At 47.8% G+C, this 72,089-nt stretch overlaps 1 long non-coding RNA gene across 1 annotated transcript; it reads left to right on the forward strand.

The window, feature by feature from the left end:
- Nucleotides 1-27,719: 27,719 nt before the first annotated feature.
- LOC122106171 lies at nucleotides 27,720-45,162 on the forward strand. The gene is made up of 3 exons (XR_006147135.1): nucleotides 27,720-27,807; nucleotides 43,940-43,942; nucleotides 45,153-45,162. It is a non-coding gene; the product is annotated as an uncharacterized LOC122106171 (long non-coding RNA).
- Nucleotides 45,163-72,089: the final 26,927 nt, after the last annotated feature.

Consider the following 72,089-nt stretch of genomic DNA (forward strand, 5'->3'; position numbering starts at 1 on the left):
GTGTGTGTCTGCACATGTGTGCATGGCTGTGTACACATGAGTGTGTCTAGGTGTGAGTATGTATTTGTAAGCATTGTCTTCAGGCAATGTGGCCACAAGTAGCTCCTTAGGTCCCCTGGGACTCAGCCCAGATAATCACTCATTCCTTTGTTCAACATCCCACTATTGGGTGTTCTGTGAGGCCACCCGTCCATGGGAGCCATCCACGGGAGCCACGGTGCCTTGGGACAGGCAGATGAGAGCCACAGGCAGTGCTCAGCTGCCGGGCGGAAGGGAGAAGAGGCAATCATGCTAGCCAGCCCGGCCCCCTCCATCCCCCTCTGTCCTTGCCAGCCAGCACAGCCTCTGCCTCTCAACTGACCGCTCAGAAGTTCACCTTCGCCCTGGCCATCCTCCCCGAGGGCTCCTCCAACCCAGGACCAGGGGTGGCGCTGCCAGTCATAGAGCCCAGGCTGGCAGACATGCTCCCAAATAGCCCGGAGGTGACCACTCCATGTCTCCCAGACCCCCACCCCCACCTCCCACCCAACAACAGCCTTGGGATCCAGAAAGAAGTGTGTGGCTGCTGGCTCCCCACACTTGTCCCTCCTTGTCCCAGGGCCCCTGGGTCAGAGCTCAGACCACAGCCCAGCCCTGCCTCCCCTGGAGCCCACGTGGCCAAGACCCTCACCTGAAGCAGCTCACAGAAGGGCAGAGGCAGCTCACCTAATGCGGTGGCTGCTCCCGCCAGCAGGTGGCCCAGCCATGTTTGTGAGTTGAGCGGTCTTACAAAGGTATTCCTGGAACTTCCCAATCTTGGGAAATTCTCTCACCTGCAGGATGACACAACTCTGACCTGTGGCTGGAACATGGCTCATTTGGCTTCCACATCCCACATGCCAACATCCTGTCTTTACTATCCAGTTAATGTGCTCATGTGAAACCAAGCAGAGCAGTCGTTTGAAAGCTTCTAAATCTCTCCTACTTCTTTAGCAACCTGCCCACCATTTCCCAGGAGCCCGCCCCCCAAAGTCTCAACCCCAGCGTTCCTGGTGTGCTGGCCCTGTACCCAGCCCCAAACATGGTACCCAGTCCCAAACATGAGATACTTAGCTAGGCCAATCGACACTTGCTAGTCCTGATCCAGGGGTCACCATTCTGTGGCCCAAGGGTGCTCAGCAAAGCAGGCAGGACACCATTGAAGAACCTGGGGCCCTCAGCAAACCCATCAGGAGCACAATCGTAGCTGCTGTTTGACTTTCCCAGCAACGTTAGTGACCCTATCAGGGAAACCACTGGTGAGGACACTTGCCACCATCTGCCCAGTGTTGGACCCTCCTCGGGTTCTCTCGGTGATGGTGTGTTGGGCTTTAACCCATGTCACCCTCCCTTCTATTGTGTGGACTCTGTCGTGGGTGCCTTGCCTTCCTTTGCTCATCCTTATGAGTGACAGATAAACATGGGATGACAATCATGGACTCAGAGTAAGAACTCCCTGGGTCTGGCAGTGTATTGATCTCGTCTTCTTTTGAGCTCCTGCTAAAAGCTCCCATGAAAATGCTGATTGCACTGGGATTTCCTGAGGATCAAATGGAGCTGAGAGTGTAAAGAGCTAGGCAGGGTCAGGCTCACAGAGAGAGGGAAGAAAATACACATCCTCCTCAGCCCTTCACTCCCCCCCTCTCCAAGTTATCCTTCCACTGCAGCTCTTAAGGTCCTTAGTATTGTCTACCTAGTGATCAGAGGCACTCACTGGGTTGACACTGTCTGTGACAAGTGTCTGCCACATGTACAGCACTCCCTCTCTCCCAGCCTGGCCTTCCTCTCAGCAGACAAGATAGGAAGACACTCCTGCTGCTCTTAATGTCCTAGAAAGAGAGGCCAGCCTCACAGCTTCTCCAAAGTCCAAGGTCAGCCTCCTACTGGCTGCCTTCAGTCACATGTCCATCCCTGGACCAATCACAGTAGCCGAGGATGGATTTTGACCTAAACTCAGACAACAACAGGGGACTCTCAAGATGTCCCTGTCAGGAAATGTGGTCTGGAAGAAATAGCAGATGCCCTCCACCAGGGAACAGGAAACAAGAAGCCTACCCAACCCTGCTCCACTCCTGCTCTGTGACATTCTGAAATGAAAAGGATGTGATAATTTTATGTCAACTTGCCTGGGTCATTGTGCTCAGATATGTGGTTAAACACTTTTCTATATATGTTTGTGAGGTTGGGGTTTTTTCTGGGGGGGGATGAGATTACTATTTAACCTTTGAGTAAAAATCCAAAGCCTTCCATTTGAGGTGGGCCTCATCTAACCAGATGAATATCACAAAATGATGATTGGCCTCCCCACGTCCCCAGGTTAAGAGGAACTCCGCAACACACACATTTGGACTTGAACTTCAGCACCGGAGTCTCTAGCCCATGCCCCACACTACAGATTTTGGACTTAATACATACCATAACCCATACAAGCCAATCCTTTAAAACAACATCTCTCTGATTCTGAGCAGAGGGTGGGGTTAACTTTTGCCCTGTTCTCTGAGGGTCCTGAGTTAAGATGATAACATAAAGTGACAGTGGACAGATTAATAGGGAAAGAGACACAGGTTTATGACCTGCCCCGGGTCAGCCCAGGAAGACTCCAAATCCAGTGGGTCTCCAGGCTGGGGTGCCCTCCTGCTGGAGGAGGGGATATAACTGGGGGAGAGGGGACCCTCACTGGCCTGTGGCCCAGTACCCCTGCTGTGATAGTAGTCTAACCCTCCCCCAGTGAGGACCCCAGAAGGAGATTTGTGACAATTGGGTTTCCTTTGGAAGGCCCCTCTTTAGACAGGGCTAAACATGGCCACAGTCCTGCCCTCCAGGGCCAAGCCTTACACGCCCGCACTACATGTCTGTCACTCCCAAGCACAGCTTCACTGTGGTATTTTCTGCATAAAGGTCACGGCAAAGCCCCTCACCTCTGGGCTGTAGCTACTCCATGATGGACTTAATCCATCTTATCTGCTGACAGCTCCTGCAGGGAAGGGGGCTGCTGATGGGCGCTGCCCCCATCTCCCCTCTCTTGTTCTTTTCTGTCAACTTAGTGCTCATTTCATAGAGCAGACACCCAGAGGCTGCATGTGGGCAAGTCAGGGACAAAGGAAAAGTGCTAGTTACACGTGAAGTTTGTGTTTGTTTTTGTGGTTTTGATTTGTGTGTGTGTCTGAGTGAGTGTGTGCCTGATTAATGTCTAATTAATACTGTCTTTTGAATGGAGAAAGATGGAAGGAGAAAAGGAAGGAAGGAAGGAAGGAAGGAAGGAAGGAAGGAAGGAAGGAAGGAAGGGAGGGAGGGAGGGAGGGAAGGAGGGAGTCAGGGAGTCAGGGAGTCAGGGAGGGAAGTAGGGAGGCAGGGAGGGAGGGAGGGAATGGGTGAAGGAAGGAAGCTGGGAGGGAGCAAGGGAGGCTGGCTCACTCCTGATGGATAAGATAGGACTGGAAACCTGGAATGGATGTGGGTCTGTCTGGACCCCCTGGACTAGGTTTGTCCATTTCCACTAGGGTAATCTCACCCCACAGATTGCCCAGTGCATGCTCTTCTCACTGACATCTGCCTCCCAGAGCTCCCTGCCCCCGGGGGGACCTGGTCCTGCCCCTCCAAAGAAGATCCAGGGCCCCTGGTCCTCCAGCCTGCTGGTCACCTGGCCTGTCCCTGCCTCCAGAGGGAACATGGCTCTGTCACCTGAGACTCAGAACCTGAAGCCAGTGTCCAGGACAGAGGACTGGCGAGCTGCCCCTGTGGGGAGCAGGGAAATGTGGTGGGTGAGGTAACTTGCGTCTGGCCCTGGAGCTCACAGGAGCCTGTGGGCCTCTGGAATGGACCATGAAATAGGCTCTGGCTGGGCTCCAGGTTTGGCGTTGAGATGGGCAGACGAAGTGTCAGGAGCTGGGGGGACCCCGAGGTGCTGTGGTGACAGCACAGAGCAGAAGCAGCCTGGGTCTGAGGATCCCCACGCTTGGGAGGGTGCGGGGTGCATCTAGGGTGCCTGGGGCCACTCTCCACCTGCCACCTGGGCACCCCAGAACAGAGAATGCCTCCTGGCGCTGGCAGGGACAGGCACAGAACAGCACAGTCCCTGGGTACAGGGAAAACGGGGGTCACCTTGTCACATCAATAGCAGCTTGGGGGGACACTCTTCCCCCCACACCTGAGAAGATGGGATGAAGAGCAGATTCTCTGTAAATTACAAGAACAATAAAGAGTAGTGTGACGATACATGCTTGTAATCCCAGCCCTCCAGAGGCTGAGGTAGAGTGATCATGAGTTCAAGGCCAGCCTGATCTACAGACAAAATAAGATCCCCCACCCTACCCCCCAAAAAAGATTCCAACACTGGTAACATATAAGTAATGAGATTATAAGTACTATTTATTTTCTTCTTTATAATTGTCGGTATGTTCCCACATTCCCAAAATGATCCAGTCAAAATCAGAAGGGGAAAAAATAAAACATTAAAGTTATCAACAGCGATCAACTAAGAAGTGCCAATAATCTGCGGCAGTTGCTACAAAATATGGGAGTCTTCATGAAATATAGGTCCTCTGATAATTGATATTTTATTCTCAATAAAAATTTTGATGTTAATGCTTAAAAAAGAAAAGTTCAAAGTATTCATTATTATCATTTGCATTTGAGAAGAAAACATAGCTGAATTATTTTGAAAAGTATGAAATTGGTTACTTCGGTTTAAATTGCTATCTATTACATCTTCATGCTACTCAGTAAGCTTTTCTGTTTTCTGTCAGCCTTAAAATGCATAAAAATCACAAATTTGAGAAATAAATGTATCATTTTGAATACTCTTTTTAAAATTAGCACTGTGTTCTCTCACTACAGAAAACTATCTCTACTACGTGTATACCACAGTCTGGGCTTTTTCTTTCTTTATTTTTGGTGCTAGTCCTGAGGCTTGAACTCAGAGCCTTGGCACTCTCCCTAGGCCTTTTTTTTTAAAAAAAATCAAGGTTGACACTCTACCACTTGACCCATAGCACCATTTCTGGCTTTTTAATGGTTAATTGGAGATACAAGTCTCATGGACTTTCTTGCTTGGGCTGGCTTTGAACTATGATCCTCAAATTTCAGCCTCCTGAGTAGCTAGGACTATAGGCCACTGGCACCTGGGTAGGCTTTTCATTTTATTTTATTTTCCCTAAGTTCTTAGTTTAAACACAGTCATGTCACATGTGCCTTATAAAGGGCCTGCAGTGGTAAAGCCAAAGCAGCCGGTGTGGGGATGATGGGGGGCAGGAAGAGCCTCAGGGAGGCAAGTACTTCAGGAGTGACTCAGTTAGAACTCATTGCCTTTCTCTTTGCCTCCCCCCAATCCCTGCTTCCTCCCTGAGCCATGGCCCTCAAGCAGGAGAGCAGCCCAGGGGCCTTCCCAGAGGATCACTGCAGCCTGGGAAGGAAGCACACGCACATACCTGGAAGAAAAGCACCCTCCAGGAGAAAGACACTCAGTAAAATGACTCCTTTGATCACAGAAACACTTGCAAAAGAAAAAAGGCAGACATCTGTGCTACAATGACCCAGATTTACAAAAAAAAAGAAGAAGAAGAAAAAAGCCTGACCACCCCTAATAGCTTAATACTTCTAGGCCAAGCTGACACATAATGTCAAATTATCTAACCAGGAGAATGTAGTGAAGCAAACATGGGGACATGTTCTGTACCCTAGGGATGTCTAAGCAGTCCCCACCCTTCCCTCCTGCCTCCACATGACCCCCTGGGACTGGGACCCCAGCACACCTCGCTGAAAATCCACACTGTTCATGAGATGGGGCTTCTTTGTTACAATGCTGAATAAAACCTCTGCATGTTTCTCACCTTGTCTGTATCTTGACGTAACGTTCTTTTCTGTCATTGGAGACAGCACACCCATTCCCAGAAATGTGTGCCACATGAGTCATTTATCTCCGCAGACATGGTCTAGATAAACAGCATGGCACACAATTACAATGTGTGTGTGTGTTTGTGCATCTTCATGCATTGGTGTGGAATATGTTTGTATGCATTGGTATATGAGGAATGGAGTATGTATGTGTCTGTATGCTTGCACACATTGGTGTGTGGCATTTCTGCTCTGCTAAACCATTTGGAAGTGTGTGCAGAGGTTATGACATTTTGCCTTTGAACCCTTCAGGTGAGTCTCTTAAAGCAAAACAGCTTCCTCTGTAATCTCAAAACTATTTTCACACACAAGACAGTACTGTGGGTGCAGTGATGGAACCTAGTGTACAGTAGCAAATCCTATTACCTGCAGGATTTCATCAAGGGTGGCACCCTTGACTGGAACTTTCTGCTTCAAGGATGGAGGTGGTACACCACAGTCCCCATCCTTGGGGCCTCAGATATTTGGGCAATTCCCAAAGTGACAGCCAGTCCTCTGTAGAGGAAGAAACAACCCCATGTCTGCTGCTTTCTGTCCTGATCACGCCAGATGCACTCGGTTCACAAAAGCCATCACTGGAAATTGCAAGCCGGAGCGACTCTGGAATCTGATGTCCCCTGGAGCCACAGGGCCGTGGGGTAACTGGGGCTATTACTGTCACCACTGCCACTGGCACTGGTGGCCACGACATCCCAAGCCTGGGCAGACACAGGAGAAACAGGAGCTGGGAGTGAATCAGCCTTCTCCATGCAGCACAGCTGCTGCTGGAAAGGCAGGACTTAGGAACGGATAGCCCAGGAGGGGTGGGCAGTGCCGACGGGGACAGAGCCACAGGCCGCATCCTTCATTCAGACCACACTTATCCAGTACAGGGACCCAGCAGGGAGCAGCAGTGGTTGGGGCAACAAAGAGCCAAGTGGGTGAAAACCCAGGAATTGAGGGGCCCATGAGCAAGAAGAGGCAGCCCTGAGGTCTGGTGGTGTCATCCCCCAGCTTCTCCCAGGAGGCTCAGGGAAGCCTCCAGGGACCCCACTGGGACCCCTTCAGAATGACCATGGAACCCGCACACCTCCTGGGGAGCAGGGCAGGTGGGACCCAGAGCCCGGGTGGGGAAGAAGCAGAAAAGAGCCCACAGACAGCAGGCCTGCACCTGGGGAGTGGGCAGAAGTACGAAAGAAAATAGAAGTTGCTGAGGTCTGGGGGCATAATATTGTGGCACTAACTTGAAAAATCTTTTTGCATCAAGAGTTTCCATCTGTCAAGAGTAAAAGTGAAGTCTAGTCGCGACACTGGAATTCCATTTTTATTTCATTCTGGGTAGTCTACTTTCTTGTCTTTCTGCATTGAGGATCTCTGCCTCCTCCTGGCCCCCAGCTTCCTGGCATTAGCAGCTCAGCAAGCCCTGGGCAGCCCAGGTTGAGGTTTCAGCCTTGCTTCTGAAACACCTGCCATTGCCCCGCCCCTGCCTGCCACTGCCCCGCCCCTGCCTGCCACTGCTCCGCCCCTGCCTGCCACTGCCCTGCCCCTGCGTGCCATTGCCCGCCCCTCCCTGCCTTTACCCTGCCTCAGCTGCCCTAGCCCTGCTCTGACTGCCCGTTGGGAAAAAAACTAGTATGACTCACATTTGGCTGCAAAATGTGTAGGTTAACATATATGACTAACTGGTATATAACATGTATACCTCATCAGTGCCAGGAGACAGGACCAGCTCACAGCTGGGGTTTTGATGTAAAAAATGAATATTTCTTTTTCCAGGGCTGGGAAAGTGGTTCAGTGGTAGAGTGCTTGCCTAGCATGCATGAGGCCCTGGGTTCAATTCCTCAGCACCACATAAATAGAAAAAGTGTCACTGTGGCTCAAGTGGTAGAGTGCTAGCCTTGAGCAAAAGAAGCCCAGGGACAGTGCCCAAGCCCTGAGTTCAAGCCCCAAGACTGACCAAAAACTGAAAGAAATAAATAAGATTTTCTTGGCACCAGTGGCGCATGCAGGGACTGAGAACAGGAGGATTGAGGTCCAAGGCCAGTCCAGGACAGAAAAGTCTGAAAAGTCTCTGCCCCAACAAAGGTAATGTAGGCAGTGACAGGTGCCTGTAATCCATCAACGATGACAGAAAGCCTAAGGTCCTCCGTCTGAGCTCAGGCATGCGACTGCGACAGGAAGCAAGACTCTATCTCAGAAAACAGCCAGCAAGAAGCCAGGCTGGAAATGACACGGAGATGTGCCAAGCAAAGGCCCTGAGTTCAATCCTATGAGATAGAGGAGGAAGAGAGAGAGACAGAGATGGGGGTGGGGGGGGGTGAGGAGATTCCACATTACAGATTTCCATCTTCCTCGGAAACATAAGACACACCTTCCACCACACACAGCGCTCCTCCTAAGCAGGTCAACAGCCAGCCTCGCCTGACCCAGCAGAGCTGCACCTGCCGCAGGCCCCGCTGCTCTCTGCTGCCCCCTGCTGCCCCCTCACCGTGGAGCTGAGAGCCATCTGTACACGAGGCTGCATGCCCACACTCGCTGTGGTACTTCTTCCAGTTAGAACAAACACATCTCTCCCCTTCTCTACACAAAACAAGAACACAAAAGATAACTGGAGAAACCAATACTGCTTTGTAAACATGAATCCGCCATTTCCTAGGCCAATTTGTGTGATGCAGATGGCTGGCTCGTCCTACACACCAGCTGCTCCGCCTCTGGCTCCCCCACACACACCTGCTTCTCTACCTCTGGCTCCTCCCACACACACCTGCTTCTCTACCTCTGGCTCCTCCCACATGTCTGCCGCTCTGCCTCTGGCTCCTCCCACACACCTGCAAAGCCCCTCAGCCATTCCATCCTCATTAAAGCCCCCCACAGCCTGGGCAGGGTCCTGTGGTCCCCGCTGATGGGCCTGCTCCCACTTTCCCCATGGGAACCAGGCTATCCTTGAGCTTTTTTTATTCTTTTGTTTTTTTCTCCTCAGACCTGGAAGCAAGGAAGCAGTGTTTGTTTTCCCACCACACTGACACCAACAGCCCCCTCTTCACACACACACACACACACACACACACACAACCACCTTAATTACCCACTTGCTATTGAATCCCTGCAGTGAGAGACAACCCCCTCATTTGGGAGGAAAATTAACCTTACACAAACAGCACCCCATTTCATCTCGAATAAACCCTTCCATACTCCCTTGGCACAGAAGACTCTGGTGTTTCTTTTGTGCTTGGAGTCCAGTCTGCCCTCTTCCCTGGGAGACATTTTGGTGAAGAAGCCAGAAGTGGAACTCCCCCCCCCCCCCCCAGGGCTGAGCTGGTCACTTCCCTTCATGGCTCCTTCTCTGGCCCATTGAAGCTGCCATTGCTCCAGCCTACCTTAAGCCCTACCCCCACCCTAGCCAGGCCCTTCCCACGCTGGCTGTCCCCTGCCTCAGCCTCTGAGGAGTGACAGCAGCCCAGGCCACCGTGGGCTGCTCCTCCCTGCCACCCACCCACACTTGGGAAGTCAATGAAAGATTGAAGGTGATGAATCGCAGCTCTGGGAAGACGCTGCATGTAGAAAGAGCTTCGTCTGCTGCAAATTGAGATGTATCACCGCGTGACACAGATAATGACACCATCCATCTCCCCCAGACTGAGCGCAGGGTCCCCTCTGCAGTTTGGAGAAGGGCCATGGGAAAAGCCCAGTGTCCCTTTGCAGGGTGATAAATGGCCAGGCTGCTCAGGGATCTGCCTTGCTTACCAGCCAGGGCCACCCCGGGCTCTACAGAGTGGATGCCTCCGACTCCTCATTCTAAAAAAGGGTCACCAACAGCCTGACCGATGACCTGTAGGGACCTGGGACGGGACCTCAAGGACACCAGAATCTAGGGCACATCCAGAACTTTCTATTGTCCCAGGGCCTCAACTGCTAACACACACATTGGTCAGTCCCAACAGGAGTGCACAGCCACCTCACTGCCATACCCCAAAGAGCCTGGGAAATGCAGGACTTAGTTCCAGGGGTCTCTGTACCCCAGAGAGCCTGTGAGAAGGAGGTTCACCCCTCCCCCCATACTCCTCACAGCAGGCTGGAATCAGTTCACACTCACACACTACCCCAGGCCCACAGCAGCCTCCAAACTCCACCTTCCTCAGTCCCACGATCCATTCTGTCTGAATGTATATGCCCTTCCAACCTCTAGAACTGAGAGTAATAAATTACTATGGTTTATAAATTACCTAGTCTAAGGCTGGGCACTGGTGGCTCACGTCTGTCGTCCTAGCTACTCAGGAGGCTGAGATCTGAGGATCGTGGTTCAAAGCCAGCCCAGGCAAGAAAGCCCATGAGACTCTTATCTCCAATGAACCACCAGGGCTGCTGTAGCTCACAGTGGTAGAGCACTAGCATTGAGCAAAAAGAACTCAGGGCCATGCACTCAGGCCCTGAGTTCAAAACCTACAATTGGCAATAAGTAAGTAAATAACAAAAAAAATAAATAATGAATACCTAGTCTAAGGCATTTTGATCTTAGCAGCCCAAACAGGCTAAGACAGGATACAAGAGGTAACTGGAGGTCAGCCACACAGAGTGAGGGGAAGACAAGATGGACAGCTCTTTAACTTCTGTGCCTTTTGTTGGTTCTGCAAATGAGAGCTCAGACTAAGCTTCTCTTTAACAGCAAGAGTGGGGGGAGGGGCTAAAAGCTAAAAAGAAGTTTGTTTAAAAAAAGTCAGCAGACATCTCCTCCTAATTAAAATCTCCTTAACGATAGGAGCAGGTTTCCAAGGTCCTTCCTGGTCCTTCCAAGATTGCCATCTTTGGTTTTAATTGCCGGGGCCATTTGACGTGTATTGCAAAGCAAAGTAGCACCTCAAATCCTTGCTGTCACTGGCATTATTGACTCACATAGATAACAGGGACTTTTAAAGTAAATATTCTTAAAAGAAAAAAACTCACAGTTCTCAGTGGTAGAAGTAGATTGAGTAGATGCTAAAACTGAAGAAGGTAGCTTGGGGCAACTATGGTTTGGGAACCTCTGGGAATGAGCAAATTGGGGTGCCCATCTCCCCCCCCCCCCCCCCCCCCCCCCCCCCCCCCCCCGCACCACTTGCCAGAACACAGACCCTCCTTGGTGCCTGGTTTCCAGGGGCGGTGGCTGCCCTGGCCGACTACACACTTCCTGTTGTGAAGGGCTTCCGGAATGGCCCAGACATGGCCGCTCCACTCCTGGTCCCCAGCCTCCCCTGTGCCCAAAACAATCCCACCAACCAACCACGTAATCCCTGTGTGGACAGGGCGAGGAACCTGCCAGTGGCAGCCTGAGGATCTCTGTGGATACGAAGAGGTTAGGTGCCCCATCTTCCTGGATTGTTGTCCCCAATCAAGTCGCCCAGGACCTTGCTGGTGACACCTTTGCATCTTCTGGAGCGGGGGTGGGGGTCCTGGGCGACTCCTAGCTTGGTTCTCCACCCTCAGCACAGCCTGGAGTGTGTTCAGGAGGTGACAACACCCCCATATTCTCGGAACCACTGACTCCTGGGGCTGTGGGGTCTCAGGCGGATGTGGGTGTCCGCGGAGGATCCTCTGTGGCACTTTACCCCTGGCTCATCATTTGGTAATAATTAGAAAACTGTGTCCTTTCTTCTTCCAAAACAGATCTGAAGATTGTAGTTCAAAGCCAGCCCAGGCAGGAAAGGCCTTGAGACTTTTCCAGGCCCTGAGTTTAAGCTCTGTGACTGACCAAAAAAAATAGGGCATGCCCTATGGGGGCGCCATCACTGGATGACCCCAGTGCCTTCCCCCACAGCCCCTCAACTCCCCCACAGCCCACTTTCCCACAGCAACCACAGGGTGCCTGTGCAAACCTGCTCCTGTGTGACACTGTCCAAAGAGAAACATGCTCCCTGCCTGACCTATGTCACTGTCACCCCTCCGTACATCACCTTCATCACGACCATTCTTTTTAATACTTAAAGGAAAGCCTACTTAAACATGATCCTTCTCTGCTAGCTCCACAGGTATCTTCAAGACCCTGAGTTTAACCCCTGACCTCCTGCTCGGCCTCTCCTCCCCCTGCCCACCCTGCCCACCTTACTCTGTACCCCCTCTGTCTCCCTCTCAGGGTCCTACCCTTGCTGAAACATGGCGCTCCAACTTTCCAACTTTCCCATGGCATGGGTCATGGCTCAGGTGTGGCCTGGCAGCCTGGGCTCCCTGAGCCTCTGTCTCACAGTGCATTGGGGGGAGACCTGCCCCCTTCAACATGAAACCCTGCTCCCCAGCACTCCTCCATCCTGCACAGGCCCGAGCCCTTGGTCCCTGCACAGCTTGAGCCCTGAGAGGGGTGCCAGCCCCTGTGCCCCACATATCCCTGTCCACCCTCTCACGCTCTGCTTTGGCCCCTGCAGGGTGGTCTGACAAGGTGATCCCATCCAGGCGCCAGGCCCTTGGGCCTTGCTGGGAGCCTGACCATGCTTCCCATGCCTGCCTCAGGGCCAGCTGCGGGTCTGCAGCAAGTACCATGTGGCATCACCCGCTATCCCACACCCCTGTCAGGTGGTCCCCATCTAAGGTTTCAATGCAATCCTTTCTCAAGAATGCCACCTTAGCCCAGGGCGGCTCACACCTCTAATCCCATGACTCAGGAGGCTGAAATCTGAGTGAATCACTGTTCAAAGCCAGCCTGGACATTAAAGTCCATGAGATTCTTTTCTCCAATTTACCACAAAAAGCCACAGTAGAGCTCTGGCGCAAGTAGCCTTAAGCACAGAAAGCTCAGAGATAGTATGCAGACCCTGAGTTCAAGCCCCAGAACCAGCACGGGAAAAACAAAAGAAAGAGAGAAAGAGAGAAAGAAAGAAAGGAAGAGACAGAGGGAGAAAGAGAGAAAGAGAAAGAGAGAGAGAAGGAAAGAAGAAGGAAGGAAGGAAGGAAGGAAAGAAGGAAGGAAGGAAGGAAGGAAGGAAGGAAGGAAGGAAGGAAGGAAGGAAGGAAAGAAGGAAGGACGCCACCTCCTCCTGCTCCTGCAGGCCTCGGGTGGCAGGGGCCTGTCCCCAGGGACAGTGGGTCCGCCCCCCCACCCCCGCCATCTCTTCCATCTCTCCTTTCTCACGATGCCACCTGTTTCCTGTCACATGTCCCCTGACTGCTGCACAGCCCTGCCTTGTCCATGGCTTCTTCTCCAATTACCCACAGCAACCACACTCCAGAAGTATGGCCTGGAATGTTCCAGAAATAAAACATTCATAAATATAAATTAGGCACCATTGTGAGCAGTGCAATGAACTCTCCTTCTGTCCCCCCTCCATTGGACCCAGGACATGCATCCTCCTCTTGTCCAGTGTATCCACATGGTGGCCATTATCCAGAAACCCAGGAAGCAGGTAACCCAGGAGCCCAAGAGCCCAGGAAGCCCAGAAACCCAGGAACCCAGGAACTCAGGAACTCAGGAAACAAGTAAGCCAGGAACTCAGGAGCCCAGTAACCCAGTAACCCAGCCACCCTCTTGGTTATGAGACAAGCTGGTGCTGAATTCTAGTACTTGTTTTCTCTCTTCACAGCAGTTATTAGCAAACCTAAGATACCATCAGCTATAAGATGAACCGTTCTTTTTATACACTAGTGATTCACACCTGTAATCCAAGCTACTCAGGAGGCTGAGATCTGATGATCGAGGTCCAAAACCAGCCTGGGCAAGCAAACCTGAGAGACTCTTAACCTGCAATCAACAACCAAAAATGTGGAGATGTGGCTCAAATAGGAGAGCACCAACCTTGAACAGAAAAAGCCAAGCAAAAATGCATGACCCGGGGTTCAAGTCCCAGTAAGCCTGATCAAAAGGCCTAAGGAAACTGAAGCTTCCTGGCACTTGATGCTCAGACGTCCTCGAACTCTGCTCCCCCTAACCCAACCAGCTGACTTTCCTGCAGACCTGACATGTGGGGTCAGAAGTGCAGAAAAGGCTGTGGAACGGTCACACCAGAGAACACATTGGGTATGAGGAGGCTACCTCCACATGAGTTAATTGTGAAGAGCTCTTGACCCCAATTCTTTCAGCTTGGTGTGAAAAGATTTCAAACCCTTCCTTCCATTTTATTCTCCAGCCTGCTGGGCAGGCGTGAGCAGTTCTCATCTCCTGCCGTACTTTGTCGTGTGCTCGTTCTTAGGAGATAATGTCCCTTCCTTCGGGGACAGTCTTGGTAAATTAAGTGACTATCTCCATTTCCCTAGTGGCACATGGTCACCAGTCCTGTCTTGCATCCTGCACCCCAAAGCAAGCTCCAGGCAGTGGCTTCTGATAAGAGCTAATGACCAACATCTGCTTTCAATTGACAAATGCAATCCTGGGCCAAACAAGGTTTTTAACGGAAGAGGATGAGGAGATGGGATGGAGGGAAGCGTCCAGTACGATATGAGGCAGGGGTGTGGAGGAGCAGGTGTTCTGAGCAGAGGCTTGGAGTGCCCGGCCAAGATAAGAAACCTAAAGCTGACAACAAAATGAAGACAGCCTGAGCCAGTGGTGCATGAGGGCTTTGTCAAGGATGCAAGGAGTGGGAAGTCATTAAACCCAGTTACCAGGGCTGCCCAGAGATCGGTAGAGCCAGCCGTCCAATGCGAGGCCCAGCACCGCAAAAGAATCTAAATTAATTCTTCTCTTGGCTGTTCCTGGGGGAAGAAGAGGATGTGTTTGGCAAAATAGAAGATAACCAAAATTGTAACAGAGGTAGTGTGTGTGTGTGTGTGTGTGTGTGTGTGCACGCGTGCGCATGCACACTTGTACATGCGCGCGTGTGCATATGGGTGTGTGCATGTGTGTAGCTGGAGGAGAGAAAGAATGGCACGTGCGCGTGCCAGTTCTGGGGCTTGATGGGTAGGTGCTATCTGTTAGTTTTCTTGCTGAAGGCTGATGAGCCATACCTCCACTTCTGACTTTCGTTGCTAATTGGCAATACGTCTCACAGACTTTCCTGCCCACGCTGGCTTTGAACCTTGATCCTCAGATCTCAGCACCATCTGATTACAGGCATGAGCCATCACTGCCTTGGCTGACTCATTTATGATGCTGGCCTGAGAGACAGATACACAGACGACACTCACACACAAACTATCCTTGAAGCTGTAGCTGACACCAGCCTGCAGGTCCCAAGCAGGCCCTGAGCCCCAGGGCACCAACCTGAGGCCCCCATTACTGTCCTTTGTCTTGATCCTGCCCTGTCTCCCTTCCCTGAAGTGTGGGTAATGCTTTCCCACACCCCAGCGGTCCTGGTGACGGCTCAGGATGTCTCAAATCCTGAAGTGGGGGCACCCCTGAGTGCTCTCCCTGGTCCTCCCCCCACACAGACAGGGTTCCCTATCATGCCACACCTCTTCTGTCCCTTCCTCCATGAAAGCACCTTGACTTAGTGCTCAGGCACCTGGGGCACCTTCCCCTCACCCAGGTTCTCGTCCTTGTGACCACAGAGGGGACAGGCTCGGCTCATGACACCTCTCCATGCAGTCACATTCTGTCCCCACAAGAGACACTGCTGCCAGCGGGCATGCGCCCAGGACACAGCTTTCCTCTCAGAACAAAGCTGCTTGACCACAAATGGCAGATAGGCTTGGGGAATGTGTTTGGTGATCTGCCAGCTCCTGCCAGGGAAGGCTCCCACCAGCCAGGGCTGTGTGTCACCAGGGCACATAGAGCAACTGTGACAGCAACCATGCACCCCCAGAACTGGAAACAAGGACTCTCTGGCCCTGAAACATATCAGCCCAGCCCCCAGGAGTAAAGAGCTGTCCAGGGGGTAAGTGGCCAGGACGGCCAGGGAGTGATGAACACTGGGAAGCTGTCAGCTGAGGTTGGGAGTGTAAGCCTTGGGGGGTGGGGTCTGCCCTTCCATCCATCCCCCCCAGGCCAAGGGCACCCAAGGGCCAGCACCAGAAGACCCTCACCTAGCTATGATTTGAGGAAAAGCATCCTGCTTCTCTGCTCGAGAAAACTCTCATCCAGCAAAGCTCCAGGAGTTCAGCCAATCCTCAGAGTGTCGGCCCTGCCTAGACCTCGCCCTCACCTCTGTGCTTGGCCTCACGCATGTTTGTCCTGCCTGAGGACCTGGTCTCCAGCGAGACCAACGCTCCTTCCTTCCCACCCCACTGCTGCTGCACTAGGAACAGCAGATGAATGGTTAAGGGACTAGACAAATGGTCACCAGCATCTGCTCTGAGCCGAAGGCAGCCATGATAGGATGGCCAGGACGCTGATAAGCCGTCTTCGTTTTCCTTGGCTACTAAGGAACAGCACCCAGAGAGCACAATTACACCTGCTCATCCCCCAGACTCACCCTCCATTCGTGACCATGCCCTTCAGGTGTCAGGCATTAGTATAAATTACCCTACACAATTATTTGCAATTAAAGGAGCAAATGTGTACTGTACTGCCAAGATTAGCTGTGCTTTGCTGGAATAAATCACATCCGTGCCTGCACACTGGCCTGTGAGGCCCATAGGAAATACAATTAACTTTCTCCTGTCTTAATAATGCAGCTTTTGTCATCATCAGAGTCGAGCTCAAGACACACAGTTTCTCCTCACACAGTGGCAGCCCACCAACAAGAGAGCTTGGTTTAAATGAAACGAACGTATCAGGCAGAATTCACCGCAGGAGTGTGGTATATGTTCTATGGGCCGTGTTTCAGCCTGATATCAAGCCTGGGGACAAAGCCAGCTGCAGTGGCTCACGCTTGTAACCCCAGTGACTCAGGAGGCTGAGATCTGAGGATCATGACTTAAAGCCAGACCAAGCAGGAAAACTCTGAGACTCTTATCTCCAATTAGCCTGCAAAAAGCCAGAAATGGAGCAGTAGCTCAAGTAGTAGAGCACCAGCCTTGAGCAAAAAAAAATCTAAGAGTGCTCAGGCCTTGAGTTCAAACCCCAGTACCAGTGTGCACACAGACACACGCACACATACAAACAAGCCCAAGGTCAAACGTTCCCACACAGGGCTGGATTTGAAGCAGCCCAGGCAGGAAAATCCATGAGATTCTTTTCCCCCCCTGTCCTGGGGCTTGATCAGGGCCTGGGCACTGTCCCTGAACTTCTTTTACTCAAGGCTAGCACACTACCACTTGGGCCACAGTTCTTCTTTCAGCTTTTTCTGTTTATGTGGTACTGAGGACTCAAACTCAGGGCTTCATGTATGTGAGGCAAACACTCTACAACTAAGCCAACTTCCCAGCCCTCCATGAGACTCTTATCTCCCATGAACCACCAAAAAGCTGGAAGTGGAGCTATGGCTCAAGTGGCAGAACATTGAGCATAATAGCTCAGGGACAGCACACAGATTCTGAGTTCAAGCCCCAGGACTAGCACTGACCCCCCTCAAGAAAAAAAGCCAGTAGGACAGTTTAATGTGCGAATAAGCTAATTGTACATGCATAGGGAAAACAAGGGAACTAAAATCATGAAGACAACATGGAAATAAAACAGTATGCTTGAAAAAGTCACTTCCTTTTTTTTTTGGTGGTACTAGGATTTGAACTCAGGGCCTGGTGCTTGCTCAGCTTGCACTCTACCACCTGAGCCATGCCGGGCTGGCATACCGACCAGGCAACTCAGAAGTGACATCTGAGTTGAGGCCTGAAGCAGGACTTTGGATTCCAGCAAGAGCACCTTCACCATGTGATTTCCCTGTCATCTCAGAGAGATGGGCAACCTGCCCCAGGACACACAGCACTGCCTCAGTCTGGCTTTGGACAGTTCTGATGACTCCTGTCTGACCTCCACAGGGGCGCACTGGGCCTGGAGGTCCTGAGCTGTGATCCTTCAGCTCACAAACCTAGAACAGCCACCTTTGAAAGCTGCCCTGAGTACACACACACACACACACACACACACACACACACACACACTCCCTCTTCCCTCCCATGTCCTCATTTTCTAAGAGCAGGGCAGAAAGCCACTGTGTAACAGGGCTAGGATTCATCCAGGATGAATTCTGGAACCTCATTTCAGTGGATAATTAAATCATGGTTTAATTACAAGCAAGATGTCAGTGTCTCCCTGGGAGCCAGTCCATTGCTGCAGAGGGCAGACGGAGCAGATGGGGGATGTTGGAGGCTGTGTGTCCCATGGTCCAGGCCACCATGCCAGGGCCAGGGGTCCCCTCCAGTGCTTGCATGCAGCTGGGCACCCCCTGCCCATGGCCAGGCAAGCCCTGCAGCTCAGCTCCTCAGGGTCAGCCCAAGCCATCCACACCACTGCTCCTGGGAGACCCCATAACAAAGGACAAGGCATGGTCCTGCCATACAGCAGTGGGCCACGGGCCTCCAGCCTCCAGCCTGGGGTCAGCTGCAGAGGACCCACATCGAGGCACTGGGGGGTTCCGGCTGGGGTGTGGGGGACCCACAGAACTTCCACGTAGCATGCACGGGGGCCAGGCCCCACCATGCCCTCCTGCCTTCCACGTGGAAACAGGTCTGTCACATGGGCCTCTCTGGGTAGACACGGGACCCGTGCCCATATCAGGGGCTAGTCCCTCTGTCCCCAGCCATCTTCGATGGGCAGAGCCTCATCTGTCCTGTCCTCCACCTCCACGGTAGGGGACGGGTGGCCTGGTGCAGTGAGTGAAGGCCATGGTCTCCCCAGGTGCCTGGGGAGCATAGGTGGCAGACAGCAGGTGGGGAGACTCTGGTGCTGATTGGGCTCAGATAACCCCAGGGGGGCGGGTAGACAGCGCCTGGGAGCTACAGGACAGCAGGATGGCAGAACACAACAGGCCACATTCCCTAGTGACAGCCCTGCCCTTGAGCACAAGCACCGCCCCTCCAAACCACAGCCGACGCCCATCGACACCAGAGCTCACAGGTCACTTGTGCAGACAGATGCATTTATGGCTGATGTGTTGTTGTTGTTGTTAGTGTTGGTATATTTCAAGCCCATTGTACAGATGCAGCGAGTGAGTCCTCCCGAGGATGCAGTCTGAGTCCTTGTTTCCTGGCATCCATGGCCTAGAGCTGACGTCCTCTACTCAGTCCCCATGGTGCAGTCCTCAGGCCGGGTGCCAGTGGCTCACACCTGTCATCCCAGCTACTCAGGGGGCTGAGATCTCAGGATCGTGGTTCAAAGCTAGCTGGAACAGGAAAGTCCGAAAGACTTTTTTTTTTGTCCATCATGGGGCTTTTACTCTGGGTGCGGGCACTGTCCCTCAGCTCTTCAGCTCCAGACGAGCGCTCTACCACTTGAGCCCCAGTGCCACTTCTGGTTTTTTAGTGGTTCATTGGAGATGAGTCTCACAGACTTTCCTGACTGGGCTGGCTTTGAACCACGATCCTCAAATCTCAACCTCCTGAGTAGCTGGGATGACAGGCATGAGCCACCTGTGCCCAGCAAGTCTGTGACACTCATCGCCAATGAACCCCAAAAAGCCAGAAGTAGAACTGTGGCTCAAATAGCAGAGTACCACCCATGAACAGAAAAACAAAGGGACAGTGCTCAGGCCCTGAGTTCAAGCCCCAGGACCAGCACACACAGTGAAATAAAAAAGCTCCTGTCTCTCAGATGCACAATGCCCTCATGCACACCCATGTCACCTCAGATGGTAGTTAGTGACACAAGCCCCTGTTGCCAGCCTGAGACACCTCAGCTCAGAGCTCAGCACCACTTCCTGCACAGTGCTACACAGTAAATGCGCTACGAGCCATGCACACCATGTGCCACAGCGCTGTCTGCCTTGAGCCACAGCAGCCACCAGTGCTGCCCAGATGTGGGCCAGGCTGTGTGCCACACAGATCCCACAGAGATGGGGCCCATGCGGGGATGATGGCTCACTACCAACTGCCCAGGTATCTTCTCTGACTGTTGCTTCTTCGTGAATGATAACAACACGTGTGTCTATGCACACACATGTGCGCTGTGGCCATGGCTGCTCTAGTCACTGAATGAGCAGGCATGGAATGTGATGGCTTCCCACAGACTACCCACGCCCCTGCAGACATCTCCAGAAAGAAAGGGAAAGGGGGAGGGAGACGTTTAACCACGTCCCGCCCAGAGATGAAACCCAGCCATTATTCACCAGTAACATGGCACACCTACTTACAAAGCCATTCCCGTGGAGTGGAGGATAGACAAGACATAAAAGAGACTGGGGAAGTGGCTTAGTGGTAGAGTGCTCACCTAGCTGCATGAAGCCCTGGGTTCAATTCCTCAGTACCACATACACAGAAGAAGCCAGAAGTGATCCAGGCGCCCGTGGCTCATGCCTGTAATCCTAGCTACTCAGGAGGTTGAGATCTGAGGATCACAGTTCAAAGCCAGCCCAGACAGGAAAGTCTGTGAGACACTTATCACCAATAAACCACTAGGAAACCAGAAGTGGTACTGTGGCTCAAGTGGTAGAGCACTTGCCTTGAGCTGAAGAGCTGAGGGACAGTGCCCAGACCCAGAGTTCAAGCCCCATGACTGGAAAATAAAAAGCCAGAAGTTGCTCAAGTGGTAGAATGCTAGCCTTGAGCAAAAGAAACTCAGGGACAGTGCTCAGGCCTTGAGTTCAAGCCCCAGGACTGGCCAAAACAAGAACAAAAACAAAAGAAATAAAAGGACAATAATATTCCATGAAAGGAAACTAATTTAATATGCAAATGAGAAGCCTCGGGGCCGTGGCCTCGTCCAATCCTGGTCAGCCCGTTGTAAGTTAGGCATGGAGGGCAGGAGGGGAGGGCATGGGGGGAGGAAGGCCCAGAGCAGGCAGACATGGGGTGCATGGGACACTGCTGCAAGAGGCCACTCGCATCTGACCACCAGGTGGCGCCCCAGGCAGGGAGTTTTGTTTTGTTTTGTTTTTGGTCGAGGGAAGGCCTCTGCCCTGTATAGCTTGTTCTCTCTGTGAGCAGCATTCCCTGCTGCCTCCTGGAAAGGCTACAGGGGTCCTGGGCCACAGGGGAGCCTGAATGCAGAGAGCCCCAAGTGGCCAGTGCTGTCCACTCACCCTAAAAGAAATCTAGACAGCAAACACATGGTGAAAGAAGAGGAAGGCATTTCTTCATGGTGTGGCCAGTCCCTGGAGGCAGACCCCAGAGCTGCCCTCGGGGCGCTGATGCAATCCTTGGGTCTCAGTGGCAGAAGGAGAAAGAGCAGGGGTGAGACGCATGCCTGGCGGAGAGGTCTTGGTCAAAGTGGGGTCTCACGGCTCGTCACCAGCTCCCCAGAGATTGCAGACCTGACTAGCCCGTCAGGAAGGAGAGATGGAACTCATTCGGCTTGGAGGCGCTGCTGGGGGGGTGGGGGGAGCAGGCTTGATCGTGGCTGGCGGTGACACCCACTTAATGCCATGTCCCTGCAGTTCTTAAAAAGCGCTTAGCCATTCCACACCCCACCCAGGCCCTTGAACCCTGGGGAGTAGGGAAACACACCCCTTAAATGCACTGTGGGGTTTGCACCAAAGCTGATCTGCCTAGCACAGATCTGCAGATCTGAAACTGGAGCAAAGGCACCAGGCTTTGTCCTGACCCTGTCCCCAGGGCCACTGAAGACCTCTAAGTAATGCCACTCATGTCACGGGTCAACAAGTGGGGTGGCACACATTTCCCACGGGTGCCGGCCCCGGGGCAGCTGCTAGCCCTCATAGTGATTCCTTTTCTCTGCTGGCCACTGGAGTAGAAGAGTCACGAGTGTGATTTTGGCCACAGAGTGAGGAAGAACTGCTGCTGGGGGGGTGTCTCCCCATTCCCACAGAGGTGGTGGGGAGGGCAGCGTTCTCTTCTCTCCTTCCTCTGGGCATGGCCATCATCTGCCCAGAGCACTCCAGTGCTCCTGGACACCTCAAACCCGCTGCCAGCCGGAGGGCCAGGGGGCAGTGGCTTGTCCAGCACCAGACCCAGGGAGGGGGCAGAGAGGGCACTCACTGCTGGTCCCATGCTGAGCCCTAGAAAAGCTTTCCCCTGATCCATGGGGCACTGGTGGATCTGCCATCTGGCCCACTTCATCGGAACTGTCTAGACCTCTGGTTATTGGGGTGCTGCTTCCAGATGGAGCTGTGTCTCCAGACATTCCTCACTAAAACACGTGTATCCTATCCTAAATGAACTTATACATATTCACAAGCACAAATAAATTCCCCAAGGGTTCTTAGGCATGGGAGCCTGGAGGACATGAGGCTCTCTGGCTAAACCAGCCATTAACCCTGGGACAACCACCTAGCTGGCCCAGGGGCGGGGTGGAAGCCCAGCATCCACCATGCACTTAGCAACCCTACATCTCCAACACAGGGAGGGAAAAGCCTTAGTCAACACCACATGAGGACAGAGGAAGCTGCGCACACACCACCAGCCAATGGAGGAATTTGAGGAGGAATCTGAACCCAGGATCATGGAGCTCATCACCCTAAGAAATGAGCCGGGTGGTGGTGGCTCACACCTGTCATCATAGCTACTCAGGAGACTGAGATCTGAGGATCATGGTTCAAAGCCAGCCTGGGCAGGAAAGTCTGTGAGACTCTTGTCTCTAATAAATCACCAAAAAACAAGAAGTAGAGCTATGGCTCAAGCAGTAGTGTACTATCCTTGAGCAAAAGAGCTCAGGGACAGCATCTAGGCCCTGAGTTCAAGCCCCATGACCAGCACTAAACAAAACTAAAAGGAAATGCCATTATGTTTCCAGCTGAGGGCTAGGACAGGTCTGTGGGTACCGACGTCCAAGGGCTGTGGGCTCTGCGGGTGCCAGGTCTACCGTGAGGGTGGCACTGGGGAGGGCAGGAAGCAGATGGGACACAAGTGTCAGCCTGAGTTCCTGTGCCCCTGTGTGGGTCCCGCCCCTCGGCCCACATTGCCCTCTGCCCAATTTCTCCTCCTTCACCCTGTCTCTCTAGAGTGAACCCCATTGATTCTGCCTCATTTGCTCCCAAAGGGGAATGAGGTGTTTGGGACAACAGCCTCACTGGAGACTGCTCAGGGTCACAGCACACTCTGGGAGACTCAAACTCAGCCCACAGCCCTTTCCTGGATGCCCTGCTTTGGACCCTCTGTGCCTCTGCCCCCCACCCCTCCGTGCCCAGGACTGCAGCAGCTTTGGGCTGGGCTCAGACTCACCCACCTCTGGAGCAGCCAGCTTCCTTCCATGAGCTCCTCAGGGGACAGCCTGGCCCACAGCACCACCCTGCGGCCATAGTTCCATGGTTCGGGTAGAGAGCACACACACAATGTGGGGACCTGGTCTCGATTCGCAGGACCTCTCGGTATAGTTTAAACTGGGATCTCCACATCCTTCTAGATCCAGCTGGGAGTGTAAAGGAGAGAAGGGAAGGCAAGATCACGTTCCTACGCTATTATGATTTATGCTTATAATCCTGGTGACTCAGGACACTCAGATCTGGAGGATCAAGGTTTGAACCAGACCAGGCAGGAAAGTCAAGACTCTACCTCCCAAATAATCATCACAAAGCTTGGCTGGGGACACAGCTCAAGTAGTAGAATGCCAGCAAAGCAAGTGTGAGACCCTGGACTCAAACCTTGATACCAGTGAAAGAAAGAAAAATGGAAAACGTCAAGAGAAACTAGCATTTATGATGAGCTCAACCCATCCGAGCAGTCCCACCTCAACTTCTAGGCAGAGCTAACCCCAAGTAGGCATTGGGTCCGACAGGCACGCCATGGTCCCCAGCGCTCTCTGCTGGACAGGTATCCCATGCACACCACAGGCCTACAGCGAACCTCCTGGAACTCCTCTGGCCCAGGGCCCCCTGTAGCCCCAGATTACAGCCAGGTCTGGTCCATCTCCATTGTTTACAGAAGAATCAAGAGACAGCGACATCCTGAGAGGGGTTGCTTGGCAAGTAGACAGCTGCTGGTCAGGGGACAGGCACAGTGTCTAAGTTCCAAGGTCTCAGCCAAGCCTTCCTGCCAGCCCAGTGTGGTGGGTGCTCAGACAAGTGGCAGATGTAGATGCTGAGTGCTGTTAACAGCTCCTAGGGATGCACTTTCTGTCCAGGCTCTTAAGAAAGGTTAGCTGGGAAGGCCTGTTAGCTCAGGGGACTCTAAGATGGCTGTGACCAACAGAAAGGCACTCAGGAGATCACCCCCCCCCCCCAAAAAAAAAAGGCTCACAGACTTTGGGGTCTTCCCAAGTGCAGGAAGTATGGGAGGGCGAGTAAACAGGGGAGAGAAAAACTAGGGAAACAAGGGAGGAAAGAAGAGAGGGAGAGACTGAGGAAAAGAGGGAGAGATGGGAGAGAGACAGGCAGGGAGGGACAGGGGAACTAGACAGGGAGACTCCCTATGTTGAGCCCAGGATTCCAGGCAGCACCATAGGACCGCAGGCCCAGGCAGGTGAAGAACTGGCAGCCAGCCTGGGATCCACTGGGGCTCACTCAAGACATGGACACAGGTTTTCCTGATTGACCCACTGCCGCCAGTTCTGATTGGCTGTTTATAGTCAGCCAATCACCGATTGGCCAGCAACTGAGACCACTCCCCTGAGTATTTTAAACTCCACTTAACTGCATGTGCAATGGGGTTTGTGGGTTGGGAGTGGCAACTCGAGGGCTACCCTGACCCCTTGACAAGCATAGGACTCCAGGACGGGGCAGAAACTTCTGGAAAAACAGCTGTCACTGTTTTTTCACCTTTGGTTGAACAGAGCTCAGTTTTAAATACAATATAAAATCTGTCATTTGGGAGCTGGTGCTCATGCCTGTAATCCTAGCTACTCACGAGGCTGAGATCTGAGGATCACAGTTCAAAGCCAGCCTGGGCAGGAAAGTCTGTGAGACTCTTATCTCCAATAAACCACTAGAAAACCAGAAATGGTGCTGTAGATCAAGCGGTATACCACTCGCCTTGAGCTGAAGAGCTGAGGGATAGCGCCCAAGCCCAGAGTTCAAGCCCCACAACCGACAAAAAAAAAAAAAAAAATCTGTTATTTGGGGTTGGGAAGGTGGCTTAGTGGTAGAGTGCTTGCCTAGCATGCATGAAGCCCTGGGATCAATTCTGCACTACCACATAAACCGAGAAGGCCAGAAGTGGTGCTGTGGCTCAAGTGGTAGAGTACTAGGCTTGAGAAGAAAAAAAAAATCTCAGGGACAGTACCCAGGCCCTGAGTTCAAGCCCCAGAACTAAAAAGAAAATCTGTTATGTTTTACAGACCCATCTTGTAATCTAAGGGAGTCTGTGCCCCAGCCCTTGAAAGAGCTCTGAGACACAGAGCAGCAACCTAGCTGGCACAGGGCTGGCGGGCTTAGGGACACAGACAGTTGAGATCTGCATGGCCCTTGGCCTATGCCAGCTCAGGCTGGATACTACTGCCCATAGAACCCAGCACCAGATGAAACTGACTTCAATAGCAATAGAAATCTATGGTGAATTTAAGGAGAACCTTGCGTAGGGCACACGCCTCAAGCATGTGCGCCGTCCCTCAGGGGGACAGGGGCCATTTCTCTCATCAGGGCTGAGGGGCTCCCAAGTTTTGTCTATGACAAGACACAGTTGCACACATGGCAGGAGGAGTGTCCTCTGGGGACCCAGGGGACCAAGGTGTCTTAGCAGGAGCAGCGTGGGGGGGGGGGGAATGGAGCCTCTCTCCCCTGCTGGGACATTCTTGTAATGAAAGGGAGTTGGAAGGCTGAACAGCTGGGGGGCACCCCCTGTTGGCTCAGAAGCTGACAACATGACCTCCCTGGACACACCTGTGCCCTCTTCAGGGAAGATAACACCCCAAAAGTAAGATGGCCTTGTGCCAGGAACTGCCCAGGGGCTGGCCTGGCCACCTCTCCATCCATCACCCCCAACCCAAACACGCTGGACCGCAAAGAGAGGGCGCAGGGCCTGCGGGACTTGGGGACCTGGAAGCCATACCGCGTGACTCTACTATTGAAAAAGGAAATGCATACTGACATCTCCACATTTTTTTCAATAATTTAGTTCGTTTTCTTTTGTTTCATTTTTATAGAACTGGGAGAAGCTGTCAGTGCGACCGAGCATTGGTCCCACTAACACAACAGGCTTTTTCTTTCAAATGTAAAATGTCAAGGCAGAATCATACAACCTTAGAAAAGAAAAGTCTTTGATAAAATCGATAGGTAACAACAAAAACCTCGGTATAAATCTTGGGATGTCACACCATCTAAATAAAGTCGGAGCCAATCCTGTGCTCGGGGCTGATGGCTCCGGTTCTACCAGCTGTGGGGACACTGAAGGCTGGTGGACTCTTGTGTCCTCTGGGTACCAGGCCCCTGTCCCAGCCCCAATCTTTCCTTGCAGAGGCCCGGCTCCCCATGTGTGCCTGGTGGGTTAGTACAGGACCAGGGGCGCGGCTGGAGGCCAGAGCTGAAGGAGAAAGCTTGGTCCCTCGGAGTGAAGGCTGAAGGACCAGCGTTCCAAAGTGCAGGCTGAGTTCCTGGAGGGAGCCGGGCCTGTGGGTCTCCACGCCCGGGGCCTGGCACCCGTGAGCTGTAAGCTCAGCCTCCCTGGGCTCCGGGAACAAGTGTGGAGGAAGTGCTGCAAGGGGTCCTTCAATGGGCATGGCTCCTGCTGTCCTTGAAGGTGCGTGGAGGAGGCTGGGTGGGAGCCTAGGCCATCTCCGCCCCAGGCCTTGAGGTCGCTGGCCCCTCCCACGTGGCCGCTGCAGAGGCTGTGGCTGAGCACGTGGCACATTGCTGTTCAGAGGTCTCCATCCACGGGAGGCTGGCAGAGGCAGTAGAGGCTGGTGGGGGACAGAGGAGGCTGGGAGAGGGGCAGCTCCATTGGCATTTCCACCTTCGTGGAACAGGTGACTCCTGCTCACAACAAAACGCTCAATGGGGCAAAAGATGTGGCGTGCTAGACAGGTGCTGCCCACGCCTGTCCTGTGTAGTGGGTACCCAGCAAATGGCGCACTCAGGTCTGACTACACCTGGGCCTCTGCCCATTCCCCCTCCGTGGATCTTGGGGACCTCTGCTGGCAGCCCTCATGGCACCCCCTGGAAGGGAAGGGGCCATGGGGGGAGAACCTAGGGTCTCTGCATTTCAAGGGGGAGGGGTTAGGCCCATGGGGAGGGACGATCTGCCGGCACAAGGACCAGACATGGGTCATGGTGCAGATGTGCCACCATGGGGGTGGCTGGGCATCCAGGCCTAGACCACGAGGTTCTGGATTCAGGCTGCACAGACATCTACTAGCTGTATGACCTTGACAAGCCCAAACTCCTCGGGGGCTCAGTGCCCCACGCTGGACAGCAGCAGGGCCTAGTTCCCAGGGTGTATGCATGCTGGGCCCAACGGCTTTGTGTGGTGAGAGCCTAGCACGGTTTCGGGCACAGGCAAATGGGGCCAGGGCATGACCAGCCTTGTGGGACCCAGGCACGGGTCCTGCCCTTGACAAAGCACTGGACAAGCTGATCACAGGGCGCACAGATTCTGCTGTTTCTACTTCTGGGGAGTCAAAACACTTCCAAATGAATGACTCAGACAGAACTCATGGCCAGGCCTCAGGCCTGTGGGAGGAGTGAAGCCAGGTAGGGAGAGAAGCAGGTGAATGGAGGAGACAAGTCACCCATGGGGGCAGGGGTACAGGGAGCAGGGATCAGCAGGACAGTCCACCCAGCCACACCCATGCCCTCCACTCCCCATAAATGAGGGGCAGCCCTCAGAGTGGCTGCATCTGATGGGTGAGACTCGGCTGGTCTTCCTGCAGGGAGGTGTGCAGGGGACGGACGGCCACTCACCACAGTGCCCCCAGGGCATAAGGTCTTTGATGCAGAGGTTTTGGGCCAGAATCTTCACTCTGGGGCCCTGGAAAGGGAGAAACATTAGGCCAGGCCAGCTCAGAGCTGCTGCCACCCCCTCCAGACATGACCTGGGGCCGGGGCCGGACTGGAGCGTCACCTGCTTGCGCATGATGTCCGTGGCCTGCATGATGCACTTGGGCAGCAGCCCGTGGCTCCATGCTAGGATGGCCACCTGCTCTGCCGAGACACTCAGCGTTCTCCTGTACCAGGTGGGGGCCGGTAAGATGTGGGGCCTTGCGGCCCAAGATACCCCAGGTCCTAGCTCTTGAGAGGCCTCCCCACCTCATCCCTGTCCATCCTGGCTCCCTCCGGGTCACAGTGGGGCCCCCTCTGCCCATGTAAGGGAAGGAGGAGGCAGGGTCTCCATGGGGCTCCCTGGGGGACAGGGAGGAGGACTTGGGAGCATGGATGACAGGCAGATCCTTGGAGGCCTCCAGGTGAGCACAGCGCAGGGTGGACGAGCACCCCACTGGCCGCAGAGCCCCAGTGCCCACCAGCGCAGGGGAGAGTGGACGGCCACTCTGAGTCTCTCCCCGACCTGCCCCAGACACACGTCCACACTGCCCAGGTCCAGGGAGTAGCAGTGCCACATGATGCCTCTTGGCCTGGACAACGCAACAGTTTCACCACCATGAGCCCAGGAGCTGCCCGCGAGGCCGCTCTCAAAGCAAAGCTTCACAGCCACCCACAGGGACAGAGGACAGGGGGCTGAGACCCGGGGCACGTGCCACTTGTGGGGGCACATGAGGGCTGCTTTGGGATGGGAGACTCCCTGGGGGGCGGGGGTGGAGGTTTCACATGGGAGGGGCTCAGCAAGGACAAAGAACAGCAGAAGGATGGGTGGGAAACCCACAGGACTCCGAATTCAGGACTGTCTGAAGCCCCGGACCTGGGAGACCTTGCAGACAGGATCCACACAGCCCTGCCCTAGCAAGGCTGCTCGCTGGGCCTCAGTTTCCCCCCTCTGTGAATGGGTGGGGAAAGCCTGTTGTGCGCAACCTGTGAGACTCTCTCATCAGGCAAAGGCCGGGCACAGAGTAGTTCTCCGCAAACACACTGAGGCCACAGGAGTGAGGCCAGACCCAGGCCCCACTGGCAGTGGATATCAGCCCCGCCAGCCCTGCCCACATACCCTCACACAGGACCCCTGACTCGGCTCACCACTGCATGCCCGTGCCACACTTGGGAATCTGGCAGGCCCCCAGGAGGTAGCAGAGCTCCGAGGAGATGGGGATGAGGCTGGCACCCGGGTTGCCACTGGCACTGGGCCAGGGGTGCACCAGGGACTTCTTGAGGTGGCAGAGCTCGTCCAGGGCATTGATGGGCTGGATCAGCTGCAGGGCAAGAGGCTGCACGTGGCTAGGGGAGGCCCGGCTCCCTTCCCAAAGGCTATGGCCCAATGAACCTGCCTCAGGTCCTGCCTCAGAACCATCCCTAGCACCCCACCACCCACAGGCTGGCATCCAGTGCCCACCGTGTATTCTAGCCTTCTTCACCCTTTACCGTCTCCAAAGCTCGGGTGGTCTCTCCCCAGAACTAGCTTTACACAGACGCCTCCCCAGGCCATGTGTGCAGGCCCAGTGTCCAGTAGCCCCGCCCCCAGCCACCTGTGCAGGCTTGAATGGCAGTCCACTAGTCCCACCCCCAGTCACCTATGCAGGCTTGAATGGCAGTCTACCAGCCCCGCCCCCCAGCTACCTGTGCAGGCTTGAATGGCAGTCCATTAGCCCTGCCCCCAGCACCTCTGCAGTCCAATAGCTGGACATGGACTTCCATCTTCCAACCTACGACACTATGCAACTGTGATTACAGACATACACAACCATGCCTGGCTTATTTACAAACTTTTTGCCCAGGCTGGCCCTGAAATTTGATCTTCCCAATTTCTACCTCTCCCAGTAGCTGGGATTGCAGACCTGAGCCACTGTGCCTAGTCCGGGGGGCACGTTCCCACAGGAACACCTCCCGGGCACATGCAGCTTGGGGTTCACAGCTAATCTGTGTGAGGCTCCAACTCACAGAATTCATTGGTAAATAAAGGATGAATGAGCGGGCTCAGGGGGCTGGGAGCCCTCCCAGGGGAACGGGCCATCCCAGAGCCTTCGGGAAGAGGCGCTGCCGAGCCACAGGGGCTTCTGGGCCAGGATGCTAGCTGGGGTGAGGCCCAACTCCAGGGCTCCTGTCAGCCCACACTTCCCGTGACCTGAGACACACCTGGTCGGTCTTGACCACTGTGGTGCTGGCATCGGTGGGCAGGTTGGACCGTTCCAGGTAAAATGCCCTAAGAGGAAGACATGGCTGAGGACAGGAGCGTCACTCCCTGTCTTCCCGCCCCTGCCCTGAACCCAGCTCTGCAGCCACTGCCTGCACCCTCCTCCCCGGGCTCCACTCCTTTTCCTCAGGGACCATGCCCTCATGCAGGATATACGGACAGCCTGTCACAGACCCCACTCGGTTCCTGCCTCACAGACAGGATCCACACAGCCCTGCCCTGACTAGGCTGCTCGCTGGTCCTCAGTTTCCCCTTCTGTGAATGGGCAGGGATGGCCTGCTGCATGCATCCTGGGAGGCTCTCCTCAGGCAAAGGCCCCGCACACAGCAGGTGTGCGGCTCTACTTGGGTACCTGAGCTTGCAGTAGTACTGCTGCACCTTGTCCATCGACTGGGCGTTGATCTCCTACTCCATGTCCTCCACCGCCTGGCTGCCTGGAGGTGGAGGCCCCTCCACATTGTCTAGATCTGTGAACAGGAGCTGGGAGGGTGGATGGCCCCTGGATGCCTTGTGGCCGTGCCCCTCCCCCCTCCGGCTGGAAGCTCACCCTTGGTGAAGAGCACAGTGTGTAGCTGCCTGCGGCCCTTGATGTGGTAGAAGATGTTGGCGTCTGTGGAGGGCAAGGTGGGCAGGTGGCTCAGGGCGAGGCCCAGGACAGCTGGGCCTGCACTGGGGCCGATTCTGCGTGCTGGCACCACCCATCCACCCCAGGCCAGGCTCAGCCCCATGTCACCCCAGTCTGGGGGGCCGGGGGAGGGACCCAGGAATGCCTTGTTCTCCTACCCTGAGCTCCCTGCCTGGCCAGCTGGACAGGCTGTGCCTTCAGTGCCCCACTTGGGATCCCCTGAGGCCCTTCAGCCTGGGCCCTGCCTCCTGAAGCTGCCTGCGCCCACCCCAAGCCTGCACCTCTTCACCCGCAGGACAGCCCTTGTCCCGGATGTAGGGACCTCTCAGTCTCCACGAACTAAAGAGGCCCCAACATCCTCGGGGTGTAGAGTGATGCTGGGCTGATGGTTACTGAGTGGGGCCTGGGGAAAACATTCTTTATGCAGAAAGCGGCATTTAAACTTGAGGAGAAGGGGGTGGGGGAGGAGGAGGGGAGGGGGAGGAAGAGACAGGGAAGGAGAGGAGGAGAGGGAGGAGGAGGAGGGGGAAGAGGAGGAGGAGGGGAGAACTGTGCAGTCTTCCTGACAGGATGAGCCCTTACAAATCTTAAGTCTTCACCTTGAAGAAGGGCTTCCCTTAGAAGGGACTGTGGCTTTTTGTTTTTGTTTTGTTTTGTTTTTGTTTTTTTTTTTACAATCTGTGAAGACAGTTGGGCATCAATGAAAAGAAACTGCTCATTCTGCACATGGACAGCAAGCCAGCCTAGAGAGGCCTGCCCCAGTGGGGGCAGCAGGGGTGGGGGCCCCGGTCACTCACTGGCCATGCAGTTCTTGTCCAGCTGGCTGAAGGAGAAGCTGACGTTGTCCAGCTCAAACAGGATCCCCCAGAAGTCCTCCAGCATGCTTCCCTTCTTCTTTTTAGGGGACAGGGTGCAGCAGGACCTTGGACACCACCCACCACCCCTGCTCCCCATGGCCCCCCTGCCCTGCAACCCACACGTTGACGAGCCACTGGGCACAGGTCCCTGGTGCGGCTCAGCATTGGGCAAGGGCTGCACCCTGGTGCATCCTGTGCCTGCTGCAGGTCAGGACGCAGCTCGGCCCTGACTGCTAAGTGGCCCTAGTGATGCCCTGTCTCCCTCATGGGCACGGAGATGCAGACTTAACCAGGCTCTAGAACCTCGATCCACCCAAACTCATGGGCCCCATCCCACCCTGTACAGGTACCTGAGGTCTTGCATTCGGGATCCACGGCTGTACACAATGGCCACCACCAACCCCCCTAACTCCCAGCCATTGCCCAAGGCCAAGTGCAGGGCCAGGCCAGAGGCTGGGGCCCTTCCCCCTCCTTAATCAGGACCATTTTATGCATGGCCATTACCTTTTATGCATGTTACTCATCTGCCTAGAATAAAGCCTCAGCCACCTCATCCCAGGCCCTGCCTGCTCTCCTCTGGTCGCACTTCCTTGGGGCCTTTGTACATGCTGCTCTCACTGCCCAGCACACTCTTCCTCCATTTTCCTGGCTGGCAAACACTTCTGTTCAAACATCACCTCTGCAGAAAGACTTTCTGCACAGCCTCACTGTGGGTGGCCCGCGGCCCAGCCCCATCTCAGTCCACCTGCCCCTGCTAGAATGTACTCTGCAGACCCAGCCAGCACAGCACCAGAGGCAGAGGGAGGGGACCGGGCTCTGGGAAGAGGACAGCCAGGGCTGGTGGCCCACAGCCCTCTGGGCCCCAGGCTGGGCCCCAGGCTGGGCCCCAGGCTGGACTGGGCTCTTTGCCCACTTGGAGCCTGTGCCTGCCAGCAGTAGCCAGCAGAGGGCGCTCCAAGGTCAAAGCTGGGCCTTGGGACCTGGGGGGCCTAGTTTGTGCTAGGGGCAGCCAGGGGATTCTGAGCAGCACCCCAGGTTCACAGGTTCACACCGCAGGTTGGCTGTGCTCCCTGCCTTTGCCCAGCCCCTTCACCCCCACAACTGTGTCCTAGATGGTCAGACTGATTGTTTTTGCTATTTGGGGTCTTTCATTGTTCCATATGAAATTTTTTGTTGCTTCTTCTATTTCATTGAAGAATGAGGTTGGAATTTTGATTGGTATTGCATTGAATTTGTAGATATTCTTTGGCAGTATTGCCATTTCACGATGTTAATCCTCCCAATCCAGGAGCATGGGAAGCTTTTCCACTTGCTTAACTCTCCTTTAATTTCCGTTTTCAGGTTTTTAACTTTTTTTTTTTTTTGTCGGTCATGGGGCCTGAACTCTGGGCCTGGACACTGTCCCTAAGATCTTCTTCACCTCAAGGCCAGCACTCTACCACTTGAGCCACAGTGCCACTTTTGGCTTTTTCTGCTTATGTGATGCTGAGAAATGGAACCCAGGGCCTCATGTACGCAAGGAAAGCACTACCATTGAGCCACCTCCCCAGTCCAAAAATAGATTTTATATTGACAACATTGTAATCTGTTCTTGTCACTGATGACCATGGATTTATTAAACATTCTTTCAAGGCAGACAGGGAGGTCAGAGTTCCCTTCCAGATGTCAAGACATCTGATGCTGGAAGGGATGGTCCCTTACCCATGTTGACACCACAGCTGTGGCTGTGACTCTCACTGGATGATCTCCCAGAGCAGTCTTCTCCATGCTTGAAATATCCAGTTATTTCTGCCTTCTGTGTGACAGCTTCAGTGTAATAGGGAGAGAGAGCACTCAGTGACTGAGCAAGACTGGTTTGTCTCCTTACTGATGGCAGTGATGCTGCTTGATCTCATTTTAATAGCATATAAGCAAACTGCATTGTTTGCAGGACAAAAATTTTGTAGGAAAGCAGATATTTCTTTCCTGAACGTTTTTATAGAGAATATTTTATAGACAAAATCAAAATCCATCTCTAAAGAAATTGCATGTTTCCTCATGTCCTTGTGAACAGATGATATTTCCCTTTTCTTTCTATCTGAATTGACTGCATTTTCAAAATAAACTGTTTCCATTCAGTCACTTTTTCAGTGTTGGTATCATGAAAAATTTGGTGTAAGAGATTTAATGTAATAGTGGTCCTAGGAAACACATACATGGAATGTGATTCTAGAAATTAGTGGTTCCTAACAGCAGTATCTCAATATTAGAAGGAACTGAAGGGTACAGAAAGAGTGCAGCATCCCACACGCTAATCTCTATTGTGATTGCTAGGAATTTAGGGGCAAGTTGTTGCAGTAGTTTACGTGAAATCTTTAGCATTTGATAAGTATTTGGAGTTCCCAGTTTGTGCATTAGGAGACTGTTGCTATTGCAAATGGGAGACCTTGCATGAGAAAGTTAAACTAGAAAGCACAGATTTCTGAATTTTTAAAAGAATATTATCTGAGAATAGATGAGCCACAGATTTATACTAGCAGACTTTTAGTCTTCATCTCAAAGACCAAGCAAATTTCCTGTGTCATCTATTGCACATTCAATAACATTTATGAAACAATTTATGAACATAGATGGCACTCCTAGTAAGGTCTCACTGCCTTAAGACATATAAAAGAGAGAGATGAATGTTAAAAATTAGTCTAAGTTTTGTATGTTGTGTATGTTTCTTTCTATTTTCAAGCCATTGTGGAAAAATATGACAAAATATCTAAGGAGCAGTTTATTCTGCTCTAATTATTACTGATGTCTTCTGACTGCAAAACATAATTCTGCTACCTTCCCTGAGTTTCAACTGTATTTCACATAGTAACAATAACTTAATTCACTGGTTTGTCTGACTGTTAAATCCAAGGCTCTGAAGCAAGCTGAGTTCTTTAAGTTAGAACATGTGAGTGAGTCTATTACTAGCTAGAAATTAGCTTGTGTGATTTTTCTCATTGACTTGGAAGTTCTTCCACATTCCACTCAAAGCCCTGCTGCAACTTCTCACACACACTCATGTCCCAGTTCTGGGTCCTCTATTCTGTTCCATTGGCCAATGTGTCTGTTGTTGTGCCAACATGATCTTTTTGCTATTATGGTTCTTTTAAATAAAGTCAGATATTATGATATTTTCAACAAGGAATTTAAGTTTTAAAGCTGTGTCATTTCTTCAACCAGACCATTCATTATGTAAATTAGAATAAAAATATTTATTTACTGTATTTATCTACTTATGTTTTCCCTCCCCCCCATTGGTTGTGGGGCTTGCATTCTGTTCTTGAGCTTTTTCACACAAGACTATCACTCTACCAATTTGAGCCACAGTACCACCTCTGATTTCTGGTGGTTAATTGGAAATAAGAGTCTCACAGACTTTCCTTTCTGAGTTGCCTTCAAAGGCTCACATGTGAGGCTTCTGAGTAACTAGGATTATTAGCATGAGCCACCAGTGCCCAACTTTATCTATTTATTTTTTATTAGTATATGCTAATTGTACAAAGGTAATGATGTTGGTTATAGATTTCTCATATGTAGACTTCAGTGGATTCTAAGTTTTTTCATACTTTTATCATAAATAAATGTTGAATTTTGTTAAGGGCTTTTTATGTGTCTGTTGAAATGATCTTGTGATTTTTGTTTGTGATATTACATATGTGATGTATTACATTTATTGATTTATGTATGCTGAGCTTTCCTTATATTGCCCTATATTCTTTTTTATGTTAATACTTTTTATTGTAAAAATACTGTACAGAGGGGTTACAGTTACATGAGCAAGGTAATGAGCACATTTCCTATCAAGCATCATTGCCTCCTCCTTTGTTTTTCCCCTACCATCCCTTCCCTCCCTCCTCCACAACTACATTCCTCCCCCCCCCCTCCTAAATTGTAAAGTTCATTGTTTTCTTTTTTTATTCATAGGATAAGCTTTATTTATACATCTACAGAAATACAACTTGTTGTCAAAATGCAAGTGTTTCCAAAGTATTAAAATGATTATTCAATGCTAGAATCATCTCTTTCCTTTAGTCTGTCTCTGAATTTGGTAGAGAGCATCATTGTGAAGGGTCTCTTTTCCCTGCTCATTTTCATTGTCTTCCTCTCTCTGGTCTTTGAGTGGCATGTTCCAGTTCTCTGGAAACTTCTCACATTGTTTTCATTTCCAACAGAGGGCAAGGGCATTTATCTCTACTACATCATGGGAAATCTATACCCCTCAATTCTCTTGTTCAAATTATGGCTGTATAAACAGTGTCATGAGGAACTTCACATTACCAAAAAAAAACCACTTATAATTTCTTTCTTTTTCTTTTTCTTTTTTTGGTCGGTTGTGGGCTTGAACTCTGGGCTTGGGTACTCCCTGCGCTCTTCAGCTCAGGGCCAGCGCTCTACCACTTGAGCCAGAGTGCCACTTCCTGTTTTCTAGTAGTTTATTGGAGATAAGAGTCTCACAGACTTTCCTGCCCGGGCTGGCTTTGAACCGTGATCCTCAGATCTCAGCCTCCTGAGTAGCTAGGATTACAGGCGAGAGCCACCGGTGCCCGGCTTATAATTACTTTATGCTATAACAGTAACCTTGTTTTTAATTAAAAATTGTTTTTATTATTTCTCTACAAAGCTATAAAATATTTTAAAATACCTATGAAAACATTGAAAAAACACTTTATAATCTTAAACTGACAGGATATACCTTGAATGATTTACAACTAAGAATTAGATAGTATAGCCTCTGCATTTAAATTTCTGGATGAATTTGTAAGATGGAGGTGGAAAGACTTAAAAAAAAGATTTTCAATTTCAACTCCTATTAAGTTTTGAAAAGCTACACACTTGCTGATAAGCACTAATGATAAGAAGAATCTGGTAGATTCATAGTTAAGATTTGTATGCTAGGCATGCCAAGCGCTTCCCTGTAACTGATTGAAGTATTTTTCCCTTATTTTTCCCCTTATATTTTAAATAAAAGTAGAAATATATATATGACAAAAAATGCACATAGTACAGAGAGATCTAAAGGAACAATATGCTTCTCCCATAGCCTTCAGTCATATGAGTAATTCACAAAAAGTATTACTTTTGAGTAATACTCAAAAGTATCTGCACATACTTTTCAAGCTGTTGGAACTGTCTTGACTTGTCTTCTCTAATACCTCTGTTATAGAGGCAAGTCCTGCAGTCTTCCCCTTCATAAAGAAAGTTTAAAAGGCAACATGCACACGGCTGAGTTCACACAGCACTTCTGACACCACTGGATCTAGTCACATCTCCGCAGCATCCCAGGGGATCATTCAGAGATGATGTAGCACTCAGCCGAGTCCTTCCTGAATGCCGCGAATCCTTCTGGCCAGCTGCACATCCTTGGGGAAGAGAGTGACTCGGCCAGAGTGTAAAGAGAGGAGATAGGTATCCTCAAAAAGGTGAACCAGAAATGCTTCTGCCGCCTCTTGAAGGGCCAACAGGGCCTGTGCTTGCCAACTGAAGTCAAAACCTGGAGTGAATTTACTGCATATTTCTCTTGCCAGGCCAGCAAAGGGTACCTTCCTTAACAAGAGGTATGTGCTCCTCTGCAGCTTCTGGACCTCTGTAAGCCAGCCATATCTCCGCCTGAAGGTAGTGCCTCGGGAAGAGTTGCACAGGAACATGCTGGGGGTCCGGGTCGGGCTTGCCCACGGGCCCATGGAGGGCCGCGAGGTTCCTGGCATCTGAACCTCAGGCCATAGGCCGGCGGCTGGAAGTAAAGTTCATTTTTTCAACATAGTGTCTTGTACATCTCACTGTTACAATGGATCAACCTGTATTCCTACTTAAGCATTTTGTTTTTTCCCTTCCCCTCCCCAAATTAGAGAAGTGTATATATAAGATGCAGGGCACCTAACCCCTGTTTTCACTGTATTTGATGCCTTATATTTTTTATATTCCTTATATTTCCTTATATTCCTTCTATTTCCTTAGATTACAAAATGTTCATGGTGTATGATCTTTTTAATGTATTGTTGAATTCTGTTTGTATTTTAGTGAGCATTTTTCCAGAAATGTTCATCAGGAGATTGATCTATAATTCTCTCTTTTTTGTTTGGGTCTCTGTCTAGATTGGGAAAACTGCAATACTGGCTTCATAAATGAGGTTAGTAGTGTCCTTTTCTTTCCTATTTTATTGAAGAGTTTGATACCAATTGGGATTAATTCTTAGAAGGTCTGATACAGTCCTGGGCCTTTGTATATTCTTTTTTTGGGGTCCGGTCGTGGGCCTGAACTCTGGGCCTGGGCACTGTCTCTCAGCTCTTCAGCTCAAGGCTAGCTCTCTACCACTTGAGCCACAGTGCCACTTCTGGCTTTTTTCCTTTTTGCTTATGTGGTGCTGGGGAATAGAACCCAGGGCCTCATGCATGCAAGGCAAGAGCTCTACCACTGAGCCACCTTCCCAGCCCATTTGTATATTCTTTATTACATTTTTTCATTTCAAAGTTTTCCAACATGATTTTGGATTTCCTTGGTGTTTGTTGATATTTAATTTATTATTGTTATTATTTTATTGCTTGAACTCATGGCCTAAGCACTGGCTCTGTGCTCTTTTGCTCAAAGCTAGTGGTTTACCAGATAGAGCCACAGCATCACTTCTGGTTTTCCCATGGTTAATTGAAGATACAAGAGTTTCATGGACTTTCCTGCCTGGATGGCTTTGTACTGAGGTCCTCAGATCTCAGCTTCCTGAGTAGTTAGGATTACAGGTGTGAGCCATGAACTCCTGGCTTATGCATATTTTTAAATCATAATTTTATTAATTTCTTCCCTAAACTTTGTTATTTATTCCCGTCCAGTAACTCAGGATTTTGTTTGCTTTTGTTTTTCTACAAGTTTGGTGTACATGTTAGTCTATGTATTTGGAAATTTTATGTGGAATTTTTTTTGGTAGAGGGTCTGGGCACTTTTAACTACAACTGACATCATGTCCTTTGCTGTTTCCCAGAGATTCTGGTAGTTTGTGTTTTTTATTTTCATTCGATTCCAGAATTGTTTGGATTTTGTCTTTTATTTTTTTATTGATCCACTTGTCATTCACAATGTGTTACTCAGTCTTCAAGTGTTAAATATTTGTAGTATCTTTTACTAAGCTAGTTCTTAAAATAATTGGGTTGTTGATTTTTGACATGTTAATGTTTGAAAACTCTCTGTGTATATTTTAATCAGATGTATAGCTCTCCTCACATATTCTGCTTCACCATTCCAAATGCTGCAATTCCCAGACTTTCAAATTTTTGGACAAGATGGTTCTTGGAGGGGTGTATGGCATTGCTGAAAAGACTTTACAAATTTAATCCTCACATCCTCAACCACATCTGATGAAAGCCATTCCTATGCACCAAACATGATCAAAAGTAAAGGCTTACTCTCTGGACTGGTCTCTGGTTTGGGGGACGGCCTATAAATCTGAGCATGCCATGAGATTAAGTTAAAAATAGATTCCTGCAAGAATTTTACAGTCATATTTTACTTGGATATCACTGAGTGCATATTAAGAGCATTATCAGATATTCTTTTCTTCAATAACTGGTGACAAAGCAGTCCTCCCTTAGTCTAGCAAACTGATAAACTTCAAGTAGCATCCAAGCACCAGTGGTTCATGCCTGTAATCCTAGCTAGTCAGGGGGTTGAAATCTGAGGATTGCAGTTCAAAGTCAGCCCAAGCAGGAAAGTCCATGAGACTTATCTCTAATTAACTACAAAAACCAGAAGTAGAGTAGTGGCTCCAAGTGATAGAGTGCTAGCTGTAAACAGAAGAGCCCAGGCCCTGAGTTCAAGCCCTATAACCAACCATAACAGCAACAACTAAAAAAGTATGTTTGGAAAAAGTACAAATAAATCCATATATGTTGCAATATGATTCAGAAACCTTTTCATATTGGTGGTTTAAATGCTTAAAACATAAATATAATAATTATTCCATATATATATAACATATATGATATATATACTCAATTTTTTTGAGATCATTTTACTACATGGCCCCATGTGAACTCAAAGTCATGATGTTTCTGATCTTTTCCTGCCAAGTCCTGTGAATATTAGCATCAGCTGCAACTCTGAGCTCAAGGTACACATTTTCTAATCAACTCAACACTGATAATTTTTCTCAAAAACTATCTGGTTATTTTTTATTTACAATAAATGTTGAGTGAAATTTGACACAAAGTTACATTTTATTTTATTTTATTTTCATTGTGAAAGTACCATACAGAGGGGTTACAATTACACGGGCAAGATAATGAGTACATTTCTTATCAAGCATTGTAGCCTCCTCCTTTGTTTCCCCTTCCCATCCCTTCCCATATCCCCCCACCCTCCCTAGCCGATCCTCCCCCCCTCCCCGCAAAGTTACATTTTAAATTTAATAAAATAGTTAATAAATGTAAAATTGACTCACTTGCTATTGATCATTCTCTTTAAATTTGAACACTTAAACAATCACAAAAAAGGCCACACTAAAGCTAACAGCACATCCATTTTCATGGCAGCATTGTTTACCATAGCTAAGATAAGGAAACAACCCAGATGCTCCTCAGTAGATGAGTAGACCAAGAAAATGTGATACACACACACACACACACACACACACACACACACACACACACACACACACAAACACACAAATGGAATTATGTGCTTCCATCAGAAAGAATGACAAGTGCCCTTTTGTGAAAAAAAAAAAAGGAAAGACTTGGAAAAAAATCACATTAAGTGAAGTAAGCCATACCCAAAGAAACATAGGTTCCATGGTTTCCCTCTTTTGTAATAATTAATATTATGTCTAGGTTAGTCCTATAGTTCAATAGCTATGAACATATGACCACATAAGATTGAAATGAACTCCAAGATATGAGAATAAGAGGGTTTTGTTGTTGTTTTAATGTACAGTGTGAAGTTATTTCTTTTTTCTTTTACTTTTTTTCCTTTGGTTTATTCCCTGTCATCACTGTTTTTTTTTATTGTGGTAGCCACAATAAAATATATGTCTATCTGATTTGGGGAAGTGAAGGGGAATAACAAAATGGTGAGACGAAGGGCAAAGGGTGATCCAATGCAACCGCTATACTCATAAGATACTATGGTGGAAATGAACCTTACAACTTGGAGGCAGGGAGCTGAGGTGGGGAGAGAAAGTGGGAGAAAAAAAGAGGAAGGAGGTAACATTTTATCATGGAATGTACTCATTACTTATGCAACTTTTACAACTCACCTTTACAACTCACAAGGTCCACCAGGGAATTGTCTTTCTGATTCTTGTAAATGTTTTACCAAATTCAAATCAGATCTTCTGATTTCATTCCATGATTGAACAAAACACATATACATTTACAAATACTTTTGTCTCATTAAAATTAGAAGATAACAAAAAAACAATTTTTACAGGTTGCATATTACTACACACACAAAAAAATAAAATAGGGACAAATTGCTTTCCATATATAAAAGAAAGAAATTAGCCTTTCCTTCTGCCATTCATAAAAATCAAATCTAAATGGACAGTTAAATATGAACTAGCAATATTATAAAGAGCTATCAAATAAATATAAAAGCCTTCATAACATTCTGCTGGATAAATTCTTAGATATGATACTGAACTGAAAACAACAAAACGAAAATGGACAACTTTGTCTCCATCATAAATATAGATATTTCAGCTTCATGCACTTCAACAGTAAAAACCCACCCTCAAAATGGGAGAATATTTATAAATCATATATCTGAATAAGCACTTCCAATGGATGTATAAAAATAGTTTTTGACCTTTTTTGCTTGTCCTAAACGTATACTAGTTATTGTGAATAAGGGAAATCATGGGACCTATGCTTCTTTGGGCCTGGCTTACTTTACTTAATATAATTTTTCCAAGTATTTCTATTTCCCAACAAATGGGGCAATGCTATTCTTTCTGATGGAGGCATAGAATTCCATCATATATATATATCACATTTCCTTGATCCATTTATCTACTGAGGGTTATCTGGGTTGGTTCCCTATCTTAGCTATCGTGAATAATGCTGTGATAAACATAGTTGTGCTGGTAGCTTTAGTATACCCTTGTTTGTGCTCATTTGGGTAAATGCCCAGAAGAGGGATTGCTGGGTCATAGGGGAGCTCTATGTGGAATCTTTTGAGGAACCTCCATACTGCTTTCCAAAGTGATTGAACAAGTTTACATTACCATCAACAATGCAGTAGGGTTCCCTTTTGGCCACATCCCCTCCATCATCTGTTGTTATTAGATTTCTTTTTTATAGCCATTCTAACAGTGAAATGAACCCCAAGACAGGGACACAAGTGTTTTTTTTTTCTTTTTGCTATTGTTTTTAACGTACTTACAATGCACTATGTGATTTTTTTTGTTTCTTTGCTATGTTCCTCCCCCACGATATAATTCCTGTTTTCACTGTATTTGATTCCAGTGCCCTGCATCTTGTATGTACACTTTTCTAATTTGGGGAGCGGAAGGGAAAAAACAAAATGCTTAAACAGGGATACAGGTCAACCCATTGCAACAATGAGATGTACAAGACACCATGTTGAAAACGAACTTTACAACTTTGGGTGGGGAGGGAAGGGGCAGGAGTAGTTGGGGAGGTGAGAAGGAAGGTATGGTAGGGGAAAAATAAAAGAGGAGGCAACAATGCTCCATAGGACATGTACTCATTACCTTACTCATGTAACTGTAACCCCTCTGTACAGTACTTTTACAATAAAAAAGTATTAAAATAGTTTTTACACCTTAGTGAAAAAAGCACCCTCATACAAATCATATACACTAAGAAATTGAATGACATGAGACTGAGACAGGCAGGAGGGGTGTAACATGGAGTAGCATGGAAAAGCTAAGAATGAGTGTTGCTAAAGTCTCCATGTCCTGGCCTTTCTTCCCTCAGGTCCAGTATAGAATAAGTTTAGGCCAATCTGGCACCAAGTATGTGCATTCATGTGAGTGTGTGTACACAGGTGCACTACCCCTAGTCCAGGTTTTGGCTCCCACAGGAAGCAGACAGAAGGGGACCCACACACCTTGAAAGGAGGACATGACGATGATGGTACCTGCAGTTGGGCTTACATAAACCAGGAAAATTGAAGTCTGGCCGGTGAAGACCAAGAAACCCTAGGGCAGGAACTCCTTGGAGCACCAAGTGAAAGACCCCAGACTCACTGGGATGCTTTCTTCAACGGGAGGGCACCCCAAGAACCAAGACTCCAAACCAGCAGATGCAACAAGCAAGAGGAGTTTATTAGGCGTTCGTGCAAATGGGCTCCCTGTCCAAGGCAGACTGAAAGCCCCGAGCAGTGGTTACAGGCACTTTTAAAGACAAAAACCACAGGATTAGCATAAGACCCCAGGCTCCCCAGGATTGGCTCAGGTTAAAACTTATCATATACTCCAGCAATCATTTTGTTGTGTGGGAAGTCTTGTAACACTAGTCGTAAACTGGTTGGCTCTCTAGGGGGAGGCTTCCCTGGGGGGGAGTCCACATAGTTACAGGCTCGTGATTGGTTGACATTTGACTTAGTTTGCTGGGCTCGCCAGATGGTCCTTGTCTTGAGCCCCTTGCTGAGAGTTTCTAAACAGGAATTTAGAAGAACATACTCTTTTGTTCTTTATGTTTGCAGACCTTGTCCCTGGGCCAGCCTGCATCTGGACTTTGTAACTTTTTACTTATTTTTGGGAGGGGAAGGGTCAGTGTTAGCAGCAAGCAGGTTTACAGAAGCAGAATTAGCAGTTAGCATATTGTAAAATGGACATAGCCCCAATTTCAATCTTTCACAAGAACCTGGGTTCAAGCCCCAGTACTGGCATGACAAGGAAAGAAAAAGGAGGGGGAATGGAAAAGAAAAAAAAGAACCACATACTTGGGTCCATTTTATACATTACAAACGCATTATGAGTTTGGGTATTATGAATGTGTTTCCCCAAATTTGTCCCATCCTACTCACCCACCTTCACTGTAAACCTCTTCATGACCCAAGAGATTTTTGTGCTTGCTAGATGAATAGTAAGATGTAGTTGCTGACTTTTAGTCTAGATTGTGAGGCATGGTGACTCAAATAGGCTGACTTCCCTACACCAATAGAGCTCAGGTGCCCCATAGCACATAGCTAGAGCCATCCTGGGATAACCCTGTTTCTAGTTAAGTGGGCCCAGCCCCTATTCTTGTCCCCTTATCTACTTTGCCAGGCCCTCCTTATTCCCCAAATGGCCCACCCTGACCCCTAGCCAGTCCTTCTCCCCGCCCCAACTCTGTGCTTTCTCCATACCCACCCCTTCATCAACCCTGAACTTCCCCACCTTCACACTGTGCTTCCTGCCCACCCTCCCACTTTAGGCCCTATCTCCTGGCCGGATACCCTCTCTAGACCAGAGGCCCCTTCAGGGTCCACCCCATCTCCCAGCCCTGCCCCTCCCGTGGGAACAGATGCATGGGAGAGGGGATGTGCGCATGCCTATGGATTGAGCTGTGAGCAGATGCAAAAAAGGAAGGTTCAGGCTCTGAGTCTGCCCTGTTTCCCTGCCTGGCTAAAGCTGGTGGATCACAGAGCTCATTGGCTTCCCAGTGTCTGCTGGAGGTTGTGGGGCTGCAGCTGTGGACCTTGCCTCCCTCTCTCAGCTGCTGCTGAGCCTGCTGCAGCCACAGGGTGCCTGAAGGATCTTCAGCTTCCTGCGTGGACCTCCACCTTCCTCCTCAGTGTGGGCCCTGCTGTGGGAGCCATCCCTGGAAGACCCCAATTCAAGGCAAGTGATCCCCCTTCCCTCCCCTTCATTCCTGTCCTCTCTATTTTTCCCTCTGACTCGTGTGGGAGCCATCCGTGGACAGCCCGATTCTGAGTGAAGTGGGCCCATCCCCTCTTCCCAGGCCCCCCCATCCCCAATGCCAGCCCCCCTCATCCCACTGCCTCTGGGCCCACTGCAGCCCCATTCCCCTCGATGCCCAGCATACTCCAACCAATTCTCTCACCGTGGCCTGGTGGATCCCCTCCCCATACCACCTTCTGCCTCCAGGCCCACCCTCCAACTCATTCCCCGTGTCCCCCACCACACCCACCCATTTACCCAGCCCTCCCGTTACCCCCCACATCATTGGCTTAGGGAATGTGTGTATCCAGGTACAAGAAACAACCCTAGATAACTTGGTTTTGCGGAAGGGGCGCCACACTACCCAACCCCACTTGGCCTGACCCTCACTCCAATCCAGCCCCAGCTTCACCATGGATTGCCCTCTACCTACCAGGTCAGAGTGGGGCCAGCTGCTGGAGCTATCCCCAAAGGACCCAGATTCAATGTGAGTCCCCACCCCCTGCTCCATTCCCCTCTTCTCCAATCTTTTCTCTGCCACCCTGTGAAAGCCATCCCTGGAAGTCATTGTTCTTAGTTAAATGGGCCCAGCCTCTATTCTTGCCCCCATTTCCACCCCACAAGGCCTCCCCCCGCACTGCCCCTCTGCAATCCATCCCACTCAACCCCATTTCTTCCTGTACCCCTGCCCCACATTTCCCCCTACCCCCTATGTTTCCTACCACCCAGATTCTGGCACTCCACCCCCACCCCTTGCTTTTCCTGCTCTGCCCTACCCACCACACGACCCCCCCTGCCCAACCCCCACCCTGTGCTCCCCCTGCCTGCCCACGTCACCCTTCCTTGCCCAATGCCCATTAAGTGCTTCCCCACCCCCACCAAGTGCTTCCCCCTGCTTGTCAGCCCAAGTTCATTGGGTCTCCCCACCCCCAGGCCATCCCAGCATGCCTGTGTGAGGGGATATACATGGCCATGCGTACATAAGCACAAACTTAGTGATGCTGTTGGTATGGACCTAGCAAAAGCAGTTACTAGAGAAGAAGGGCAGGAGATCAAGAGGCTGCCCTGACTACCCTCCCAGCTTTGGCATGTAGCTCAGGGTTGTTCAGATCCACCACATCTGGCTGTTGGGAGGTTAGAGTTGAGGACCAGTGTTGCACATGCTGCCAAGACACAGTGCCCCAGGGCCCCTTAGGCTTCACTTCAGGCAGACCTCCACCTTAGGTGTCACTTTTGGGCCCAGCTTCAGGAGCCATGGCTGGCCAATCCCAATTTGAAGTAAGTGGGACCTACCCACCCTCTCCTAGCTGGATTCCTTCCTCCAGCCCCATGCCCTCTCCTGTCCCTCCCCCAAATCCTGATCTCCAGTCCCAACCACACTGGATTTTACCCTCTCCCTGCGGCCTGGCCCCAAGCTTCCCAAGGGAACAGATGGATGGGAGAGAGGATGTGTGCATGACCACCCAACCAGTATACAGGGCATAGTGCAGGATTGGCCTGGACCAAGCTGTGTCTGCTGCAGAGAAGGAACGCCCAGGCTGGAAGTTTGCTATGCTCTCCTCCAGGCTATGGTTTAAGAGCCTCCGCCCCCACCCTGGAGTTCCCAGGTCACTTGGTGGTTGTGGAGATGGGCCTGCAGACCTTGCCTCCTCCTTTTCAACCTGTGTTGTGTCTTTCACAGTCACACAGTGTCCATGGGGTCTGTGGCTTTCTGCATGGATCTCTAATTTGCTGCTCTGTGTGAACCCTGCTAGAGGAGACATCTCTCTGGATGACCCCTATCCATGGTAAGTGAGACACCCTTACTCATGTTCTTTCCTTTCTTCTCCATCTTCTCAGACCCCTGCAGGAGCCATCCTAGATAAACCCTGTTTTGGGTGAAGTGGCCCATCCCATCTTCCCAGGCCCCCATACCCTCTGTCAGCACCCCTCCCCAGTGCCACCTGGCCTACTTGGACCCCATTCACCTTACTGCCTGGCTCATCTCCACCTCTGGCCCATGGCCATAGGATTCCCACTCATCCCCATGCATTGGTTTAGGGATGTGTGGGCCCAGCTGTGGCAACTCTAGATAACCAAGTTCCAAGGAAAGTGGGCCACATTTCCCATATCCCTTCCCAACCTGACTCTCAACCCCAACCCGACCCCACTCCTCCTATTGTGGGTGAGGGGATATACATGTGTGCAAGAGGTGGCAAATTAGTTGTTGTAATCAGCAAAGAAGGAAAGTAGGGGCTCATGGTCCACCCAGCCTTCCCTCCTGGCTATGGTCTCTGTGATCCGGGGTTCTCCATTTTCCTGTATCCACTGATGGAGCTATGGATATAGCTGCCCTCCCCCAACAGGTGCAGCCCATGTTGCATGGTGTTGGTTCCTGAGGAACTCTTCAGCTTCACCACAGGCAGATATCATTTGTGGGTCCGGCTGCAGTAGCCATCCTTGGACAACCCAGATTCAATGTAAGTAAGCCTCCCTTCCTTAGCTCCCTTCATTTCCCTCTTCTCCACTCTCTCCTCTACCACTGTGTGGGAGCTATCTCTAGGCAACCCTCTTTCAAGTTAAGTGGGCCCAACCTCTCTTTTTGTCCCCCCAGCTCCACCTCACTAGGCCCACTCCTCATCCCCCTCCCCAACCTACCACCTACCACCTAGCCCATCCATACCCTACCCTGTGCTTTCCCCACCCCACCCCATGCGGTTGCAGTATCACCTTGTGCTTCCCATCCCCCTCCCTGTGCTCCCCCACCTCATGCTTCCCCACCCCAGTGCTTGCTCCACCCCAAACACGTGACTCCCCTGCCCACACTGTCCTCCCACCTCAGGCCATGCCAGCATGCATTAGTGAGAGGAGGTGCATGGGCACGAGCCCACATTTCTGATGAGATAGGCCTGGACCCATGTACCACAGTTACTGGAACTGGGGGTTCCTCCATTTCCCAGGTATCATCTGGTGGTTGTGGGGCTGGAGCTATGGACTTTGCCTCCCTCTCAATTGGTGCTGTGCGTGCCACAGCTACATGGAGTCCAAAGAGATTCCTCTACCTTCCTGCTCAGTGTGGGCCCAGATGCAGGATCCAAACCCAGATAACACCAATTTGAGGTGTTATTTTCTCCACTGCCTGCCATGGGAGCCATCCCAGTACAGCCCTGTTTGGAGTTAAGTGGGCCTAGCCCCTCTTGCTGGGCCCCCACACCCTCTGCCAGGCCTCACACCACATCCAGATGTGTTGAGCTAGACATGTGCTATAGCTGGTACAAGAGAAGGAAGGCCAGGAATGGAATTTGCCCCACCTTTTCTCTGGGCTATGGCCAGTGGAACTTAGGGTTTGGGGACTGGTGCTTCAGATGCAGCCACCATCCCCAACCAACTGAAACAAGAAGAACTTGCCCAAGAACCTTGTCAGCTTCAGCTGATTGAATTCCATGTTCTTGGCCCGTATCTCCCCAAGTCTCAGTGCCATCCCAGATGCCCCTGTTTTGAGATAATGGGCCTTGTTACTCCTCCTTAGAAATGGATGATGGGGGAAGAGTTGTGTGCATTTGTGTTTAAACATTCACACGAATGCACATACATGATGCCATATTGGGCTGGAAGTGCACTATAGAAGACCCAAGAGAAGGCAGGCCAGTTCTTGAGTCTGCCTCCTCTCCCTGCTCATCTTTTTTTCCCAGCTACAGCCTATGTAGCTCAGGATTATGGCCTTAGAACTGGGGATGCTACTGCCCACCCTGCCCCCAACCAATGCTTCTCCTGCTACAGAGAGGTCGTGCCCAGTGGCCTGTTCTTCACCTTGTGGATTACCTTTGGTTGGTCCCTCCATGTAGGGCCAAGGTGTCACTGCCATCCCAAATGCCCAAGATTCCAGGTGAATGGTCCTGTTTCACCATTCGTGCAAAATGATTACAGATGTGGCATTGTGTGTGGGCATGCACAAGGTTGAGGAAGGCAATATGTATGGCTGAATTTGCCTCTTCCTGTGCTATTGAGGGCCCAAGGGAATGAAGGCTGGGGATGAGTCTTTCATGCCTCCCAGGCTATGGCCTTTGTAGCCTGGGATTGTAGGCTTCGAGCTGAGGATGCTGTTGCCATCCACATCCAGTGTATCACCTGCTACAGCGATGTCCTACATGGTGCCTGTATTTCCTCACCTCACAGACATCCATTTCCTGGTTTGGGTAGGCCCAGGTGTAGGTACCATCTGTGGGGGCATTCACAGATGGTACCTACACCTGGACCCATGGTAAATGGGTGTTCTTCTGCTTAATCCTGAAGGAACTAAATTATTGGTGAGGGGTTGTGTGCATACATATGTACAGGTGATCACAGGAACGCACATAGGTGGTGCCAGATTAGCCTGGCTATATGCTACATTGGACCCAAGAGAAGGAAGGCAAGGATTTGGAGACTGTCCCAGATATGGCCTGTGAAGTTCGGGGTTATGGTGTTGGAATGCTGCTGCCATCCCCAACCAGTGCTTCTCCTGATAAAAGGGAGGTCATGTCAGGTGGCCAGTTCTTCACCTTGCAGACTATTGTTTTACTGGTTCCTTAAGTAAGTGGGCCTGTTCCTCACTTTGTAGGGACTGATTAGGGTGTGGTTGTGTGTACATTACTGTGAGGAAGGCAGTAACTGTGGCCAAGTTTGCCTCTTCACATGCTATTGTGAGCCAAAGAGAAGGAAGGGAATGGTTTTTCATGCCTCCCAGGCTATGACTTGTGTAGCCCGGGGTTATGGACCTGGAGCTGCAGATGTGCCACTCTCCTCAAACAATGTTTCACCTCTTAACAGGGCAGTCATACTGAGGACTGCATCAACTTCAGCTCCATGACCTCTTCGTGGTCCTGTGGGTCCAGTTGCAGGTGCCATCCCATATACATCTGATTTGAGGTAAGTTGACTCCCACCCATCCCCTGTGCAAAAAGAATGGTGTATGAGATGTTTTACAGACATTCAAAGTAATGTACATACATGTTGCCTCAGTTGGCTCACATATCTGCCCAGCTAATGCCTGTGTATCCTGGGATTATTGGTCTGGAGCAGGGGATGCTACCTTCACCTTCCCTAACTATTGCTTCACGTGCTACAGTGAGCTCATGCCTGAGAGCCTCTTTTTCACCTTAAGGAATACTGAATTTCTGTCTGTGTCAGGTCACCATGGATGCCATCCCATATGCCCCCATTTCATGATAAATTAGACCTCTCCTGCCATACTGTGGGAACCAAATCACTGGTGAGTTGTTGTGTGTGTGTGTGTGTGTGTGTCCACATGTTCACCCTAGGGTATGTACATGGTGTCAAATTGAACTGGTGTGTGATATTATAGGACCCAAGAGAAGGAAGGCTTGGAGCTTCCTTGAGTAGGGAGTGTCCTGTGTCACTATTCAGCTGTGCCCTCTATAGCCTAGTGTTGTGGGATTGGAAATGGGGATACTGTAACCCTCCTCAACCAGGAGGACCTGATACATAGAGAACATGCCCAGTGCCCTGTTCTTTCCCTCATGGACTAACATCTTGCATGTCCTTCCCTGTAATCCCAGGCAACAATGCCATTCCAGATGCACTAGTTTTAAGGCAAGTAGGACTACTCCCACTTTGTGGTAAGTGGGTATTTGTGTGGGGTTGAGTGCACATGTCATCACGCACATGTGTACACAAGTTTGTGGAACACATGAACCTGTGGCCAGATTTTCCCACTTGGGTGCTGATGCCGGCTCAAGGGAAGGAAGTCTTAGACAGTAGGTCTTCCATGTCTCCCTTGCAGAATATGGCCTGTGTTGCTAGGGGTTATGGGGCTGGAGCTCAGTATAGTGCTGCACTCTCTAACCAGTGCTTAACCCATTACAGGGAGGTCACACAACGCAGCCTATTGTTCTTCACTTTGGGACCTCCTGCTTCCTACTCTGAGTCAGCCCAGGTGCAGGTAAATCTGCCTATGTCTTTATTTCTCAGTAAGTGGTCCCACTCCCTGTTGGAACTCACTTGTGAGATGGATTGTGCATGTGTGTACAGGAGGGCACAAATGTGGTGTCAGAGTGGCCTGGTCATGGATTATATTGGATCCGGAAGAAGGAGGCCAGAGCTTGGAGTCTATCCTGCATCTTTAGCTGGCTAATGTCAGTGTAGCCCTGGGAGACATGCAATTCAAGGTTCCTCTCCCTCCATTGCCCTGTGGAAACAGAATTGCAGGTCAGGGATTTTGTGCATGTGTATACACATGTTCCCATGAAAGCACTTACATGTTTTTAAATTAGACTATGTTTTATTGGACCCAAGAGAAGAAAGGCTGGGGTTGGAGACTGTCAAACATCCCTTCATAGGCCTGTGGAACCCCGGGTATAGGTCTGGGACTTGGGATGCTAATGATCTTCCTAAATAGTGCTGCTTCTGCCTGGTGGCCTGTTCTTCATCTTGTGGACTACTGACTTGCTGGTCCCTTCTGGTCCCATGTGTCAGTATACACTTTCACAGGAGACCATATACATGATGCCAGGTAGGGCTGGTTGTGGACATATTGGGCCAGGCTTTGTGTCCATACCCCTCTAATACCTGTGTAGCTTATGTCATTTGCTTGTAGGTGGGGATGTTGCCACCTCCCTAACTAGTCTGTCACCTGCTATGGTGACTTCATGCTGAGGACCTCTTTTTGTTCACATAAAGGAACTCTTTATTCCTGATTTGTGTCAGCCAGGACCTGTGCCATCTGAGATACACCCCTTTTCAGGTAAAGATTGCCCCACCCTGCCATTCTGTGGGAACCCTTTCATGGAATGTGTACACATGATTGCACCTATGTGGTGCCAGTTAGACTAGAGGTAGGATCTAAAGAGTACAAGAGATGGCACATTGGAGCTTGGAGTGTGTCCACCACCCTTCCCAGCTATGGCCTGTATACTGGGATTATGGGCCCTGAGCTGGGGATACTGTTGTCTGCCCCATCCAGTGCTTCACCTTCCACAGGGAGGTAGCCTGATTTTCTTCACCTTGCAAACCTTCCACCTTCGTGATCTGTGTTGGCCTAGATGCAGGTACCATTCACAGATGCCACCAATTCAAGGGAAGCTATTCCCTCCTGCCATTGTCCTGTGGGAACTGAATTGCAAGTCAAGGATTGTGCATATATAACTAAATTCCCATGAAGGCATGTGTGTGGCTCCAAATAGTCTAGCCATGCCTGTGTGTTCATAGGAAGGTAAGTATGTGGTGCCAGATAGGCCTGGTTATAGGCTATATTGGAACAGAAGAGGGAAAGCCAGGCCTTGGAGACTGTCCCACATCCATAACTGGCTAATGCCTGTGTTGACCAGGATTATTGGCCTGGAGCTGGGGATGCTGCCACTCTCCCTAACTAGTCCTTTACCTGCTACAGTGAGCTCATGCCTGAGGGCCTCCTTCATTCACCTCCAGGAACTCTGCCTCTCTGGTCTCTGGGCCCAGGGGCTAGTGTCATTCAAGATACCCCTATTTCAAAGTAACATTTGCTCCTTCCCACCACCCCATGGGAACCAAATTGTGAATGAGCTGATGTGGGCATGTGTACACACAAGTGCATGGATGTGGTGCCACATTAAAGGACAGCTGTAGAGGTCACAAGAGATGACATGCTGAAGACTGAAGTGTGTCTACCACCGTTTTCAACTGTGGCATGTATATTGGAATTATAAGCCCTGAGCTGGGGATGCTGCCACCCTCCCCATCCAGTTCTTCACCTGTCACAAGGAGTTCATGCCTAGTGACCTGTTTGTCACCTCGTAGCCTATCATCTTGCTGGTCTGGGCCTCCTGGTAGGCCCATGTGCCAGTGCCATCCCAGATGACTATGTTTCAAAGTAAGTGGATTCATTTCCCCCTTCATGGGAACCGATTGCTGGGTAGGTTGTGTGGGTATATGGTTTTGCTTTTGTGTACACAAGTTAGAGGGACTTAAGAGAAGGAAGATCAGAGTCTTTCTGGTCTTCTACCAGGTTGTGGCTTGAGTTGCCTGGGGCTATGAGCCCAAAGCTGGGCATGCTTCCACCATTTGCAGTGAGTGTGTCACCTGCTAAAGTGCAAATGGACTGCTTTTCTTCATTTTGGAACCTCCCTGCTTCCTGTCTGATTTGGACCAGATGCCAGTTCAGGAGAAGAGTTGTGTGCATGTAAACACATGTTCACAAGAGGGCACATATGTGGTGGCAGATAATACTGGTTATGGGCTATATTGGACCCAGGAGAAGGAATCTCAAGGCTTGGAGACTGCTCCATGTCCCTACCCCTCTAATGCCTGTGTAGTGCAGGATTATTGTCCTGGAGCTGGGGATGCTGCCATCCTCCCTAACTAGTCCTTCATCTGCTATAGTGAGTTTGTGCCTGAGGGCCTCTTCTTGTTCATGTGGAGGAACTCTGTCTTCTTGATTTGTGTTGGCCCAGTGGCCAGTGCTACCCAATTTACCCCCATTTTGACCTTCAATTTCCTGATCCATGTCCACCTAGGTGCCGGTGCCTTCCCAGATGTACTGATTTCATGGGATACACCCCGCCTTGCACAGGCTCAGTGGTGAGGACTTGCTGGGATAATTGTTTGTTTGTTTTTTTTTCACTTAAGTGACTTCAGGGTTCAAATGAAAACAAAGTAAGAGGTAGTTCATGGAAGCTGAGGTAGGAAGATAGTGAGCTTGAGGTCAACCTGGGCTGCTTTTCTCAAGCTTGAGCAAACATTAGCAAGTAGCAAGTAGTGGTGAACTTGAAGTTATTTCACAAATGAGAGTCTTTAAGGCTTCTTACCCCTTTTTTCTTCCTTGAAAAATTTTCCAATGTACTAAAATCATCACAAATAATGACGATGCATATTAATTATGCAATATACAGCATATTCTATATGAAACATTTCTTTTTGAATTTGTCAGTGGTGTTGATACTCCTCTATATGCAGTTTGCATAAGGATACAGTTTGTATCCATATCCACATATATTCTTATATATGCCTTTTCCAGTCATTTGGTACTGTCCAGTATATTTTTAACTCTTTCCTACTCTGACAAGTGTGGTATCTCTTTATTGTTCCTGATGGAACATTTTTCATATTTCTTGCCTTGTCACATCTGCCTTTTTTTGAATTGCATGCTCAGATATTTTAGTCAATCTCATGTATTTTATCTGTCATCTTCTTGATTGAAATGCTCCTCTCTTGAATACATAGTTTTTAAATGTCTTCAACCTTAAGAGAGCATGTTTATATTTTTCTTGGTGTCACTTACTCAACAAAAAGTGTTGCTATAATATAGATAAACTTATTGATATTTTCCTACATATGTATTTATTTCCTTGGGTATCTCTCCATTCTTAAAGTACACTATTCGTTCCTACTTCAAGCTTCCAAGTGTTGCTTTCTACCTTTGCCTCTTTGTTTTTAGGAATTGTTTGCTAAGACTTTAAGCCAAGGTCTATTTTGTATCTTCTTAACATAGCTTGGTCACAGGAGCTGTTTACCAAGTAGTCTAATGTCAAATCTCAGGATTTTACATAGGCTTGTTTCGCAGCTCTCTACCCTGTGTCATTCTTTTCCTTCAGCTTTAATATCAGTTTTTATTGATTACTAGGCTTTAGTATGACAAATCTTCATTTTGAGATATGATGTGTCCCAAAAATTGTTCTTCCACATTCTTTGGGTCTTTTGATCTTTCATAATCCCTCTACTCTATTAGAGGGGACCAAAATGCAGTGTCTCTTACATGCAAGTTAATCACTCTACCACTCAGACCTCACCTCTTAACTTTGAGGAGCTACAGTCACTGGGTACAGGTGAGGTTTGGAGAAGTTTTCCTCTAGAAATAGGAACTCTTGACTTAGGGTCCTTTGTCACAGAATAAAATTTGCAGAGAAGTCACCATGGTAAGAAACATGACAATGCTTTATTGAGTTAGCAAACAGATAAGCAGACAAACAGAAAGACAGAGGCACACTGAGAATGTTGGTGCTCTTAAAGGGAGAAGCACAGAGCTCTTTGACATCAGGGGCATATATATAATAACGGCAAGACCTGTCTTAAAGCCATATATGTGTGTTGCACCTTCTGAGTTCTTGGTTATATGTTGACTCAGTCTTTGCATTTCTTCCAGGAAAGAATGCATATATTTTTGCCATAGAACAGATGTTTATCCTTAAGATGAGGAATGCATCCTGAGTTAGAAGCAAAGAAGATACATGTATCTTTCTAAATGTCTTGTTTCTATCAGAGTTCCTGGATGCCATTTCCCAGGTCTCAGTTTTCCTAATCTATCATACTTCCTGAAACTATAAAACGTTCTGATAAGCCTTCTCATAAAATTGCATTCAGTATATAGATTGATTTGATGGGAAATATATATTCTTTAGATATTGACTTTTCCTATATCTGACTGTGGCATGGCAATCCTTTAGCTTTATTTGTTTTCAATGTTTAATGCTTGTTACATAGTATTCTATATCTTTTATTGGATACGGTTTTTGGTGTGCTTTTGTTGGTGTGGTTTGGTTTGAATAATACTGGAAATTGAAATGGTGCATGGGAAGAAAGCATTCTACCACCTAAGTCACAATATGACATGTTAGTTACTTTCGGAACTACTTAAAATACTTATCCATCTTATAATTTGTTATTTTTACTTTTTTTCATCCTGGGATACCGAATAGGATTGTGTGTGTTTGTGTGTGTGTGTGTGTGTGTGTGTGTGTGTGTGTGTGTGTGTGTGTGTACCCACACACATACATATGAGTGTATATGTGCCAATCCTGGGGCTTGAATCCCCTTAACTTTTTCCAGCAAAGTTTAACACTTTATCACTTGATCATGTATACACCTTCAGTGTGGCTTTTCTGGTTAAATGCTACATAGGAGGCTAGGATATGTGGAGGGCAGTTCAAAACCAGTCTGGGCAGAAAAGTCCAGTAGTCCTATGAACTACTCAGAAAAACCTGGAAGTGGCACTGTGGCTCAAGTTGTAGAGCGCTAGCCTCAAAGACAGTGCTCAGGCCTTGAATTCAAGCCCTCAAATCCTAGGACCAGAATATAAAAAATATTAATGAATTATGAATTGACCATGCTGTCTTTAAGCCATGATCTTCAAATCTCAGCCTCTCAAGTAGGTATGATTGCAGGTGTAAGCCTGGAGTAATAAGTCATTTATTATTATTATTGATGGATATTTTTTAAAGATATAATGTGGATGCTGGTGGCCCAAGGCTATAATCCTAGCTATTCAGGAGGCCTAGATAGAAGAATCTCAGTTTACAGCTGACCCAAGGGAGAAAAATCTATATAGCTTATCTCTAATTAACAACCAAAAAGTTGGAGATACAGCTGTAGCGCTAGTGGTATAATAGTAATCTTGAGCAAAAATGCTTATGGACAGAGTTCAAGTCCCAGAATCAGCCCCCCAAATAAATTAGAAGACAAAATAACTCCAGGTATGGCTCGTGATAGTATGCCTAGTTTGCCTGAAATTCTGAATTTGATTGCCACCACCAAGAAAAATAGACAACCAACAAAAGATGTTTCCACAGTCAGAGGGATTTTTTTACTGATCCTTACTAAGAGACAAAATTGTTTCTTATGCTATTTCAACTTAGAAAGTTAGCCCAAGGCAAGGGCTAGTGGCTTGGCTCTTGCCTGTAATCCTAACTACTCAGGAACTTGAGAATTGAGGATGGTGGTTTGGCCTGAGCAAAAATGTCCTTGAGATTCTTCAATAAGCTACTCAAAAATAAGTGGAAGTGGCCCTGTGGTTCAAGTGGTAGAGAGCTAGCCTCTCAAAGAGGCTCAGGTACGGTGCAGACCCACAGTTCAAGCCCCAGGACCAACAAAAAAGTTAAAAATGAAAAAGAAGAAAGCCAAAAAATAACTCCAGTAGAAGAGAAATGATTATGCAATGACTGCTTTAGCAAGAATGCATTTCCCAGTTTAAAATGAGGTTTCACTTTTTATCACCTTGTAAGATTATTAAATTTCAACTAATTACTTAACTTCACTATCCACTGAATTGGGCTGTTGATCTAGATGTTAAATCACAGTGAGTTATAGTAACATTCAAGATGTACCAGAGGCAATGACAAGGGGAGTAGAAGAAATCAATGTTCTTTTGAGAGCAACTCGGGTTGAAGCTGACCACCTAGGTAGGTCTTCAGGAGGCTAGGGCTGTTTCTCATTCCTGAGGTCACTCTCCTTGGCTGGTCCCCTCCCATTGAGTTTAATCAAAGGATTGGTTTAGGTGTGGAGAAAGCAGCAGCTTGAATTGAAGCTTTTCTAAAAAATAAAACTCTCTTTCTTGTTGTTTAAATGCAGGAACTAGAGAAGTCTTTGGCTCACTGGACTCTGAATTTGAAAGAACTTCAAACTATGAAGGCCAACCTGATCCACATATTCCAGAGAAGGACATGATGTTGGCAAAGGAACCGATAGAACATTTGCATAGAACATGGAAGGACCTCTCCTGTAAGTCAGTCAGTCATCTGCCCACAGGAGGCTGCATGTCCCCAAATGCCAGTGTTAGAAAGGAGCTTCAATTTCATTAAACTTGAGGTACTTTTTGGCAGAGTCCATGGTCCTCAACTGTTCCTTTACATTCTATAATTTTAGAAGGCAGCAACATGCTTAAGAGAAACATTCCCTGGTTTCCACAGCACTGACTGCTGCACACTTTTAAGGAACATCTGAAAATAACCTTAATTATGGAGAAGAATGACAGGGATGGGTATTGTGGGGCTCAGGTCTTGTTTGGGTAGATGGTGACAAGTGTTGTCTGTTGTGAGAGGACTTCTCTAGCCTTGCTTGGGCAGTAGCTCATCTGAGCCTAGCAGCAGAAGTCTTACTGGGCTCCACTAAGGTTGGGGGCACTTACACTGTTACCTTCATACACATGTAATCATGTTCTTACTTAGAGGAGCTGGAACTTTTAGAAGCTGACAGATCAGCTGCTCACTTCTATTCAGGAGAGAGTTGTGGTTAGAGTATTAGTTTATGTCAGTGATGAAATTGAAGCAAATTAAGACTTCAAGTAGTCTTGAAGATTTTTAAGAACATACATTTCAGTGCAAGTAGCAGTGTGGCTCAAAATGGTAGATCACTGATCTTGAGCAAAAAATTTCAGGGACAGTGCCCAAGCCCTGAGTTCAAGCCCCATCATCAAACACAAAAATGAGCATGCAATAAAACGGACAAAATACTTTGTCATCTCTTTTTCAAATGTCGTTTTAAGGTTTTATACAAAAGAAAGTGTTTGGAATACTTGGAAAGTTCTCCAAAATTAATGTAGAGCAGACTGGAGAGCCATTGTGAGATTAATGAGGAATTCTGGGCCGTGAGAGACAATTGTTTTAAAAGCTAAAATAAATACATGTTAAGAGAGAAGAAAGCAAAAACTTGCCTTTCGAGGGATAGACTTTCAAGCCTTTTAAACACATGAGGCTGGATAGATGGTACTCAATTTAGTACTTTTGCTTCACTCTGAAAGAGTTAGGGAGGTTTTGTGTGTAACAAAAAAAATCCCTTTTGCTTTCCTGCTTATGAAGTGCACGTTACAACTTTAGCAAAGGACCTTCTGTGGCCCATTTTAAACTGGAAGTACCTCAAGATTTTTAAGACCTCAAAATCCTTTTATACTTTCATCTAGGCCAGTTTGCATTATTTACTTTCAAATTTATTAGAGTAATTCATTTAACCACATAAGGAAGAGAATCATGCTGAAGTGGGCTTGCTGGAGTTTTTTTGTAAGCAATAAAGCGTTGGGTATTTCAGGGTTAGCCTGAGTATGCTGGATTGAGGTGACATTACCACGATTTACAGCCAAAAGCTGCCCTATACCATTAGATGTGTAGGATTGAATGTGTGACGAGCATTAGTTTAGGGTTTCTTTTATTTTGCTATGTATAAATCCCCAATCAGGTATGTGCCCTTAATTTTCTTGATGTATTGTATTATAAACGTTTGATTTATAGCATGATGTGAATTATAGTTTTTAAATTAAATAAGTGGGACATTGGCCTTGATGTAAGAATTTGTTTATTTTTTAAAATGGAAAATTTTTGAGTCAGAATTAGCAGGTTGTCATCATTCAAAAATAACTATTGAAAGGACATAAAGCAGAAGAACTTTATGTGGCACTTAATTTATTCAGCCTTTCTTGTTTATGTTTGATGTAACCTGCTAGTAATAGATGTGAAATGAGTAAAAGACCTGTTGGCCACTTAGAGTTGTTACTTCAGCAAAGGTATGAGGATGTCTGATGATGCTAAAACCTAGGTTTCTAAGAGGAAGAAACAGATGTAAGTCCTTCAAGATGCTGACAAAACTGAATGAAATTCACAATCCATTAATAGAAGGGAAGGGCACTTTTTGTTGGCAATTTTAAATATCCAATTGCATTTTTCTGCGCAGGTGACTATCAGCAAAAAGGAGATTGAAGGGGCCCAGAAGGTGGCTCAGTGGTAGAATGCTTGCCTCAGATGTATGAGGCCCTGGGTTCAATTCCTCACACCACATAAACAGAAAAAAACAGAAGTGGCACTGTGGCTGAAGTGGTAGAACACTAGCCTTGAACTGAAGAATTGATTGACAGTGTCCAGGCCCAGAGTTCAAGCCCCACAACCGACAAAAAGAAAAATAAAAGAGGAGATTGAAGACAGACTAAATTTATGGATCCCATTCAATGAAGACAATAAGGAGCTGTGTGGATGGCTGGTACTGAGGGAAAACAGTTCTACAGACAGCTTACAACCAGCATCATTGAAGAAAGGGTTGAGAAGTTTCAGAAGGTGAACCAACAGTGTCCAGGCAGGTGTAGTTATGACATCCTTCTCACTGCTGAGAATTTCATGCTACAGGCAGGTTTCCTATAAGAGTTGAAGAGACTTTGGAACTACTTTTCATCTTTCTGGGGGAAAAGAAAAGATTGCAGAGAAATGAGAGGTGTGAGCCACTCATGGATAGGTATATATTGAGAATAGTTGTTTTTCTGGGTTGGCAAGTCTGATAAGAGGACAGGCTTATATAAGTCCGTTGAAGTATCTTGGTGTCTCAGACCAGTGAAAGAGTCTAGTTATTGCCCAAGGGCAGAAGTCATCCCCAGTGAAGTTGATGATTTCAGGTGGTCACTAGGCCTCACATGTAATGTAGCTTGGTAATGTAACAGGAGTGGTGTTCTTTGAGTTAATTGAAACTGAATTGTATCCTTTTGTAGACTCCCAAGTATATTAGAATAGAAGATACCCATGAGAGAAATGAGAGAGACTGTTGCATTAAGAAAGTAAGAACTAGATTTTGAATTTGATTAATGAGCTTTTCTTGACTTTCTAGACTTTCCCTGTGAAATTGCATTAACTCATATGTATGAAGAAAAAATTTCAATTACAAAAATCTTTAAGAGGCACCCTCATGTTTGTGGCTAAGGAAATGCTTTTTTCCATTTTTTGTCAGTCATGGTGTTTGAACTTTGGGCCTGGGCACTGTCACTGACCTCTTCAGCTCCAGGCTAGCACTCTACCACTTGAGACACGGTGCTACTTCCTGCCTTTTCTGTTTATGTTGTTGTGCTGAGGAATTGAATCCAGGACCTCAAAACAATTTATCCTCTAATTGTTACATTTTATTATTATTAATAATAATAATAATAATTTTTTCATTGTGAAAATACCATACAATTAGACGAGCAAGGTAATGAATACATTTCTTATCAAGAATTGTTGCTTCCTCCTTTGTTTCCCCTTATCATGTCTGCCCTCCCATCTCCTTCCTCTCCACTCTCTTCCCTCTCCCCACTCCCCCAAGACCCCCCCAAAGTTGTAAATTCCTTTTTTGACATAAGGTCTGGTACATCTCCTTGTTGCAATGGGTCCAACTGTATCCCTATTTTAAAAATTTCTTTTTTCCCTTCCCCTCCATAAATTATACCAACATCAAATACAGTGAAAACAGGGGTTATACCGTGGGGGAGGGACATACAAAGCAACAAAGAAATCATCTTATAAATATGTTAGAAACAATAGCAAGAAAGAAAAACCATTTGAGTCCTTATCTTGGGGTTCATTTCACCTAACATCAACTTATCTGAACTTTTCTGCTTGTCTCAGACATATACTAGTTATTTCAAATAAGGGAAACCATGGGACCTATATTTCTTTGGGCCTGGCTTGCTTCATTTCATATAATTTTGTCCAAGTCTTTCCATTTCCTAACAAATGGGGCAATGACATTTTTTCTGATGGAGGTATAGAATTCCATTGTGTATATACACCACATTTTCTTGATCCATTCATCTACTGAGGGGCATCTGGGTTAGTTCCATATCTTAGCTGTGGTAAACAATGCTGCAATAAACATAATTGTGCTGGTAGCTTTAGTATGGTCTTGTTTGTGATCATTTGGGTAGATGCCCCAAAGTGGGATTTCTGGGTCATAGGGGGGCTCTATGTGGAGTCTTTTGAGGAACCTCCATACTACTTTCCAAAGTGGTTGAACAAGCTTACACTCCCACCAACAATGCAGAAGGGTTCCCTTCTGTCCACATCCCCTCCAACATGTGGTGTTATTAGAGTTCTTGATTATAGCCATTCTAACTGGAGTGAGGTGGTATCTCAATATTGTTTTGATTTGCATTTCTTTTATGGCTAGGGAGGTTGAGCATTTCTTCATGTGTCTATTAGCCATTCTTCTTTCCTCTTCAGAGAAGTTTCTCTTAAAGTCTTCAACCCCCTTATTTATTGGGCAGTTGTTTCTTTGAGGATTTATTGTTGAGGGATTGAATTTTTTGAGTTCCAAGTGCATTTTAGATATGAAACCCTTGTCCGTTGTATAGCTAGTGAAGATCTTCTCCAAATCCATGGGCTTTCTATTGATCTTGATAGCTATGTCCTTTGCCATGCAGAAGCTCTGAGATTTCATGCAATCCCATTTGTCCTACCTTTCTTTGATTTGTTGTGTTTCTGGGTCTGTGCCAAGGAGACCTAGGGTTTCTCCTATTCCATCCTGTAATGTTTTCAGAGTGTCTTCTTTGACTCTGAGGTCTTTGATCCATTTGGAGTTGATTCTGGTGCAGGGTGATATGTAAGGCTCTAGCCTTAGTTTACTACACATGATTAGCCAGTTTTGCCAGCACCACTTACTGAAGAGGCTGTCTTTCTTCCATTCTATTTAGAAAGAACTTTTAAAAAACATTTTGCCAAATTCTGCATAGTTTCTGAATTAAAAAAAAAATCACTGCCTTACTAAGATATAATTCCCTTTTACAAATAAAACAATAAAAACACAAAGCAAAAAAGGTCATTATGTTCTACATAGTCTCTTAAGAAAATCTGCCTCATTGGGATATAACTCAATTGGAGTATAAAAAAGCCACCAATATTTAAATTGTAAAATGTAATGCGATGGACCTGTGTTACTTGACTTCTCTTCTTTTGCATCACCCACATAGGGATCATGGGTAGAAAAGGAGATCTTCTAGTGCTGTTGATCCCAAGACATTGCAGCATGCCAAAGGACCAGAGGCTTACAGCTCCACACACTGACAGATGCATCATGTTCCAGTATCTGGCAGCTGTTGGAATCCCTGGTTTCTAGCAGCAGTGGAAAACAACCCCAGGTAGAGCTTTCTAATGTTATAGTTCTCATTTCACATTGGCTTTAAGTCCTGGGATGATCTTAGTCCTCTAGGAAACAGTAGTGTTCCTATGTCAGAACTGTGAACAATGCACTGGGTTACAGCTCTCAATCGCACATTGTTGCTGGGGCACACTCAACGCACTATTGACCAGTTTTACAGTTCTTGGATGTCATGATCTCCAGCCCCAGACAATACCTACTGTTACACCTCTCTGGTCTTTGGTTTCCAGCTGTCACTTTTACCATCCTCTTTTCTCTTTATGTTTCCAGTTTAGCTTGCTTTCCTAATGATAATCCAAAGTAGACAAGACCACTGGAGAGAAGCTTTTCATTGGTTCTAATGTTGCAGCACATAGAGGTAGCCAGAAAGCTGTCTCCAGGGTGTGGCCAGGGTGTGTGGAGCAATTATGCAAATGAGGGACCATGACTGCACTAATCATAGCATCTCTTAGGCAAAATGAGATACTGAATTTGATTACTATGGCTTCATAGTAGAGTTTGAAATTTGGTATTGATATTCCACCAGCAGTGTTCTTTCCGTTGAGGAGCATTTTTGCTATTCGGGGTCTTTTATTGTTCCATATGAATTTTTGGATTGCCTCTTCTATTTCCTTGAAGAATGAGGTTGGAATTTTGATAGGTATCGCATTGAATTTGTTGATAGCCTTGGGAAGTATTGCCATTTTCATGATGTTAATCTTTCCAATCCAGGAGCATGGGAGGTTTTGCCATTTTCTAAGTTCTGTTTTGATTTCCTTTTTCAAGATTTTAAAGTTTTCATCATAGAGGTCCTTCACTTCTTTGGTTAAGTTAATTCCTAGGTATTTTATTTTTTGTGGGGCTATTACAAATGGAGTTACTTTCCTAATTTCAGCCACACTTTTCTCATTGTTGGCATACAGAAAAGCCATTGATTTTGGGGGTTAATTTTATACCCTGCTACTTTGCCAAAGTTTTGAAGCTTGAGTAATTTGGGAGTGGAGTCTATGGGATTCTTTAAATACAAGATCATGTCATCTGCAAAGAGAGAGAGTTTTATTTCTTCTTTCCCTATTTGGATCCCCTTTATGTTTGCATCTTGTCTTATTGCTGTACCTAAGCATTCTAATACTAGATTGAAGAGAAGTGGAGAGAGTGGACATCCCTGTCTTGTTCCTGAGTTAAGAGGAAATGGCTTTAGTTTTTCACCATTAAGTATAACACTGGCTGTAGGTTTGTCATATACAGCTTGGTACTGGCATAAGAACAGACCTCAGGACCAATGGAATAGAATTGAAAACGCAGAAATGAACCTACAGACCTATAGCCAACTAATCTTTGATAAGGGAGCTAAAATAATAGAATGGAAAAAAGACAGCCTCTTCAGTAAATGGTGCTGGCAAAATTGGTAAACTACTTGTAGAAAACTAAAACTAGATCCTTATATATTACCCTGCACCAGAATCAACTCCAAATGGATCAAAGACCACAGAGTCAAAGCAGACACTCTGAAAACATTACAGGATGGAATAGAAGAAACCCTAGGCCTCCTTGGTTCAGGCCGAAATTTTCTTAATAGAGACCCGGAAACACAACAAATCAAAGAAAGGTTGGACAAATGGGATTGCATTAAGTTGCAGAGCTTCTGCATGGCAAAGGACATCGCTAGCAAGATAATAGAAAACCCACAGATTGGGAGAAGATCTTCACTTGCCATACAACGGACAAGGGTCTCATATCTAAAATATACTTGGAACTCAAAAAATTAAATCCCCCAACAACAAATCCTCAAAAAAACAACTGACCAATAAATAAGTAGGCTAAAGACTTGAAGAGAAACTTCTCTGAAGAAGAAAGAAGGATGGCCAATAGACACATGAAGAAATGCTCAACCTCCCTAGCCATAAAAGAAATGCAAATCAAAACAACATTGAGATGAAAGATTGAAATTGGGGCTATGTTCATTTTACAATATGCTAACTGCTAATTCTGCTTCTGTAAACCTGCTTGCGCTAACACTGACTCTTCCCCTCCCAGAAATAAGTTACAAAGTTACAAAGTCCAGATGCAGGCCCAGGGACAAGGTCTGCAAACATAGATAAAGAACAAAAAAGTATGTTCTTCTAAATTCCTGTTTAGAAACTCTCAGCAAGGGGCTCAAGACAAGGACCATCTGGCGAGCCCAGCAAACTAAGTCAAATGTCAACCAATCACGAGCCTGTAACTATGTGGACTCCCCCCCCCCCAAGCCTCCCCCTAGAGAGCCAACCAGTTTACGACTAGTGTTACAAGACTTCCCACACAACAAAATGATTGCTGGAGTATATGATAAGTTTTAACCTGAGCCAATCCTGGGGAGCCTGGGGTCTTATGCTAATCCTGTGGTTTTTGTCTTTAAAAGTGCCTGTAACCACTGCTCAGGGCTTCCAGTCTGCCTTGGACAGGGAGCCCGTTTGCGCAAACGCCTAATAAACTCCTCTTGCTTATTGCATCTGCTGGTTTGGAGTCTTGGTTCTTGGGGTGCCCTCCCGTTGAAGAAAGCATCCCAGTGAGTCTGGGGTCTTTCAGTTGGGGGCTCGTCCGGGATCCAGGCGCCCCCAGACCCCAAATTCCAGGACCGGTAGGAGGTAAGATAGAGCTCTTGTGTCTCGTGTCTTTCGTGTTTGTCATTTCCGTTTTGCATTCTGGGATCCAAATCTGTATTTGGACTAGAGGGAAAAGCAGACGTGCCCAGTACCATAGTCCCGCCCTGGAGCCCTGTTCCAGGGTCGTCTGAATCTGTATTTGGGCCAAAGGGAAAAGCAGATGTGCCCAGTACCCTGGTCCCGCCCTGGAGTCCTGCTCCAGGGTCGTCTGGAGGAAGGAGGAGATCCGAGTGTCTCTGTTCTGGGGAGTTAAGGCGAGGCCAGCCACTCCCATCTGTAATTCCTTCCTCATCTGCACTCAGTTGCCGCGCGGTGTCTGGTTTTGTCTGTCTCTGTTTAGTGTTACTCGTTTTTAGTGTGTGTTTTGTATTCTCTATAGAGATGGGACAACAAGTGAGTCCACTCCTAGGACACCCGAGACCTTCTCCTAGTTCGTTTGAAAACTGCTGGTTCTGCTTTTGTAACTTGCTTGTTTGTCAATTATGAAATTGCCACTGACCACCTGCGAGTGGCCCCAGTTAGATCTCAGCCTTGGGCATTGGCTTGGGGGGGTCTGAGCGTGGGGGAGAACCTGTCAGTCTGAGGGGACGGCCGCTAGGGACTTTTGTCCCTTGCCCCAAGATGACTGGGAATTCTCCTCCGCCTTGGAAGGCCCCTGGGTCAACGTCTGCAGGAATCTAAGAGAAAAATCCTCCGGAGGTGATAGGGGGGTTGAGTCCCCTGGTAAGTGAATGGTGGTGAGATGTCGCCCCATTCACTGAGACTTGATTTTGTCTTTGTGGCCACTTTGTCTTGTTAACTTTAGTGTGTGTTTGTTTTATGTTTTCTGGGGTAGGGAAGTTCTGGGTGAGTGGCAGGCTCACTCAGCAGACTCTGGATTCAGCTTGCTGAGTGGGAGCAGCACAGAGTTCCGGTAGGAATAACCCCTTGGGGCCCATTAGTCCCCAACTCAGCCTTCAGTCCTTGTCTAGTTCTGTTTTAGAATTGGTACCAGTTTTAAATGTGGATCCTTGGTTTTTGTGTTTATCTGTGTTTTTGTTATTTAATTGAACATCTCTGGGGGAGTAAAAGTTCCAGCTGGGCTCGGTCTCAGACCTGCTATGCCCACCCTCCCTGTGAGGCATGGACGGTTACTGGGCTAGTTTGGTTCCCTTCTAGCCTCAGGCAGCATTTTCTCCTTGTGGAGGCTTCCAGCAGGGAGGGTGTAGAAGGCTGTGTACCTAGTTTGGACTTTTTCAGCTAGTCCTGACAATGTAACAATTTGTAAAGTGCTCTTGTCTAAATTGGATAAACAATCTGCCAGTTTAGTTTAAAGTGACCCCCTCCCCCAGACCTCCTCCAACAGAAAGGATTCAAAAGACTAATTAGTGAATTGCCTTGCTAGACAAACAAGCTCTGGGAAAATAAAGCCCAACAAAGGTACCTAGTTTAAAAGAAATACTGTCTTAAATTTTTGTTTAAAAACTTTAAAAGGTGTACGTACGACTGATTTTGATTTTTGCGTGCTTTAAGATCCGTGTGTTCTGTGTATGTCTGTGATAAGAATTGTCAGCATGCTGTAACAATTGGGTGAGTTAAAATTTAAATGTAAAGGTTAGTTTAACACTGTCAAAGATGTTACCTGTTCTGTCTGTCTAAAACTGTGTATTTCATTCGAGAACCAAGAGAAGAGACGGGGAAAAACTTAAAAGCCAACAGAAGACCTATCTTTAGGGGTGAGGGGTGAACGAGCAGAAGTGCAGTTCAGCTGGTCATGCATGGTGGGACAGGCCCTGGGAGGAGTCCACACATGGTGAAAGAGGGCAAGCTGGCACAAACGCAGTTCATCTAACCCTAAAGAGTCGGATTGGGTGTGTGCCCATTCCATAGAAGGGGCTGAGTGGCCCATCTTTGTTCTCTCTCTTTTCCCTGCAGATACAGACTGAAAACATGATGGTTAAAATGAGTGATGTGATGATCTGATTAGTATTGCTAAAACTTCCCCTTGGATGTGTTAACATTAAAATTAGGAAGGCCTTAAAAAAAATTAGAAATGGATTTCTGGATATAAAGTGTAAAGATAAAATTGTTCTTAACATTGGCCTCAATGTGCACAGAGGAAAGATTAGGATTATCAAAATGATTGCTATTCCAGTTTGTTCTTATAGGTTGTTTTTTTAAGTTTCCAGCAAAGTCCAGAGCAAACCACAGAGGATTCTTAAAAGTTTGTCAGATGTAACTTTGACTCTCAATAAGTTTTAGGTAAGAGCATGCTTAAAAGCTACTTCTATGTTGACCCCCTTGTTGCTTTTAATTGGAGTAAAGTGGCCTTTTGTAGGACTCATTGATCTGCAAACTGGTTCAAAGCCAACCCGGGCACAAAATGGTCCCTGTGAGACTGTCACCTCTACTCAGCCAGCAGAGTGCTGAAAGAGCAAACAGAGTTGCTTTGGGACTCAAAGTGGCAGAGTGCTAACCTTGAGCTGGAGAGCTGAGGGACAGTGCTCAGGCCCGAGTTCAAGTCCAGCGACCAGCTAAAGGGAAATGCCAATGAGGCATTTATCCCAAAGTGGAGAAGACACTCCTGGGACAAAAGCAATGGAGGAGCATCCAGAGGCAGTAAGCCACTGCTTGGATGGCAGAAATGTCAGATCCTAGAGTCATTTGTGCGTGGTCCTTCAAAACTGGTCAGAGCCGGGAGGTCATGGGAAGAGTTTGTAAGCATGCCTAATGTTCATGACTACCTTGTAAGGAACAGGAACTTGCCACTTGCCAGTTCTCTGTGATAGTAAAAAGCTAATGTTATGAAATGTGGGGGATAGTTTAAATCTCAACCCCTTTATGTGCCAAAAGCTTTAATTGGCAGTAACTATTGAGCTGACATCAGCTACATGAAATTCATCTGCTCAGGAAAAGTTTGTAAACCAGAGAGTCCATTGATATCTGTCTAAAGGCCTGCAAAGGTAACTTAGGCATTGTTAGGGTCACTAGAGATCACGTTCCTAAGTCATCCAAAAGGATGTTTTTGCAAACCAGAGTGCTAAACAAGCTACACTGCTGTAGCTGGAGAAAAGGTCTGTGCAGTTGTCAAAATATTGTTCTTAATGACATCTAACCCTGATGGCCTCTTTGTAAAATAGGCTAAGGTTATAGGTTCCTGGCTAGGTAAGATCAACGCCCCTGAAGTCAGCTTGAAAAAGTTACAGAAGATGGACCTTCGCTCTTCTACCCCCATTTTAAGATCGAGGGTCCAGAGTCAGTTTTGGAGAAATGAGGCAAAATAGATAAAATAATTTTTTTTAAAAAAGACATAAAAATAGTGTTAACTGTTATAGGTGTGCAAGGTGTGGAGACTGCATCTGTCAGAGATGGTTACAAGATGGTTACAAGACTGAGCCTTCTGTGTCTATTTACAAAAATATCTGGCTAGTAAAAAGTTGTAATTTTGGTAAATTGTCCTGGACTATTGTTTAAAGATCTTAAAAACCAGCAGGATCAAAGCCTGCCAAGCCTATGCAATGTATCTTTAACCAGTCTGTGTAGGAATTTACAGCCCAGCATGAGGTGTGAAGTCCCTTGGAGCCACTGAGAGACCCTGCTGCTGCTGCTGCTACTGCTGCTGCTGCTGCTGCTGCTGCTGCATACCCTAATGGGTAAAGTTCAACGACGGCCTGACAGCCACCTGGAGAAACTCCTGCCTGATTCCATCACCTGAGTCTGCTTCCTGTTTGACTGCTGCTAAATCCAAGATCTTGTGGGACATTCTTTTGGGTAATATCCAGAAACCCTCTCTTCCCATAGTGGATATTGGGGACAAGGATATCACTGGCTTGCTTGCCTTAGGCAATTCAGTGCATAGTGACTGGAAATCCACTGGTCATAGCCTAGTTTGGCTCTGGTATGGTAATAACCTGAGTATGTTATCAATGGAAGTAATAAACTGAAAAGGAGAGGGGGTTAGTAAAGAAAGCCTTGGGAAAGGAGTTGGGGAAAAATTGGTATCCCCTCTGGATAAGAAAGGATTTGAAAAGTAAGGATTGTCTTTAAGACAAACCTCAGAAAGTTTAAGTATGTCGCAGATGATATGAGTATGTCTTAAAATTGGAGCTTACAAGTACAGCTGATATAAAATTAAGTTAACTGTGATACACGGAGTCAGGACTGGTGGAAAAAAATGTAAGGGGCCCTGGTCAACTGTTACTTTTGTTACAATCCGACCTTGTATACTCAACAGACTTGTAAAAGAAAAAGATCAGCTCAGTCCATCTATTAGTTCTGAGATCCAAATACCAAGCATTGAGAACAACTGACACCCCACAAGATAATATAGAGACACCCTAAATTTTAAGATTAAAATTAGTCCAAAGACAAGAGGAGGGAATGAAAGATTGAAATTGGGGCTATGTTCATTTTACAATATGCTAACTGCTAATTCTGCTTCTGTAAACCTGCTTGCGCTAACACTGACTCTTCCCCTCCCAGAAATAAGTTACAAAGTTACAAAGTCCAGATGCAGGCCCAGGGACAAGGTCTGCAAACATAGATAAAGAACAAAAAAGTATGTTCTTCTAAATTCCTGTTTAGAAACTCTCAGCAAGGGGCTCAAGACAAGGACCATCTGGCGAGCCCAGCAAACTAAGTCAAATGTCAACCAATCACGAGCCTGTAACTATGTGGACTCCCCCCCCCCCCAAGCTTCCCCCTAGAGAGCCAACCAGTTTACGACTAGTGTTACAAGACTTCCCACACAACAAAATGATTGCTGGAGTATATGATAAGTTTTAACCTGAGCCAATCCTGGGGAGCCTGGGGTCTTATGCTAATCCTGTGGTTTTTGTCTTTAAAAGTGCCTGTAACCACTGCTCAGGGCTTCCAGTCTGCCTTGGACAGGGAGCCCGTTTGCGCAAACGCCTAATAAACTCCTCTTGCTTATTGCATCTGCTGGTTTGGAGTCTTGGTTCTTGGGGTGCCCTCCCGTTGAAGAAAGCATCCCAGTGAGTCTGGGGTCTTTCAGAGATACCACCTCACCCCAGTTAGAATGGCTATAATCAAGAACTCTAACAACAACAGATGCTGGAGGGGATGTGGACAGAAGGGAACCTTACTTCATTGTTGGTGGGAGTGTAAACTTGTTCAACCACTTTGGAAAGTAGTATGGAGGTTCCTGAAAGGAGTTCACATAGACCTCCCCTATGACCCAGCAATCCCACTTCTGGGCATTTACCCAAATGTTTACAAACAAGACCACACTAAAGCTACCAGCACAACTATGTTTATTGCAGCATTATTTACCATAGCTAAGATATGGAACCAACCCAGATGCCCCTCAGTAGATGAAAATGTGGTATATATACACAATGGAATTCTATGCCTCTATCAGAAAGAATGACATTGCCCCATTTGTTAGGAAATGGAAAGGCTTGGAAAAAATTATATTAAGTGAAGTAAGCCAAGCCCAAAGAAACATAGGTCCCATAGTTTCCCTTATTTGCAATATCTAGTATATGTACCAGTCAAGCAGGAAAGGTCAGATAATGTGATGTTAGGAAAATGAACCCTTAGATATGTATTTAAATGTTTTTTTCTTTCATACATTTGTTTCTAACTCATTTATAAGATTATTTCTGTGTAGCTTTGTATGTCCCTTCCCCACAGTATAACCCCTGCTTTCACTATATTTGATGTTGGTATAATTTGTGGAGGAGATGGGGAAAAACAAGTCGTTTAAGGATACAGGTGGATCCGATGCAACTATGATAAGTACAAGTTGTCATGTCAAAAACGAACTTTACAACTTTGGTGCGGGGGGGGGGGGGGTTGGGGGGTACGGGGGAGGCTGGGAAGGGATATGAAGGGTAAACAAAGGAGGAGGCTGCAATGCTTGATAAGAAATGTACTCATTATCTTGCCCATGTAATTGTAACCCCTCTGTACAGTATATTCACAAAAAATAAAAAAAAATCCACAAGTAAGTATTAAATTAACACCTATAAAAAAAAGAGAGATACTGAATTTGTATCAAATTCCTTCTTCTTGGCCATCAGGGAACTTGCTCCCCTTCTTGCCTGGGTGGAAATGGTTGCAGGGTAATTTCAAGTTCACTAAAACAAAATCTTATTTGTGGCTCGCATACATGTTTGCAATCTTAGCTACTCAGGAAGCTGAAATCTAAGAATGTTCAAAGCCATCCATGGCAGAAAATTCCAAGAGACTTGTTTTTGTTGTTGTAGTTGATGTTTTTTGTGGGTTATGGGCCTTGAACTCAGGGCCTGGTCACTGTTTCTGACCTCTTTTGCTCAAGGTTAGTGCTCAACCACTTTGAACCAGTTTCATTTCCTGTTTTTCTTGAGGTTAATTAGAGATAAGAATCTCATGGCCTTTCCTGGCCAGGCTGGAACCTTAATCTGCAGACTTCAGCCTGTGTAGCTAGGATTACAGATATGAGTCACCAGCACCCAGCTACTTCTTTTAACTCTTATACTTAGTTTAGTTTTATGAAGTTTCTTAAGACAGGAGCTAAGCTAATTGATTTGATACTTTTTTTACATAAATATTTAGTGTTCCTTTCTTAGGGATGCTCTAGTTCTGATTTGAAACTCTAATGTATGTATCATGTTATCATTGTCATTAACGTTAAAAAAGCAGTATAATTGATCTCTCTGTAGATTTCATCTTCGATTTATAGGTTATTTAGAAATGCATTGTTTATTTTCCAAACATGTTCTGTCACTGGTATGTAACTTAAGTCCAATCATATACTTTGCATGACTTGAGCCTTACTTACACTGTGCTGGAAGGATTCGTGTGCTCTATCCCCTTTCTGTTTGACCACAACTTCTTCAGTTCTCCCCTTCCTCACTCCAGCCTTTTTGCTGCCTTTTGAGTGTTCTAAGCCCACTGATGTTTCAGGGTCTTCGCTGGCCATCACCTCCCTCTGGGACTCTAGTAACCCTTCCAGGTGTACCTCTTACCTTTATCAGGCTCTGCTCAATGCCACTTCATCAGATACATATTTTACAACTTATACTATGGAACTGTGTTCCCTCCTGCCTTGTCTTCATACTGCTTTCCATACCATCTGAAATCCTCTCTCCTTATCTGAGGTGGACGTATACTATGCCCCAGTGGAATACCAACCTGTATCTCTGCAGGCATGTGTCACAGAGGTACTTCATCCAATAATGAGCTGCTAACTTGGTGGTGATCTCATAAGATAAAATTTCTGATGGCATTATAGTCATCTTACTTTATGTAAATATAACTTCTGACAGTCACACAATAGTAAAACCAACTAATAAACATTTCTCAGAATATAAACAATTCATCAAGTAACAAATGGCTGTACTTCTTTCTATATGCACATATGTATGGCACAATTTAATTTATAGATTCAACAGAATAGGCGAGTGCTGCCATTTAGATCTGGAATACCTCTTAAAGGTCCACATGTTATGGCTTGGCTCAAATTTGGCATACTGGAATGAGGTGGAAATGTTAAGAGGTTGACTGAATGTGAGGTCTTCCTGTCATTAGCAGTGACTGGGCCTTCAAGAAGATATTGATACCCTTCCCCCCATCTGTTTTCTTTCTTTCTCTCTCATCTCTCTCTCTCCTCTCTCTCCTTCCTAGCTAAAAGGTGAACTATTTTACTCTCACAGACTCATGTCATCATG

This window comes from Dipodomys spectabilis, unplaced genomic scaffold, assembly GCF_019054845.1.
Source record: "Dipodomys spectabilis isolate Male_0828 unplaced genomic scaffold, ASM1905484v1 ptg000039l, whole genome shotgun sequence".
Lineage (NCBI taxonomy): Eukaryota > Metazoa > Chordata > Mammalia > Rodentia > Heteromyidae > Dipodomys > Dipodomys spectabilis.